The 71,812-nt window shown below is 40.1% G+C and overlaps 4 protein-coding genes across 4 annotated transcripts; 3 read left to right on the top strand and 1 right to left on the bottom strand.

The window, feature by feature from the left end:
• The first annotated feature begins 16,953 nt into the window (after positions 1-16,953).
• LOC106915388 (regulating synaptic membrane exocytosis protein 3-like) lies at positions 16,954-18,213 on the top strand. Its single transcript, XM_088010134.1, has 2 exons — positions 16,954-17,287; positions 18,092-18,213. Exons 1-2 carry the CDS (start codon positions 16,954-16,956, stop codon positions 18,211-18,213), a joined length of 456 nt encoding a protein of 151 aa, XP_087866260.1.
• Positions 18,214-18,230: 17 nt separating this feature from the next.
• Positions 18,231-21,702, top strand: LOC148156403 (regulating synaptic membrane exocytosis protein 3-like). Its single transcript, XM_088010135.1, has 2 exons — positions 18,231-18,404; positions 18,544-21,702. The coding sequence occupies exons 1-2, from the start codon at positions 18,231-18,233 to the stop codon at positions 18,754-18,756; spliced, it is 387 nt and encodes a 128-aa protein (XP_087866261.1). The 3' UTR covers positions 18,757-21,702.
• A 4,192-nt stretch (positions 21,703-25,894) lies between these two features.
• On the bottom strand, positions 25,895-45,821 carry smap2 (small ArfGAP2). The gene is made up of 9 exons (XM_014982958.2): positions 45,427-45,821; positions 34,329-34,462; positions 32,788-32,952; positions 32,624-32,683; positions 32,339-32,396; positions 31,957-32,114; positions 31,207-31,387; positions 30,654-31,102; positions 25,895-30,551 (listed from the first exon to the last, which is right to left on the bottom strand). Exons 1-9 carry the CDS (start codon positions 45,527-45,529, stop codon positions 30,426-30,428), a joined length of 1,434 nt encoding a protein of 477 aa, XP_014838444.2. The 5' UTR covers positions 45,530-45,821; the 3' UTR covers positions 25,895-30,425.
• Positions 45,822-46,801: 980 nt separating this feature from the next.
• On the top strand, positions 46,802-51,290 carry trappc3 (trafficking protein particle complex subunit 3). Its single transcript, XM_014982959.2, has 5 exons — positions 46,802-46,979; positions 47,981-48,078; positions 49,286-49,385; positions 50,434-50,616; positions 51,054-51,290. The coding sequence occupies exons 1-5, from the start codon at positions 46,938-46,940 to the stop codon at positions 51,171-51,173; spliced, it is 543 nt and encodes a 180-aa protein (XP_014838445.2). The 5' UTR covers positions 46,802-46,937; the 3' UTR covers positions 51,174-51,290.
• Positions 51,291-71,812: the final 20,522 nt, after the last annotated feature.

Genomic DNA, 71,812 nt, shown 5'->3' with positions numbered 1-71,812 from the left:
AGGAGAAATGACTCGACTTTTACAAAAGACAAATATCCTACAGCTACAAATCCTATAACTACAAAATGTAAACAAAAACAATGCTTTTGTGCCAGACGTCTTCTTCAAAAGTTTTTTGCGGCATTTCCCTCAGTGGTTCTTGGTGTAGCGCCACCACAGACGAGGGCGTGGACAGGATTTTTGAAGGGTTTGGATCGTTTGACGCAGAGCTGTGCGAAAGTGAACCGCACCAGCTGAAAGTGTAACAAATGTAGCAGTTCTGGTCCAAAACTGAACCGAGTCTACTGGACTATCAGGAGTGAAAACACTCTTAGAGATCCCTGTTCCTGCACAACTGATAGAATTAAATCATTGGGCCACTCACTACCTCATTAGCGTCAAAGGAAAAAAAAATTCCCGTACCGGTAATTGTAGGAAATACCCTAAAACCTCCAAAAACAAAGGAATCAGTGTATCTTGAAAAGAAAATGTTATTGAGGCTTACAGGGTAAAACGTTCCAATTGACTTAGCTTCAAATTGAATCAAGTCATAAGGCTTTTGCGTAACATTTGTCCAGCCAGATGATGTCACTGATCTTCTAGGAATCTTCTCAGGCAAAGTTACAAGTCTGGTACGGAAAAACGATCTTGTTTACTCAATGAAGGCTGGATTTGGGTCTTGTTTTCCAATTACTACCTCTTTTATTTGGTTTGCATAGATGCCAAAGTAAAGTAAACTACCTACGTGAGCCACTGAGACTGGGTGATAAAGAAGCACTGCGTCTTGAAATGCTTGGGCTAGTTGTGTCTCCTTTCGGGTTTCGCCCTGGCAGTCGTTAACAGCTCCGTCCGGTCAGCCGCTGGAACTCCATGTTCCGACTGACACGTGCTGATTGGTCGGTGGGCTGGGTCGACCCAGCAGTCTGCTCCTTGCTCCGCTCAGTCACTCAGCTAATAGCCAATAAGCCCCCGGACTGATTTACTCGGGATGGAAGAGTGAGACGGAGTAAATCTGCACTGCATGTGTAGCAACAGTGGAAGATCTTTAGTAACATTCAAATCTGGTTCAGTTTAATAATGAGCTCTTATCTACAACTTTTTCTCAGTAAACAATGAAAAGCATGCAATTAAATTAATGGTTTAACCAGCAAGGGAGACACTTCGATGTGAAAAAGACAAGGTGGTCAAAAACAATTGGAGAACATGCCACCATGTCGCCATTACACCATAACGAGGTTATTGTGTTGTTATTGTGTCCGTTTCTGGACGCTATGTTCTGCCCGGCTCCATTTGTGGAATTGGACTCGGTCAATTTTCAGGACCACACTTTTTATCGTCTCATGTAAGCAAGTTTTCGAGTACGGTCAAAAATGAAGCTGGAAACATCAGTGCGGTGCCAGTGGCAGTTGCTTCAATTTAACCCGCCCTAATTAAAATCATACTGGAAGCATTATAGTAACTCAGCATTGTGCCTGTTTGACAAAAGTTTAACTAAGTTGGACAAAATTACACAATGCTGAAAGCTGCAGCTAGGTTAAAGACAGACCACTTTGGGTTTGGTTTATTTTGCTAACCAATTCCTGGAATAAATATGGAGTGGTCAACTATGTGATGGTGCAGCACAACGGAGTTGTTTTACGTGTTTGACCTCGTCTGTGAGGTTAGCTTAGGTTTTCCATTCTATGAAGAACTGGGTCGCACATTTTGACTGACTGGTTAAAACCGCTTGATGTCTCTCACTAAATAAACAAAACATTTGGCGTAAAATATCCTGCTTTTCATATAAAATTATCAACACTTCCCCTAAAATATTTGGTTTCGAAAACCAACAGTAGGCATTGGTGCTTTCAAATTCCCCCCAAGCGTATTCGGCTTCCATTGAAAGTGGACCAGGGCCGCGGTATTTAAGGAACCGAATGCTACCGTTTGGATGGAAGGCATGGATTATTTTAATTGGCTCTTGTGGTCATTTTGTAGCTGGCAACATGTCACAGCTACGCTCTGGAATGACAAATGTGCAAATACGTCCTATTTCCTCATCTGCTGTTGGTCAGTCCTTCTCCAATTCTAGCATTGCTGTGGCCTAATCATATTATGTGGTAAAGCTTTCCGGTGCCAAGCCGCTAGGACTTTTAAAAAGTTTGCAGTAAAACGTTAAACTGAATCCTGGAGTTAGTAGGAAGTGAGTGCATGTCACAATTCTGTTTTTTTTTGTTTTTGTTTTTTTTTGGGGGGGGGTTGGGTTCATCTGTGTTTGCATTTTGAGGTAACACTTTATTTGAAGGGGGGTGAATAAGACTGTCATGACACTTTCATAAACATGACATAACACCTGTCATGAACATGAATAAGTCTTCATGAATATTTATGACTGTTGTCATAAAGCGTCATTCGGTAAATTATGACACTTTTAATACAAAGTTGACATTATTCAAAATGTCTTTGTTATGACAACTTGACATTAACTAAGAAATCATTACTGTTTAAACTTCACCTTTAATAACATAAAGATACCTGATTTTTAAAGTGCAATCAGTAATACTTTTATAACAAATTTATATCAGTAATGATTTCTTGGTTAATGTCAAGTTGTCATAACAAAGACATTTTGAATAATCTCAACTTTGTATTAAAAGTGTCATGATTTACCGAATGACGCTTTATGCCAACAGTCATAAATATTCATGAAGGGTTATTCATGTTCATGACAGGTGTTATGTCATGTTTATGACAGTGTCATGACAGTCTTATTCACCCCCCTTCAAATAAAGTGTTACCCATTTTGATTATTTACTTGAGCCGTGATCTAGCCCTTTTCAGTTCATCCCTTTGTATTTAGTCTCGTTCTTGATATTATTTCTGCACTGGAGTTTTGATTAGCGTTTCTGTCCCCAGCTATTAGCTCCAGCTAAAACCTTGATAAACATTAATATCAGTAACAAACCCAGGTGATTTATTTTAGAACTGCACGTTAAAGTTTGATTTTCATGTTCATGTTCTATGACTGCACTTTTTTTTTACTGCAGTGCAGCCAAGCTCAGCAGTTTTGTTGTATAAGCAGATGTTTTATTTATTACTCCTCACCCATTTTAGTCTGTTTTCATACATTCTTACATCCATATAAGAATGTTCTTTCAATATATTTCATTTAATATTTCCATGCCATTCTACACGTATCTCTAGTTTCCGAAATGTGTAATACCGCCATCTCATTATTCTAGCCTTTGTAACTGGCAAGCCACAGTGATGGCATTTTGGTTTTGTCTGTGCTTTTTTTTTTATTACCTGCTATTATTAGGATCGGTAAGGAGAAGGAACACACACACAGACACGCACGCACACGCACGCACACGGACGCACACGGACGCACACGACACAGTTTCCCAGGTTTAACAGGTGAGTCACTTCTTTACTGAACAAGCTCTTATCTCCTAAGCAGGTTTTATCCATGACTGAGCGCCAGGAGATCAGCTCCCAGTTCACCGTCGACCCTCACACAGAGGAAGACGCCCCTGATAGGAACCTGTGGAGCGGTCATATTAAAACCAACACACAGAGGGAACCAGATGTTTGCATACACTGCATACGTACATACAGACTTTCTTTATCTCACTAACATCAAATGAAACTTCTGAACACAAATTTAATTTGTTCCAGACTGCAGTTTTGTATCCTAGACATCTGCATTTGGAAACGTGTCTACACTGAAAATAATGACAATTGAGGTAATCCGCTCCAACCCGACGGCCCATAAACATCAGTCAAAATGAGCCATTTTCAATACAACAGATTGATTGATCCTATACTGGAAGATAAACTAATGGTGAAACACTTAAATAATGAGGATGAATACAGTTTTTTTTTTTTTGTAGCCCTAATTTGACACATTAAAAATGATCAAAAGTTTTTTGTTTTTTTTAATACCTTTTTTTTTCTCCGTTAAGGCAGAACAGAAAAGACATCATAGTGTGTTTTCTGCCATAAAGATGTCAGCACTTAGCCCAAAATCCAACGCAACGAGATACTTCAGTAACACCAGCTTTCTATGCCAGCTGCCTAGAATCACTGGAAGAAGTCCCATCACTGTCTCAGAACAAAAATAAACAGTTAGATGCTTGTGTCTGTGGGTCAAAATGTTAGAAAAAATCCGTCCGCTTAGCAGCTGGACAGATTTATGCTGCCCGACACAGCTTTGCTCAGTTTTCTGCTGCACACAGAAGTGCTTTGTTTTTTTTGTTTTTCTTCTTTTTTTACTTGAGCACTCATCCCTTTGACAGCCCAGGAAGTGGTCACCACGGCCGCTGCTTTGCATGCCGGGCACAGAAAAAACTTGGAATGCAACAGCAGGAAAAGAGCGCACATGTAGCATCCATGTATCGGGAATAAAGTCTCACAATGTTCTGCTTTGAGCTCTTATGCTTGCAAGAGACATTCCATTGATTTGTAAAATGAAAATGATTGAAACTAGTAGGATGACTAAATGGCACAAATATGAGAACATGAGATTTTATGAGATTGTTTTGGTCTATTTTCTTGAAATTCAGAAGTGGTTGATTTGGGTCAAACATTGTGGGTCCAGCCTCAGTTTTCCCAAATGTTTAAGAGCATATATAGTCTTTCTCGACGTAAGCTTCTATGTTTGATGAATATATCATTCACTTGATTTAATATCAAACTGTGAGGGAAAAAAAACAGTTGTGTATCTTTAAATATATATATATTTTCAGCGGGTTAGTCTCCGTCATTACTTTCTTTTTATATTTTTCTGCAAATACGTTCGACTCGTGCAAATTCATTTGCGATGGCCTCCCTCTTTCATTTCTTTATTTGCTTCCTCCCTCCTCCCCCCTACTCATTCAACACCCACACTCGTCTTTTTGTAAACCTCAAGTCCTTTAAATATTCTTCATTTAAATCTTCCGTCTGTGTGTTTATTTCTGCCGCTCTTCTGCCACGGCTGGAAAAACGCCAGAGACGAAGACAAGAAGCAGAGACGGCAAGGGAAGAGTTATTTGACACAGGAAGAGAATACTTGTTAGCTTTCTTATTAACCCTCTATGGCATGACTTTTTGTTTTTTTGGGGAAAAAATATTTTCCTGCATTTTTTGGGAGCTTATTGGCCCTTAATTACATATCAATCATAAAATTGGACCCTGATGCCTCCCGGAACCGGATTTGGGTTTGTTGCCTCAGGGCAACATTGTGCTACAAGGGGTCTAAAATGCAAAGTTTTCTACAGTGATTATGATAAATGAAATACAAATCAAACAAAAACTATATTCATAAAAACACTTTTTTTGACAAAAATAAATCAGACATGGTTCCAACTCACCAAATATAAAATAAACGACTAACTTTCATTAATGAATGGTACATTTGAGCAAATTACTAAAACGCGCATTTGTGTGTTTGTACATGTGTATGTTTGGCAGAGTTAGAATCACTAAGGATGTTGAAATCAGTCTATTTCCCCATTATATGTTAAACATCAGGAAGGAATTTCTTGCTGATGTGAAAAAATTGTATATCACATTTTTGGCACTTGATTATTGGCGTACCTGGGAATCACCACCTGTTTATCTGATTATCTATGGGTTGTAGTGACCAGATTCACATCAGTCTTTGTAGTTCTGATTCTTTGTTAGAATTTGAGCCAAGCACAGGATAATATTTTCATCAGCTCCCATATCTGGTAGATTTGGTGGTTGCACAACTCGCTCTGTATAGGTTGTAAGGAACACCATCTGCACCAGCCATATGAAGTTCCCTGCAGACCCGTATATTTGGGTTCAGCAGGTATTGCTTCAGTCTTTGCCTGCCTTGAAATGGGGCCATTTGTTCATTGATGACCAGCTCTTCACCCTTTGGGACTGAAGTCAGTTTTGAGGATAAACAAACAATGAAATAATGGTTGTACAATGGATCCTCATGTTTTCATTGGAAATGACCCCAACTTCTGAACCATGCACCCTTTGTCCATGAAATGACCTTGCATCCATCTCCTGTTGCTGTTAGTCAATAATAAAGTACATAAATTGGCTGTGATAATTATTTTGTAATCAATTGAATATCATCACATTAGAATAATATTGTCTGCACAGAAGGGCCCTAACTGCACAATGTTGCCCTGAGGCAACAAACAAAAAAACACAGTTTTTGCATATAAATAATTTAAAAAATTGTCTTGAAATGATCTATATTGCTTCTTTACATATTCACAGATATGAAAATATTTTTAGTTAGAGTGACCCAAATTTAAACATGAAGAAAAGTGATGTATAACTTACAGGTAGGAGGCAAGGTGTAGCATGCACCTTCGCTTCATGAAAAGGACTGCTGCTCTTCTAAATAAAAGGTCACATGGACCTCAATACCTATTTTATTTGGACAGAAATGTGTCTGGAGGTATTTTAAATCATCAAACCCCAAAAATAACACAAAGGAGCAACGTGAGGGACAGATTTGTGGTTTGTTGCCTGAGGGCAACGGTATGCCATAGAGGGTTAAACTGAGTCCAAGTTTACTCTGAGAACAGTAGCAAGTGTCTCCCCTGCTGGGCATTTGTCACAGAAATAAATATGTTTGTGCTGACTGACTGGAAGTCCTGTTCCAGCTTTGAGAATAAAGTGATGGGAAGTAGTTTAGATCATTGCCAGTGATGTTATTTCTCACTCTCGCAGCGGAAAGCTGTCATTTTCAGCATGAGGACAAAACAAAAGAACATTTCACATTGTATACCTGCTGCAAATATTTGCCGTTTTGCAATACTTTTAGCTTTTCTTTTTTTTTTTTTCTACATTTATGACAGATCTGATTATAGAGGTGAATAATTGTTAACTGGATCAATGGCCTGCATATTTATTAAGTCCACTTCTCTTTGCTTTTGTTAAATCAACTGCAGTGCAACTCGGTGTCTTCAGAAGTCTTGCAGTAGCTAGAGAGTGTGTAATTTAATCTTTGTGGTGAGAAAACTAAAGAACAAGCTGTGGATATTTCAGTAGCTACGTTTCCATCCAATTGTCATGCAAATTTTCAGTGAACTTTTAAAACGTTGCAAAAAGGAAAAACAAAGAAAATGTTGAGTAGCGTGTGTTTCCGTCAACTGTGTTTCACCCAGGCTGTGCGGAACATTATTTTCTTAGGTGTAAACATTGCTGTTTAGTACAGCAATGCTATTTAGATCAGCTTTAAAGAACAGGAAGTGCGTGAGGTAATAGTTCGGTATGTCCGAACTTATTTGCAAAACGTATTTCCATCTCCGCTTTAGCTCGTTAACTCTTATTCGGAAAAGCCAAGAACCACCTCAAGCGAGCGTAAAAATATTTTTTGCAGAAATTGAGAAAGGTTGACGGATGCTATTTCCATCAACCTTGTCTAATGTAATATTTCCAAACGTTGAAGGAAATGCTAATGTAGCTAATGCCGAAGCTATCAGAATGCAGGTAAGAAAAGGAAGCCGGACAAACAAGAAATCTATAATAAATTAACTTTTTCGATTGATTGATTGATTAATTCAGCTGATTGATTAATTGTCTTGAGCTGGCAAGTTTGCAGCCTAACAGTAATATTCAGATAGGCACATTGCACACTAGGCAACAGGTAACAGAAATACCCTTTTATTAAATGTGACATTTCCTCTTTGACCCAAAGGAAATGAATACAAACAAAAAACAAAATCTTGAACAGAGAAGACAAATCCTATCTGAAAATATTTATTTTTTTCTTGAAGGAAATCAGTAGACAATTAGATGTCTTATAAATATGTATATTTTTAAATATGTAAATTGAACTGAAAATTGTTTACTGTCCATCCTAACGATGAAAACTGCAATGCAAATAAAATATTGAGTCGAAAATGTAAAAATGATACAAACTGTTCCCTCAGGTTCTGTTTGAGGTCTCTGGAACAGATATGACAGCCGCAGACTGTCTTCCTCCTTTTGGCCGACAATTGAAGGGAAAATGTTCCACTCTGCTGAAAAACACAAGAACTACAGCTTCATTGTACTGGGATTGTTTTTCCAGACCTGTGGCAGACAAAAAGAAATTATGAAATCTCTGTAGATGTTTGAAGTAGAAATACAGTTCTCCCCAACACTCAGATGGCTTCGCCTTGCAGGTTTATTTTTCGGTAATCTAAAATCTTTTGCAATGATTATCTTCTTATTTTTAGTCAATTTTAATCGGAGGTGTTTTTTCGACGCGACTCACTCGTGGCCTACTTTTAGCTTCGCCTCTGAGTCACAGTTGGGAAACGCATTTTAAGTCATTTTTGTGGCAACGTTTTGGAACGCCCGCGGTAATCAGATCCTTCCTGAAAAGAGCTACTGGAGCTTTGCTGCTGCTGCTGCTTTGAAAAGACCGAGCGAGGCGAGCGGCGCCGAATAAAAAGCAGCGAATTGTCATGACGAGGGAAAGTTGTTGTGGTAACACTCTAACTGCCTTTCTGTAATAATAGTAATTTCTCTCGATGAGTACACACGATTGCTATTCATACGCCGGGTGAGTCACTGAAAAAAACTGATGCTATTTCAGGTGAGACTAATGCTTTGTTGTAGGTACAACCACCTCCTCCTCCTGCTCTACCTTTTTCCTTTCAAGCCTGTGGGGATTTTTTTTTCTTTCCTTTTGCCTTTGTGCTCCAGATGCTCTGAAACTTCAGTCATGTCTCTAAAAGCTTTCTCCTCCACACCGAGAAGACTGTTGGTGGCTACCAGCCCTCTGCCAGGATGCTGCTGATCACTTTCCCCGGCTCGTCCCGGTTCCTCTCATGTCACCACTCACCGTTCTCCCTTGCTGCCCTCTCTTGTGTTTGATCTGGCTGCTGAAACCTTCATCTCACCCCCCCACCCCCACATCTCCTTTATCTCTCTGTGTCAATCCCCATCTCTTTAGCTCCCAGTTTCACTCAGACATCTGTCACGTTTTCCTGATCATGCCCACCAGCTCGTCCGTGTTCTATTCTTAGCCAGACAGTCTGAACAATTCAACAGTTTTTTCTCTTTTTTCTTTTTTTTTTTGGGTTTCTAGGGTGCTGCTCTGGGATTTGTGTCTCTATTCTGCACGTGCATCGCTGCATCCCAATAAGGTCCTTTTTAGATGTTGTGTGTCTGCAGTGAAGCCAACTGATGACTATAGTTTTGCGTAGTCACCGTTACTATAAAAATTGTGACATTTTTGTGTACATTTGTTTAATCCTGCAACATCAAACTCCCTCTGGTTGCTTCTGGTCGGATGCTGCGGCTGAACGTCCCCCAAACTCCTTCTGTTCTTTTTTTTTTCTAACAAAATGGAAATAAAATGAGATGTTGTCAATAGCTATTTAATCCTCCTCTGACGACGACGAACTTGTGAACTTGTAATGGTCTTTCCTCTCGGCCGTGATTGCTGTGTTTATTACAATGTTATAAACCACACATACATCGGGGATTTGCCTCGGTTTGTCCATAAAGACACACCGAGCCAGGGGGGAGGTAAAACAACCTCCTCCAAACCACTCGACAGCGCGTCGACGATTCCACTTCGGTCAGACCTTGCCTGGCCCTTAAATATGGTGGAGGTACATTGAGGTGGAGGTTATGTTCATGAGCTCGAGCGCAAACAAGGAACTTGTTGTTTCCATGCCCGCTCAAGCTGAAGGTCCGTGTTGGAAATGTTGTCATCTTGTGCCGCCGTGCGATCGTCTCCCAGGTCATTATGTCGGTGAGGACGGCGAGTCCAGGCATTTGGACACACTGTTCTGACTACTTCTCCTAAAAGAAACACACCACAAAGGTCAGGCAAAGGAGGCAGAAGGAGAACATGAATGCATGGCGCCATCCACAGAAAATTTAGCACAAAAAAAAAAAAAAACAAATAAGAGAAACTTTGCGGGAAACGCAACTCCAAACGAAGTATGAATAAATCCTTGTCCGCACCGGCAAGGTTCAAATCGGTAAAGATATGTGTGGATGTAGAAACCGCGTCGCCTCACGTTTAGTTTTTAAGAAAGATTTTTTATTTCTAAGCATTGTTCTTTTATCGCTACATATTGTTCTACCATATTGCAAATGCTCGTCACTTGGTCATCGGGCGTTCAGTTGAGTAATCATGAGGAAATTACATCTAAATTAGATTATTCTTTTCCTCATTGTAATTAATTGGCATTAGATTAGAGCCAGTGGGGCATATTCACGCATTGACAGACATCCTGCCACACATGAAGTCTTTCGATTTCAAGAAACCATTTCCTATGGATTATGGCTCTAAATGACTAATTTCTTCTCCCAGACCCCAATACCTTCTACTGCTTCCTAGTTTATTACCTCACAGAGCGGTCCGCCTGACACACGGGGACAGCGCAGGAGATTAGATTTGTTTAATGCCTCTGTATAATCAAACAGAAAACAACACTTGGATTACTGGATTATACTTCAGTGTCTGTCACATTGTGCTCTCCGTATGCTTCAGGGAGTATAAATAACCAAAAGGGAACAGATTTTTGCAGGGTTTTTTGTTTTGTTTTGTTTGTTTCCATTGGTAATTTGGTCATTGTTATTTAACCATAAGCTCCAAGTCTTTGAGGTTGGAACGCCTTAATCGTTAGCTCCCTGCAAAGACTCTCCACCGGATTCATGTCGGCACGCTGGCTGGGCCACCAGGGGGCGGTAATATTCCCTCCAGTCAGAACAAACATGTTGGAATCGCTTTAAATCTATGCCTAACAGAAGTATTTTTTCACAAATGCTTACTGTAATCTAACAAACGGATGCACCCATGCACCGACATTTTCTTCATTTTCATTTATATCCGTTCCTTTCTTTGAAGTCGTCACATCAGAGGACATTTTTACCTTAAACAACTTTTGATGGGTCCATTTGCAATCAAGCACCAATTGCAGTCATAGACCACACACAATTATTAAGAGCCACAAAAGTTATTGATTTGCACAGAAGTTTGTTTTTTCCCGACATGATATAAAGTGAAATAAAAATAACACCTCCCTTCCAGCCAGTTCAATGAATCTGAAGTTAAAGCTGACTCTTCGACTCTGGCTGTGCGATGAGTGCATCTGCCTCTGACAGCATCACATACATGCACGCACGCACGCACGCACGCACACACACGCACACACACACACCCCTTCGTCCCCCACACACACACCCCTGAACACTCTGCTGTCTGTCGGAGCCTTCCACCGTCAGTCTCCCAGTGGTCCAAATTTAACAGGACTCCGGCGGTAAAGACACCACAGTGGGTCTTTCATGTCCAACACCCTTCCTTGGTTACTGTTGCTATGCATGGCGGCCCGTTGCCGTCACCGGTGCATCCAATAGGCATGTCGGCGCGGCCGGGGGAGTCTAAAAACAGCATTCTATATTACAGCATATAATGAGAGAGGCTTCATCAGTGTTCTCTCCAAATGTCAGAGCAGCTTTAATGATCTGCAAAGCACACACACACACACACACACACACACACATGCACACGCACGCACACACACACACACACACACACACACACACACACACACACACACACACACACACACACACTGAAGCTGTGTGCATGCTATCTCAATGTGTGTGGCTCACTGTTGGTGTTTTCTGTAATCCCACCCATCTTTATTCCTTATCTATGATTAGATATTTGTTTCTTCATGCAGTGTCTGCCTTATCTTGTTACTTTCATGGTCACCATAAAAATTTTTTTTTTTAAATCCGTTTTTCCACTTGAAAAGAAAGTTCTGCACATCTGTTCACTAGTTACAAATATGCAGTGTTTTTTTTTCTTTTTTTCTCTTTCGGTATTATGAAGACTGGATACGTTAAGGGTTCTGCTGAACACACAGACCTAGAAAGTCCATTCTCCAGATAATCTTAGACACTCGAAAGACATTGAACCTCCGTCCCTCCAGGATGCGTCTGTGCGGGTTTGATATTATTACGAGTGAGTCAGTTCACATGCAGGGCAGGAGAAAATACGTTGAATTATTTACGGCGAGTGATGAGCAGATGACAAACAGATCGGAGCCCAGTAGTAAAGACGGACGGAAGCAGGAAAAGCTAAAAAGAAAAAAAACAGGAAACAAAGGAGAAGCAGGTACAAAAAACAAAAAAAAAGAGAAACATTTAATGGAAGGAGGCAGAAGGAAGAGTTTGTTCCCAAAACAGACAGAGAAAAAGCAGAAGGCAGGCTGAAGATTAAAGAGTTGTGGAGAGGACAATACAACCTAAGAGAAAGAGACAGAGTAAGAGGAAAGGCTTATGAGGGAACATGCCGGCCGGGGCTCTTGGTGCATTGCAGAAGGCATTGCCATGGAAACGGATGGAGGGAAAGCGCATGGCAAGGAGGAGGGGATTAAATAGGAAGGAAGAGATCACTGTTGAAGCTGGGAGGGAGGGGGCTCTGCTGAGAAGGGAGGGGCATGCAGATAAATAACTGGATATGAAGTTTAGATGAATAGCCTCTTAATACTTTACCACTAAGAATCTTTCAGAGTGGTGTATAAATTCATATTCAGCAATCCTTTGTCCGATCAGAAACACACTTGGTTGCAATCACGAAACAGACTTTTAGGATGATGATGATGATAATGATCAATCACTGAAATAGTTTATTTACAATTTAATTCTTCCTTTTTGCTGTCAGTGATGCAACCAATGTTTCGCCAAGATGACAGTCAAGGTTTTACGACACATTTCTGCTTACATTACATGCTCTGAAAGACGACTAGAGTTATTGAGTAAAAATCGAAAGAGAAAGAGCGAAAAAGGAGCAAATTTTCAAATCAACGTACAGCGGTTGGGCAAAGTTAACCCCGAATGCACTTCAGAGTGAAACTGCTTTCCCCTCAGCAACTGGCTGCTGCCAACAAAGAGTAACGTTGATTCTCCCAATAAATTTTATTTTACTACTAGTCAAGTGTTCAGAGACTCTAATTCCAATTAAAAAAAAAAAAAAAAAAACACTGCTTGAGGTCATAATAAATATTTTGGAATCCAAAAACATGTTGATTTTTTTTATTTTCCTTTTCTGGAGAGAAAAAAAATTCTGGAAAAGGTTTCTAATAGATTCAGTGCCTTGGAAAAGCATTAATACCCGTTGAAATTTTTCCACACTTAGTCACATCACAACCACAAAATGTCAGTGAAGTTTAGGAGGGTTAAGGTTTTAGGTTATAGACCAACAGAATGGTTCCCTCCAGAGTTCCATTAAATTCAAAAATACTTCATGTAACCTAAGGAAAAAATAAATGTTGCTGAATTCAGTTTTCCTCAGTGGGTTGTTGTAGATGGTGATGGCTATGGGCAGTATGTAGCAGTCAGTATTACAACAAATCTGAAGAAGCCTCTGATGGAAGACACTGTTGTCCTAAGAGGACGCTCAGAGTTGTCCATAATGTTCTTCGTTTTATGAAAAATCCTTCTTTGCACAATCATCTTCAGAGGAACAGAACCAACTTTCTTCATCAGCTTGTTAGGCTTCTTGATGCTGCTGCCCCAACATATGATGACAGCTGAAATTAACTGCATAGAGATTTATAGAACATATTGATCATCTTGCTGCAAACATTGAAAAACTTAAATACTTCAAAACGTACTTAAGTCCAAAGTTGTGTGTTTAGTCTAAACTGTTGTTCTGGCGATCACCGAGATATTTATACTCCACTTCCACCTCCCATGATGGAAACAGTGTTTGACCTATCTGCTTTAAGGTCACATTCAAGAAAAGATGATTGGGAGAGTGCGGTCTCTCAATCATCTGTGGTGCTCCGGTGCTGCTGACATGCAATCTTTAAGTTTCACAAACTGTGGTCTGTTTGTCAGGTGATCACTAATCAGTCAGCCAGGTGATTGCAGAGACATCCACCTGCGTCTTCTGAGGTTTCTCACTAAGTAAATCAGACTGAAGACGCTTCAACCTTCTCCGGGGTCAGACTGAGGTTAAAGAGGTGCTGCAGAATCCCTTTGAGTTGCATCATTTGGCTCCATCTGGTTTCCCTTTGTTTTCCCAGTTCCTCTTGTTGGAAGCATCCTCACAGTACAACACGGCGGCAGTAGCATCATGCGGTGGGATTCTTTATTCTTGGTTGGTTTGCAATTGTGCAACATTTCTTCGGTTTTCGGATCATAGAGTGCTCTGTGTAATGTTAAAATGTTAAGATTGAGTTACCAACAATAGCATTTAAGTGTCTTTTGAAAAGATTTGCACAATTTTCTTTTAATTTTTATTTAGGAGTAACGAAGTGATGGGGGGAGGGGCTGACAAATGCATGCCACACTTTTCAGGGTTTTGCTTGTAAACTAAACAGCTCTCCTTCCACTTTGTGTTGGTCTGTAGCATAAAATACTAATAAAATGTATTAACGTTTGTTGTCATAGCTTGATCAAAATTTAATTAAGATCAAGGGCTATTAATACACTTACAACAATTTGCATGTTGTGGAATAACAAATTGATATTTTATGATGCTCCAACATCTTTTAAATCTGGGCTTTCATTATCAACTCATATAAGATGCTACGACTTGTTGCCTTCTAACCACGTCTTGAATAACAACTCTTAGCGCTTAATTAAACCTGTGTGAATTGATTGTGAGCCTCGTTGCTGTGAGGAGTCTAGTTAAAGTGCCAGTGAGCTAAATAAGTGTTGCCTCAATAACATAATAAAAAAGAAAAAGAAAAAAAAAAAAAGTGACATGAGATGAGCCGGTTGTCTCGGGTGGCATTGTCTGGGTCCAGATCTGAGGGCGAGGTTGTCATGGCAGCAGAAGTGCGCATGGAGTTTGTCTAGGTGTCATGCTATTAAGACACACACACACACACACGCGCACACGTACAAACACGTGGCTGTTGGAAATATTCTTGACTGCAGGATTATAAATAGAAAGCATCAGAAGATAGTCGCCCCCCGTGGGACTCCATCCTTCTCATCTTCGTTCTCCCTCCTCTACTCATCGGTGCCACTCCTCGTCTTTGAATCAAGCCCCTTCTACCCTCATCATGCCTCCCCGATCCCCGAAGTCTCATCGAGGGGCTCTGTTTGCCTCTGTTTATCTCCATAGCGATAGTGACGATGCAGGGTGTCGGTGGTTGTCATGGCGATGAGACGGGCATGGCAGGGGTGCTTAATGAGACTGGAGTTGCTCGGGCTAATGAGGTGGGATGGCTGTGGCTGGGTGTGTTCTTCGACTGCGACGACGGGCAGACGGCTTGTTAAGGGACCTTCCTTATAAGTAACTTCTCCTATAGAGCTCCACGTTCTGCCTGTAGCACAGTTGCAGGCCTAACGAGCTGCACGGAGCCAGTGTTTATCCGGTTGATCACATTTTGTTCGTGCTGTCATAACAAGTGGGTTGACGCGGTATTAGCAAGTTGGAAAAGGACGGAAAACCTTTGAGCTAAAACGTAAACTAAGAGAGAAGATCCCGCCGCGTTTCTGACTTGTTGCTCTGCAGCCGAGAGCGCTCAACACGTGAGCACCGACTGTAAATATTGCATGGTATACTGGCGTGCAGGTCACCAGGTATTATTGCTGTGCTCCTCTGTGGGTGTGCTTCGTCTTCCTGTGCAGTCTTTTGCAAAAAGTAAATATTTCTGCTGCCTGATTCCTTATCCTTCTTGGGATTTCTCTAATCTAAACCTTGCCTAAATGGAATTGTAAAGGTGTTTTAAGAAGTCCAGGTACTGGACCGATGCTCCAGCTTTACTGTTCTTTGTAGGACAAAAGATCAGTGTCTTCAAAGTTGGTTGAAGTATACATGACACGGTCACCTTCTTGTTGCATAGATTAAGTCTTCCATAAAAGTTTTCTGATGTAAGAATATTCACGCCTAGTACTCCTTGGCATGATTGCGCAAAATGTACGGGTGTAGCGAAGTGGAATGGGTACCAGGGTAAGGGAATTCACAGTACTTGAGTTAACCCAATATGCACATTTTTCATCATCAGGTACACAAACAGCCCAGGGGAGATTTAAACCGGAACCTTGCTCACAACTGAAGACTAATTTACGTGGTATTAGCTCTTAGAGATCATTTACTTTCATAGAATGAAACAAAGACATAACCATGAGCTTTAAAAATCTGCTGTAACATGGATTGTGTCTGCAAGGCCTTTGAGAGGTCGAGAACGTCGCGCTCGTTCCACGCGAGGAAGTTTGAGAGTTTCCCATCTTGTTTGTAGCACGCCATGCACAGGACCGCTGCGGTGAGATTGTGATAGAGAGACCAACATCGAGGCTGTCCACCTTGGACAGCTTCTCTCGCTGGGGAGAGGTGCAGACACCTCTAAATTACACAGAGAAGCCGGTTGGTAGGGAACCAAAGGAAGTTGGAAGTTTTTCATGATGCAGTTGAAATACAAATGTGCCATTTGTGTTGTCATCCTTCTCCTTACTCATTCAAAAGGGGCCAGACTTGTTGAGTGCATAAATAAGACTTGTTCTATCTCTTGAGGTTTCCACTTGAAACTGTGGATACTTGCAGCTCCTCTAAAGTTACGGTGGCTCCACTGATTCATGGCCTCTCAGCCCAGCTTGTGGGTTTAGGCAGAAAGCCGTGTTTATGCCACCCACCCCAAATGCTACGTATTGTGCTTGGTTGCTGGTGGGACTATCTGTGGAAAAACTCTTTACCGCTTGAAAACTTATTGCCTCCAGTTACCAGAGCAGCTGCCAAATGACCTGTGTGTGTGTGTTTAAAAAAAATGGAGTGTAGTAATACCTGAAAAGTGGAGAGAACTCTTTTCAACAGAGCAGGGGCATCCCAAAGGATATTAAGCAAGATTGGCTCCTCGCCTGAGTGAGCTTGCTTCAAAATAAATAGCGCAGAAACGGCCAATCTCAAGGTGAATTTAAATTCCTCCTCAGTGGAAAGGAATTGGTTTTGAAAAGGGAGAAAATAGCGTTCTATGATCACGTATTCTCAGTTGGTTTGGGATACGTGTGTGTAAGGGCTTTTTTTTTGTTTGTTTGTTTTCTTTAGATGGCGGAATGAAGAAGCTCCGCAGTACAATCCGAAGGAGCACAGAGACTGGCATCGCCGTGGAGATGAGGAACCGGGTGACACGGCAGGGGAGCAAAGACTCCACCGACGGCAGCACCAACTCCAACAGCTCCGAAGGAACGTACGTGTCCGAGCGGCGATCTCAACATCCGTCCACCAGTGATTGTCTGACAGTCTGTTGTAATCTCTGTTGTTCTTTTTTTTTTAGGTTTGTCTTCCCTACCACTCGCCTGGGGCCTGAGAGTCAGTTCAGCGACTTTCTGGATGGTCTTGGCCCCGCCCAGATCGTAGGCCGGCAAACACTAGCCACACCCCCCATGGGTAAGGCTCTAGTGAAACCCATATTTTGCAGGAGATGTCCACTGTGGTGGGTTGCACAAATAATTTGCATGCAGTATCTTTAAAATACTTGCAAAGAGAGAGCATGGGATTAGATAAGATTATAAATTATTAAATTATTATTAAATATAGAAATGGAGGCGTAGTCTTGTTTATGAATGATGTGATGGAGCTGTTTCATTTGACTTTGTTATTGGACTTAAGTGGTCCAGATCTCTCTCTCTTCTCTTTTTATTTTTATTTTATTTTTTTAGAATTTTTAGATGGTGGAAGGAAGAGGCAGAGTAACCTGGTTCTGTTTTGGGTACATTTTAGTTAGATAAATGATTTATTATGAACAAAGTTGACTTTAAACTCAGTTAAAAAATATATTTTCTTATGTTACAGTTCTTTGGAAGAAATAGGTCTTAGTTAAATCTGCAAGTCAGATATTGAATAAAATGTGAAATATGACTTAAAACATGCATTTTTTCTGTTCTTGTTTTTTTTATAAGACGCAATAGATTACATGTAAACAAATGCATGTTAATTTTTGTCAGTTTTCCGTTTGCAAATATGTATGTGCTTCTTTATACTCACAAATGCTTTTGATGTAAACAAAAAAACACACACACACACACACACACACAACAGGCTGCTCCCTCTAACTTGCTGGTTAACACAATCCTCCAGGTCTTTGGCGCCCTCTACTGTTACTCCTTGTCTTCTGCAGTTTTAAGATGAATTTTGAATTCCAAGTCTAAAGTGCATCCATTTATTTGCTGCTGATTCGTTCCCTCTCTTTAGGGGATGTCCATGTAGGCATGGTAGACAGAGGAGGGCAGCTGGAGGTGGAAGTGAACCAGGCCAGAGGGTTGACCCCAAAACAAGGCTCCAAGAACATACCAGGTACTGACGCCACCGGCTAAATGTGCAACAGCTGTCCATGCAGAAGGCTCACTACAAATCATCTCGCTTAGCAACCTACGTGAAGGTGTATCTCCTGGAGAACGGCATGTGCTTGGCCAAGAAGAAAACCAAAGTAGTAAAGAAGACTCTGGATCCCACCTACCAGCAGGCTTTGTTGTTTGATGAAAGTCCTCAGGGCAAAGTCCTACAGGTAACTGGACTCTGGGTTTCTGATTTATTTTAATGAAAGATATGCAGACATGAAGTTTACTTACATCTATTTCCCATAGCTCTCGTGCGCATGATGATGCCACTGACAGCGCTTTGTTTTACTGTTATTTCTCCTCCAGGTAATAGTGTGGGGGGATTACGGACGTATGGACCACAAGTGCTTCATGGGAATGGCTCAGATCCTCCTGGAGGACCTGGACCTGTCTGCCACCGTCGGCGGCTGGTACAAGCTGTTCCCTACCTCCTCTCTGGCAGACCCCAGCATCGGACCCCTCACCAGACGCCTCTCTCAGTCTTCCCTGGAGAGCGCCACCAGCCCCACATGCACCTAGACACCCTGCAGACGTCCCGCAGAGCGCAGACACCGGCACGCGTACTGTACATACACGACGACTGTACCCGAAGCGCGACGCAGTTAGGCACACACCATTCAGCGGCACATCCCAGGTTCCACACGCATCGACGGCCACACATTCCTCCATCGTCCATCACGATTCACCCGCCAAACCTGAACCCAACGTAGACACGAGCGACGTGAACATGTAGCGATCCTCATTTCACGCCAGGCGCCACGCCCCTGCATTCCGAAGTCGTCAAACCTCCGCGGTGCGTCTCATCCCGGGGCCATCCCGATCGATGCCAGTTTCTAATCTCTCTATGCCAAACTAAGAAAAAAAAAACTTTATTTTTTAAAACCAAAGCAATTGTTATTGTTGTTCTTATTATTCCTATAAGTAGTAGGTGAAACTAGTATACAATATAAAAGTATGAATATGTAGCAGAGTCAATGACTTAGATGTAATGCAAAAAAAAAAAAAAAAAAAAGAAAATAGAAAAAAAAAAGAAGATATATTCTACATACACACACAGAGAAGCTAAGAGCGGGATGTCGAACACACAAACCTGGCTCGGACGTTCACATAATGGCTGTTATGTGAGGTAGCAACACTGCTATATTCTATGATTTTCACAGGGCAGAGTTTATACATGAGTATCTAAATATATACGAAATAGATAGCTAAATACTTATTTGTCTTTCTATATGTATCGGCTGCATTCTGCATGTTTGCTTGCGAGACATTTTAGAGCGCTTCAAAGTCTTTTTATTTAGCTTGCCTTGACCAACGTAAACAGTGCCGCTGCTTTTATTTTGCCGATATGTCCCGACAAAAAAGGAGCACCGAGTTAGAGCAAAGGACGTGACTGTCATCGCTGTCTGCAGAAGAAGAAAATGAGTTAGCCACACACTCGCTGCTGACTTTACAGTTCCTTCCTTCACCTTTGGTGTGCTTGAACCACTTCTGCATCGGGGTTGGGGATGAGGCGGGGTGGAGGGGGGTTTTCTCACGTGTTTGGACTGCCATTTCATTTCCTTTGTTTTGATGTCCTGAATTCTTCTTCCTGCTCAATGAGATGGGAAGCATCAGCAGCAGCCCTTTTCTTGCCATGCCACTCGTTTGTCCCTCTGAACCTGCTGTAAATATGTAAACCTGTATATAATTTCAGAGGACTTTTTTTTTCTTTTTTTCTGTTTTTGGACATTACAATAGCATTATAGGTGCAGCCACAAATATTAAAATAACATTGATAAGTAAATGTATTTCTTCAGTTCAGTTCAAAAAGTGAAAGTCATATATTGTGTAAACATTTTTTTATCACACTTTTTCCTTCCACTAAACCTTTCATTAATATGCAGCGAGTGACTGGTGAACAACTGTCATGTCAGCAGTGTTAACCAAGAAAGATTAGTCTGTAACATTATATCTCAGATATTAAATGAGGGACATTAATAATACTAAACATCTTTTGTTATCCATTTTTAAGTAAAATAAATGAGTTATAATATTCTCATGTTCAAATTTAGGATTTTCATTAGTTGTAAAGTATTACGTGATGTAATGAATCGAAAGTATCCAATATATGATTTTCACTTTTGAAGTGAATTAATAAAAATAATAAACTTGTTGATGATATTCTAATTTACTGGCACAAACATTTACTTTCCTAGTACTTACAGTAACCAGCCACGTTCTGGTAGTTGAACTTGTTTCCGGTGCAATATGTTACTAACACAACCTTCAGCATTCCTGTTTTTATATTTTCTGTTTGGCAGTATGTTTATATTTTTTGGATAGCATTTTATTGTCAATTTTTTTGTATTATTTTTCAATTTTAAGTCCAGGCGGTGGTGAACCGCCTCTATTTTTCTGTATTATATGGTGACGATTATTATCGGTAATCAATGTTGTCACATAAGTACTGGCGTTTAAATACTCTGAAGTTCATTGCACATTTCCAAATCTTTGAATTTCAGCAGAGACGTGAAACCAGAGTGTATTTTTTTTATTGAAATTATGGAGACGCACTGGAGCGGCTGAGACTGGTTCTGGTTTTAGACTTGCATCTAAGCACTTATCTATAATATTTAAGTCCAAAATCTTTTTTTTGTTGTTGTTGTTGTTCACCTTGGACTCAATAAAAAAAAAAATACATTACATAAAAAAAAGTTAGGAGATTTGTCACAAAAGGCATAAACCCTGAAATTACTTAAATTTTATTTTATTTTTTTTGCAAAAAGATATTACTTTTCACAGTTTATACAACACCATACTAGGCATGGGCCGGCGTAAAAACATAAAGGAAAATCGCATCATTAAATGTTTCAGATTTTCTCACTGCATAATCAAAATATTGACAACAAAAAAGTAGAACGTGATCTTGAATTTTTGGACGTAACACAACAAATAAATGTTATTTTTACTGGTGCCATAATATTACATTGACTACAGTTACTGTTAGTACATCTATAATAGTGTTATCAGCAACACTTCATGTTATTTAGATTCTAGTGAATAGATTAACACCAAAAAACTCTGATTAAACACCCCATAAGTTTAGTTCTTTCTCTCTCTACTCTTTATAGACAAAAACAAGATATTAGTGGAACAGCCTCCGCTAATTAACGGACATGCTGGCCGTAGCTTTTCAAATGTCATTTTCTACAGCATTACCCAAATAAATAAATAAATTTTGATTATCAAATTTGTCCTTCTTGTAAAATGTGTAGCAGTCTGTTTCCAGCCATCTGACCAGCAGTGTGCAGCAATAGGTGGGAGAGCGGCAGAACTGCATTACCCTTTGCTCCACATAGTAACAGAAAACTCTTTTTTTTTTTTTATGTAAGCATTAAAAGCACAGTGGCTTGATTTCAGCCATCTGACCTGCAGCATGCTGCAGCACTAGGCGGGGGAGGGGCAGACCTTTGCTACACTGTATTCCATTCATCGAGAAAAAAACTCTGGCACTCTCTCTGCCGTCTCTTTAGGACAACTCTAAACTGTGTAGGCGATTTGAGGAATTTTATTTTATTTTTTCTGCGATTTTTATTCACTTCCTGTTTAAAAACTCGTCATACCTTGGTACCAGAAATCGGCCCATGCCTACCACCTCACGCTACATTGAACTTTCTGAATCGAACAGATTTGGGGGAGAAAAGGGCAAAATGGGACCTGTCAGCTATTCTAGTTGAACGTGCAATGTTTGAGTTTTCACCATCAGCAAAGGAGCTGAGGGCCAAAGCAAACCGCCGGGGCTTCTGAGGTTCCTTCAGGATGGCAAACTTTTTAAAGAGTCACTTTAATGGCTTGTTATAATTAAGAGTCAACCTTGTATATAGATGGATTGTCCCTGAGCGTTAACACTGTTGACCTCTAAGGCTTGCATGTTGATAAATTTCATTTTGGTTTCGTTGTTGTCAAAGAGCTTCTTCTTCTTCTTTTTCTCGTCGTCTTTCATCTTAAAAGGGGAAAATCTGATGAGCTGAGTCTTCTCAGTACCTATTTTAGCCTCTTTTGAACTTCAGATACATTTATCTCTGATATTTTCAGATCATATGGATGTTTAAACCCTGCTAGTAATGTACTTACACCCCTATTTTAGAAGTAGCTTCAAATCAGGGCTCTATTTTTAAGCTATTTCTTGCAACTGGTTATGGTACCGTTTCTAAGGTAATCTTCTGGATCTTATGTTCTTTGTATGATTTTCCTGGATAGCTGCCATGATGTATGAAAAATATATGAGTACTTTCCATCTCCACACCTGCTTTGAGTGTGAAAAAGAAAACCATACCTAAAATTTATCTCTCTCTCTCTTATTTATACTTACGAAGGTCACATTTTTTCAGTAACTCCGTGATCTCAGTGTCGAATTATGCTACTTTTGCTCTGCCATGCTAACTAAGTGAAAGTAACTATGGGTTTTGCAAATGTCTGTCAAAACAGAAAACAATGGATTTCTGCGGCCAAAAGAAATGGTTAGAATGTGTCCTTTCTTTAAAGTGCAGCATCTTTGTGTAAGCTTTATTGAACAAGTGCTTTCGATGTACTGCGGGTTGCATCATGGGTGGCAGGCCAGTCAGTGATGTTATCTGGATGATGACCGTTGAATTGTTAGAAATCTGAGGAGGAAGGTTCTCCAAACTTTTCACAGCTTTCATGATCCATTTACAAAGGATTTAAAACTGATTTCTAATTTAAATGAGAAAAGATGACGCGAGTAAATATAAAATGCAGGTTCCAAGCGTTGAATTCATTGGAAAAAAGCTATTCAAAGTAATTTGACCCTTTTGTGCACAGAAGTGAGTCTAAATCTACTGGAAAAAACACATTTTTATTTCATTTTTTATTTATGTGACAAAAAAAGCTAAATTGGGGGCAATTACTTTTTTTACAGCACTGTGCTGTCTTTAAAAAGTGTCAGAAAGCCGAAGCCTGGAGGAGTTTTGTGGAGCTGAAATCTAGAAGGACTTTCTGTTTGTTGTCAAGGTAGAGTCATAGATCAGGACTGAGTGGGAAACGTGTCGCTCTTGGTCCGTCTTGGTCCTCTAGCTTGAATCTCACATTGATTATAAATCCGTGGATGTTCAGGATGTCAAATCCACTTGCTTCACATGCATAATTGTGTTATGTTCATCTTCGCCCGTGTTGAGTACTGCGTTTAAAACGTATTTTATTTTTGTAAGGACAGAGATTTTATTGAGAGCAGGAGTCGGAAAGGCGAGGTTGGGCAAAACCTGCCTTTAGGTTTTTGCAAAAAAGAAAAAAAAACAGCAAAACGAGGGCTTGATCAGTTTACAATGGCCTTATTTTGTGTGGGAGACGTTGCTTTGCTATTGTAGCACACACAACTGAAAGATTTTTGTAAAAAAAATTTAAAAAATTAAAAAATGTATTTTGCTTGAAATAATGTACCGAAGTTCTATATGTGTATAGTTTTATGAATGTATTTCTAATTTGTGCACTTTTTTTGTCATCCTGTTTGCTATACTGTCTATCTGAAGAACTTTACAGCCCCCTCTCTTCTACTGTACTGTATTATCTACGTCTTATTATTTGTATCACGAGAAAGGAGCATGAATTCTGTCTGGCAAAAGGCATTCTGATTCATATGTCGCCACGATGACTGTTGAGCTGAAATGATTTCTTCCCTCTGCATCCTGTCTCTGCAATCTCCCCACTTTATCAAACTCATACTTTTGAATAAGGTAATGTTTGCTGCACGGTGTTTATGACAGTTTTTTTTTTTTTTTTGTCTAATTCTGCAAGGCACAGTGAAGGGGTTTCCATTAGACAACTCACACATATGCAAGAGAGTTCTCTAGATGCTGTACCTTTACGTAGCATGGCCTCGGCCTTATGTTTTCCTCGATACGTCTTCAGGCAATAACCATTCAGCGGTAGCCCGTTTCTCAGTTATCAGAGCTGGGCCTGTGGTTACTGTGCCACGACAAATAAAATACATTTTGAGCACTAAAAGTAAGTATACTCAACCTAGCATGCTCTGCATTGTGAATACACGTTAGGATGGTTTTCATGAAAAACTAGGTTCGTTTTGTCTTTGAGCAAGTACGCATTCCGTATGCCGCTGCTGACACCTAATGGCACCACTGGTGAAGATGTGGAAAAAATATTTAAATTAATTAATTGAAATCCTGTTTTATTGCAGACCCAAAATGTCACAATAGACCCTGTTAAGCTGGTCAGAGCCTCTAGGAACCTTCAGTTAGTAGTCTCTGTTGTCATGGGGTACAAATATCCCAGGACACAGGCCATTTCGTAGCCATTGGCCAATAGGTTTGATAAGGACGGCTGGAGGACTGTAATGAAGGTAAAACTATTGCACTTTGGGGCCATAAAGCCTCCATATTAGCTACAAAGTCTTGTCTTTCCATCACAATCATAAACTTATGTAGTTTGTGTGTTCACGCTCGTGTTTTTTTCACAGCAACTCAAATACTAATGAATAACTAAATTGCTATGAGCAAGGACAAGTGTTTTTAAAAGTACGATATTTTCTAAAATACAATTTTGAGTTTGTAATTATTTCATTTTGAGACGGAGCTCTGCCAACTGAAGATGACTTTAACGTATTTCACACATCTGCAGCAGGAGTGCCATTATGTGTGGAAGGTGCCTGAGTAGCATCTATCAACATGAACAGGACAGGCATCATCGCTGAGCTTTTCTTTTCTTTTCTTTTCTTTTCTTTTGTTTTGGCAAGTTTAAGAGTTTGTGCTGCTGGATCCTTTTCATCTGTTGTCTAAAACCATCAGCTACCACAGCACAAGCTTTACTATCCACATTTTCTTTTTCTTTTGTCTGTCAGGGTATTACAAGGCCCAGGTGTCTCTCAACCCTTCATCTCGCCAAGGCCCTAAAAGCACAGAACACAACCCGAACTTACAGCTCCAAGAGTCAAAATTACATCAGTATTCAGATTTATTTTTGTTGGAATCTATAATATTCCTGGCAGATCTAGATGTAAAACATATAAAGATTGAACAACTCTTTCGTGGTTGTCTTCAGCGTTCCCATCCGAGGAGTGTTGGCAGCGCAACAGGGTCGGAGAAAAAAAACGTACCGGGCCGTGATGACGTGTATGAGAGTTTGCGGTTGAGAGGAACAAAAAGGGAGCTGTAATTTTATACCTGTGCTTTGTAAATGTTTTCTATGTGCAGTATTTGATAATGTAAAACTGGTATTTTTGTGGTTTGTACGCTGCAAAATTGATTACTTAAGGTGCACGTAGTTTTGTAATAAAAAAGAAAAAAACAATAGAGCCAAACTGGGGGAGGGGGGGGTAAATGGAAAACAATTTGGGATTCTGAAGCCTGTATTTGCATGCCCTTTGACATCTGGACGCTGAAATAAATAAAGTTCATTTGAATCACTATTTGTGTATAAATGTTTTTTTTTTTTTTTTGAGGCCTCAATGCTGCGAAGATATTTGTCGGTGTTTCTGGTCACTAGAGGGCAGCAAAAACAAAGTTCACATAAATTGTTTATAGTCATGTTTCTTTTACAATAAAACAGTTTTAATTTTATGTATGTTTTCTTTATGCAAAAGGCTACTAAACTTTTTAAAAAAGAGAATTTATTTAGGCAGTATTTTTCTCATATAACAGGGACAATATATTTTTAATCAAACTTTTATTTATTGATTTCATGAAGACGTAAAACTAAAAGAGGCAAAGCATGTGAAAAAAAAAGCAGAGCTAATATACAGAACGTATCCATCAATCTCGTTAATGAATGTAATGTACAGGTATCCTATTAAAGAATAAAACCTCACTACATATTGACATGACAAAAAGGTACATTCCTTCATTTTCTTTCATTTCCCAGGAAATGTAACGGAGACAAAAAAAAAAAAAAGGACTGGACGCAAGGGAACTTTTTCCATGAAGTCCTCAGTGTTCTCCAACAACATCTCCTATTACAGTGTACGATCTTAGCAGATCAATATTGGTTTCTGCTGAGCCAGTGATTTTAGTCACGTGGCCCCCCAAATTTAGCCCAACTGGAAAAAAAAAAGAATATAGCTTTAAAGAACAGAGCTGTGAAAGTTGCGGTGTGTGCAGATATTACTGTGAGTCTCTCACTTTAAGCATAAAAAGCAGTGTCAAAGAACCAAAACCGATTAAAACAGAAGATAACCAAGTGTGGAAAAACTAAGTTTTCAGCAACGGTTTCATGCATTTCAAAGGAAGAGCAACTGTAAACGGCGAAGATAAAGACGAGGTTCTCTGAAGGTTTGCGAGGTGGTAGATTTGTGTATGCACATTCTCATTTCCACTTCACATTGTACGTTGGCCAGACTGTAAGTGTTCCTGAATCACCTGAAAAAATTTACTAAATCAGTCTGATCACAGTTTGCTCCCAACACAGCGGCGAAATGACGATGGAACAGAACCTGACGAAAAAGGCATTCCACCACAGGACATCCGACAGACAAGTCCACACTATTGGACGCATTCAAATAATATTAAAATAAAAAAACAACAACAATGGCAGCAATAGTCAAGTCTGTGTACCCATTACAATCAGGAGAACATTCATGACACACATTCATTGATAGTTTTGTTAGTCTTGGTCACAGACTGATTAGAATATACAGTAGATAGAAACATCTGGTAATCTGAAAACGTACAGTATGCACAGTTGACGGTGGATAGACATTCTTTTCATGCAGTTCTGTGGAAGTATCTGAAACATGACTGAGATAATCACCCTCCTTGGTTTCACTCTCGATTCGGGACATTCAACGTTGTTTGAGGCCACAATTGTACAAGGTGGATAGTCGGCTTAAGGTGTTTGAGCAGTTACAGGACGACAAAAGCATGCGATCTTTCGAGTGTCCTACCCTTTCTGAGGCAATAGCACAGTGAAGTGTAACAGCAGGGATTCCCAAAGACACGGCACAAATGCCGTGGTCATTTTTATACTAGTCACTAGCTAGGTGGCAATTTGAGAAAAGAAAAAAAATAAAATACTGTACAGTCTTAATAAAGCTAGTGCTAATCTTTGGTGTGCAAAAATCCGGTTTAGGACTTTTTCTTTTGACACTTTATTAATAATTTAAATGAAGCCCTCAGTATTTTCAAAAGCAGACATCATATAGAAATGCTGTTTAGGTAGGCTTTGTTGCTGTTCTAGGTTTCAAAACAATGTTGCTCTAGGAACTCAAACACTTAAAGGGATTTTTAAAAAATATATATAGATTCACTTGGGACGCATTTTCTTTTATTCCTTTTACAGAAACAAAAGAAATAAAGAACATTCAAGCCATTCAAGTGATTTTAAACTTTTGGGAAATCGTGTAATTGCTAGTATATATAGCTCATTTTAGTACACTACTGGAAAAGGAAAAATTAGCCTAGCTTGCTTTAATTTAAGTCATGGCTGCTCATTGGAAATGAGATTAGAAAATACACTTTAAATAGGACTCTCTCCTCAAAATGAGCAGCCATAAGTCACCACATTCTAGTTGTTTATTTCACTACATTGTACATTTCAACAGATATATTGAGCTAATTTTAGTATCCCTCTGGAACAAAGTGTGTTTCAGCTCAGTTTTAGGAAAATGCTTCACATGCGACTCTTTGCTCAAAATATTTGGCAATTTGTGGTAAATGGGCTCTTTGCACCTCAGCTTCCGCGTTCGGGGTAAAGCGGCTCGATTGTTTCCGATCCAATACAAATATCATTTACAGTAGGTGCTTGCAGTGCTTGGCCAAGGTTTGTACATCGATCCGAAGCCCCAACAAGTCAGCTGGAGAAAGGTTTTAAGATGTTCGCCTCGTTATACATTCACTGACACGAAGGTGAGTTTTACTTAAACTTTGTGGCCAACATTAACCTTAGCTTATGCTATTAGGCAATATTCTCGGACATTGTTCTTGTAAAATGTGCTATTTAAGTATCTAAACATTCTAACGGACAATGTATTTATCTTATTTTCAAGTATATTTATTGTCGTTAGTGTCACAGACTAACGGGGAGGTTACGGTTCGGACTTTTTACTTCCGGAGCCTGACGAAGCACAACAAGCCTCATAGCTTGACAGTAGCGCAGCTCTGGTGTCAGAGATCTGGTTCAGCTGTTCAGGTTCAAAGTTGCTGCTTTTAGAGAAATATGACCGTGTTGCTTCATGTCTCCGTGTTATTTCGTTTTATTACCTTTGCATGTTTCTTGTGAAGAGCTCAGATAGGACGGTGTTTACAGCAGTATGTACAGGCGGATCAGTTGCTCGGCTGTCTGGCTCTGGTCTGCTCTCTCGTTCCCATAAACTCTTTCAGGCTGAATATAGAAGTGATTCCATGTAAATAACTCAGGGAGGCTCCTTTATTTACCATCCGTATCCCCGGTAGTTTTAGGCTGATCCGGAGTGAAATGAAGGCTGCAAACTTTGCTGTGCGGCGTTAGCTGGTAGTGACAGATATTTACAAGCCATCTTCTTAATTCAGGATCGCTTGGAAATTAACGAAAACTTAAAAGCCCATTATATTAGGAAGACAACAATGTTAATAGTATTGTTTTTTTTGCATCTGAAATACGACTTAGTCTTTTCTACCAGTCATGGTAACTCAAGTGAGCCGCAGCTCCTGGAGATGCGATGTCAATGCCTTAGGTGCAAAGAGCCCATTGGACATCATAATATTCTTTACTTGCTATTTTTTTTAAAAGATGACATTTGTCAAACATTTGGAAAATCTGTTTCTTTTGTTTTTTTTCTCGATCCTATGCCCATAAAAAGAGAAATTCTAAGCAGATTTTAGTACCCTAATCCTAAAAAAAGATTAGGATAGTTTGTTTTAATGTTACTTTTAGTTGATCAGTCAGCAGCAGTTTCTTTCACTATTGAGAAAAAAGTAATTTGTGACCATTTGGAAATGTTATTCTTATTTATTTGCTACCCTGCACACTAAAAAAGAAATAATGAGCAAATTTTAGCATCCTAATGGAAAGGGAAGATTAGCCTAGCTTATTTTAGCTTGATTTCTGTCTGTTCTTATAAAATATATTTCATTTCTCTTGAAAGGTAATATCCTATAAGTAGGAAATTAACTTTTCAATTATCTGTGTTATTCTGGAAGTTATGTGAATATATTATGTGGCCTTATGCACCTAAAAACACATTTTGAGCAAACCTTAGCGTACCACTAAAAATGGGCAATTAGCCTCATTATTTTATATTGATTCTCAGGTGGAGTAATTAGCAGCAGTTTCTTCTACTTGCAAGAAAGTATATATACTAAATGGAAATGGATTTCCACCAGAGTAATTTGTGATAGTTTAAAAATCCTGACTAAGAATATTTTTGCTAGCTACAAGAATAGGGAAAATTAGCATAGCTTGTATTAGCCTGTTTAACCATTCACAATACGGTGGATGTTACATCGCTGTTTATTTGTTTCCTTAAATGCCACTGGAAAAGGGAAATTAGGCTAGTCAATTTTTGTTATTTTATGCGTTTATAATTAACTGTTTACTAACATCTCTAAAAAAAAAAAAAAAAAGTACTTTAAGCTGGATTCTGCACTCAGTTTTTGTGTTGATAACAAACCATTTGTTATTGCAGCCGCTGCTTTACACATGGTTCAATTGTCCTTTTGAATGAGCTTGGATCAGGAAACCCTGATGGTGCATAGATTACAAACAAATCCCACAAGGTGCCTAATATTTTCTTTGTCTTGTCTCAATAAATTCGACTTTCAGGATAGGCAAATTTCTGTGCTCAACCTCAGGGTAAAAAAAAATAAAATAAAATAAATAAAAAGATATTTTCCAAAAGCAAAAGCAGCTTTTTCACACCTACTGAATACACATGTGGGGGATATGGAGATACTCTCATTTAACGGTTAGATACAAATAAAGGTGTGAATGCCGAAGCAAATGGTCTCTGAACCCTGTTGTCTTGGTACCAAAATGTCCTGAAGGCAAACATGGAAAATTGCAGAATATGGCTATGAATGGGACAGCGAGAGGAGGCTTAGGTAGAGAGGAGAGAGAGAGACAGAGGTAGTAATCATTTCCCAAATCTTCTTCACGCCCGTCTTCTCCTCCTCCTGTTGCCTTACGTTTCAAAAATGTTTCACGTTGTTCCCAATCCGTCCGTTGCCTCCCATCTTGAAGATGTTCCTGCAGCTTTCAGGTGTATAAAATCACTTCCAGACGTGTGCCGTCATGTGCGCCGAACTTGGAGCTGTTGAGCTTCCTGTGTGCTGGCTCCCGTTTCCTGCCATGCCATTGGTGCTGTACAGATTCATGCCAGCTACTTGCTGAGTCATCTAAAAGAAAGCATAGCACTCTTTAGAATCAACGAGGATTGCATTTTTTTTTCTTTTCTTTTGTTTTTTCTACTGAAAATGCTCCAAAACAATTACACACACCTGAGCCATGTTCCACTGAAGCTGCTGGCCTTGTTGCACTCCGTACATTTGCTGGTGAGGTAGCGGGGCCATGCCTCCGACTTGCTGTTGTCCCATCATCCCACTCTGCTGTGCAGCCAACGCTCCATTCTGCTGCTGCAAGACCATCCCACTTTGCTGCTGTCCCATCATTCCCTGGCCCATCCCTGTCATGTAAGGTGTTGCCACAACCCCACTTGGCTGAGCCATGACACCCTGAGCGCCCATTAATCCGTTCTGCTGTCCCATCATGCAGTTCTGCTGGGCTCCGATCATGCTGTTCTGGTGAACCCCCATTAAGCCGCTCTGCTGCTGACCCATCATGGCCATTTGTGACGTCATCATGGCGCCTCCCATCCCCCCAACCTGGGCTAACGAATGGTATGGGCCGTAAGGATGTGTCGGGAATCCCATCCTGTTCATATATAAGCCTGGTGAAAACAAACAGAAACGCCGTAAGGACAAACAATACTCAGTAAAATAAGCTAACCATGAAGGTATCATAAGACCTGAGGGAAATCTGTGCAGAGCTCACCGTGTGTGGCCATACCGCTGGCGTGCAGCGAGGGCGTGGAGGCGTACAGCGACAGGATGGAATCCTTGGACAGCTTCTTGACGGCGCCTTCCTCGGCTTTGGGTTTTGGATCCATGAACAAGCTGAGGTTTTCAGGCACTGAGGCAGTCACTCTGCTTTGAGGCAAGGAGCCAGATGCAGGCTGGACAGAGAGAAAAACGCCAAGGTTGATAAAAAAAAAAGGAAAAAAGCCATCAGAATACACAAGTACAAAATAGAAGAATTGGGAACTCTGCAATACAGAAATGTTAATGTATTGTGTTTGCATTTAAAAGGGAAAATAATGGTCAAGTTAGTGGGATGGTTGTCAAATTGCAGTGGGAGTTTCTGAGAACTGATTATGCATATCATGGAAGCATAAAAAAATAAAAATAATAATCAAAACCTTTGACATAATCTGAACTGCTCTGCCAGGTAAAAGTCAAATAAGAAATTAGAATACAAATCTAGACATTTACTTCTTCAAAATTAAATGTCTATTTCATATTGGACAAAGATAATATTCACAAATCCCCCAAGAATCAAACTGAGGAACTTTTCACTTTGATTGCATAATAATTACAGAATTTCATTATAACGTGTAATTACAATGAAAAAGTTATTTTCAGTTTAATTATAGATGTGTTAAACAATACATATTTTTTAAAAAAAGAACAAAAACTTCACATTTGTGTTGAGTTAATAAATAATCTGCATGCCGTTATAAACTACCATAGTTTTCGTAGAGGACACTGAGGTTGGGGCTGGAAGAGAACCAAAGAGATCCAGAGCAGATTGTGCCTGAGCTGGATTCGACACTGCCGGGCTCTCGTTACTGTCTGGAACACATCCTCCACCATTAGACACCGCAGGACTGGGAGTAGGTGCATCTAATGGAGGGTAGATGGAAAAAAGGGAGGCCGTTATAGCTCTTCAAGATATGAGTCAGCCATTTTTAAAATCCATTTATCAAATAAATTGTTCATTTTAAACCTCAAAGTGGTGATAATTTGTGCCCCCCATTGAAAGATAAGCATATATAGAGCGGCGTGGAAAGTCCACTGTGTAGACGCAAAGTGTGAGTGCAGGTGAGGAAGTTCAAAAGATACAATACCGAGTCCAAGTAGATCTGTAACGGCCTGGGAATCTGTCTTCGGGCTCACGTCTTTTTTCTAAGAAAATCAATAGAATCAATGCAGCATTATTGCTAATTGAGAAATGGGCATGAATCCAATGGTCTTCTCAATCAATGACTTTCCCGCTCAATGCAGACTTAGGCCAGGCTGAAAACGTCTGCTCTAAAGAACTATATGCCCATTTTCCCTTTCATCTGACTGCACCAACTATACTGCACTTAAAATGTTCAAAATAATAAAAAAAATAAAAAATAGAAACCTACCAGTTTCATTTTCTCAAACACAACAGGCTCCTTAGGGATGTTGTCACAACTTTTTTCTTTCTGTGAACAGAAAAAAGATTTGGACTAGGCGTTAGCAGAATCTCCTTTATCTTGAAGATTCAGCCTGAGGCAAAAGCCCAATTTATTTTCCTTGTTTGACTCACCCTGAGCATCTGGATGTCAATAACCTTATCCATGTACTTCTTTTTCTCATACTTGTCCCTGATGAAGATCTCTGCAGCTTGGTCTGTCTCGGGCCTCTGGAAGCATTCAGGTAAAAAGGCCTCGTAGAGACGTTTGGCCTTGGCGTTTCCCATCTCTTGAACGCACTAGGGTCACCAGAGCGCAACAAACGCAATTACTGGATTGAATCAAATAGAACAGTAGAATTTTAAAGGTCTGACTCACTTATGTAGAAATGCTAATGGGGAGCGGAGCCAACAGAGTATTCAAGCTAGCTTAAGACCCTATTCTATTCAAGATATATTTTTGTCTGATTGAAAAAAAAATTCTATCTACATGGTTTTTGGCAATCCAATTCAAAAATGTTGTAAATACTTATGGTGCACCATTAGGTTACATTGAAAACCTCAAAATAAGAAGATGCTAACCATGGCTAAAGTTTGCTAGGCTAAAGATTATCTCCAAACACCATTGACTTCACTAGCTTACATCTGAAGTTTTACGGAAACAGAATAAACATAAAACAAAGATATATACAGGAAAACACACACGCACACACACACACACGCACACACACACACACACACACACACACAAACTGCTTTCTCATTGTGTTTTCTTGTTTATCACTATAGATAAATGCAGCAAGCCAGCTGACTAGCTTTTGTTGAAATGTACTTGACAGAAAATGTTCAGTTGTTGTTTTTTTGAATCAACGGTATCTTAATAAATAAGTGCATTTAGTATTTATCATTGAGAAATGTCACACATGACAATATAATGGTCTTCATAGCCTTAATTGTTATTGTTTTAAAACAGTGTTACTTTAGTTTAGAATGAGGGGGGTGTGCTTCCTTTTGGTTTCCAAACCAAACTGTCTGCATTTACTGTAACTGGAAATGTCTCAGTTTTGTGAACGACAAGCTATGTACAGGAATATGTTTGGGAAGGGCAGCATTGGAACATTGGAACATTGCGTTACTCTCCATATTGCCAGAATATGAAATTTCCGGCAATATGGAAAGGGTAATTTAATTTAAAAAAAAAATTGTTACTTAAAATAAATACTGTTAATTTGCCTACGCCTAACCATACATCATTTCTTGTCAGTTTTCCTGATGCTAATTAGCCATGACAAGCTATTAGCTGATTAAGTTGTTCAAAACACTAATGTGTAAGATTTGTGCTGGCAAAGAGCCCACTGATGATTTGGGCAAACTGTGTATTCCTTATTGAGCAAGAAATGCATACTCTTAGCTTAGAAAAAGAATAATTGCTAAATAATTTATGGTAAATAAACCATTTGTTTGACATACTGACAAAAACCAAGGTTATTGTGATGCTAATAGCATTAATGATAGCTCATTAATTAACAATTAAGATGCATCCAGTATGTAACCAGGGAGTTAATTGAATCCCTCACAAGTCTTCTTCAAAGCAAGCTATGGCATGACTATGCTTGTGTATTTTGAAGCTTTTGCTAATCTATCGCTTTAGCGTACGGACAGTCCGGGCCTCTGACCTGGACCTGCTCCTGTGTCCACTGATCCAAGTTGACAGACTTGACCTTTGAGATGTGGACCCCAAGATTTCGATGAATCCCAGCACAGCGGATGCAAACGAAGATCCCTAAATTCCAGGAAGCCCATCTCGGACCTGGGAGAGACGGAGGAAGAGGACGAGACATATTTGAACACAGAGCAGCGTCTCCACGAGAGAGGGTAATGAGTCTATCTAGTGGGATATCAGAGAGCCAGATTGTGTGGGAGCGAGTTCAATAATACATGCTGAGTCTGAAACCTCAATTATGAGTTTGAATTCAGCAGGGAACACAACAAGTAATCTTCTGCAAGTCATGTGGTTTTGCTAACACATAATAGCATTGAATAGATGTGCTTGTCTGCATGACTGAGAAGACAGGGAGAGCACAAAAATAAATAATGAAAAACACACACATACACACTCACGCACACTCAGTCTGGATACCTGCAGGGATGATTACTCATTTGGTCATGAGCCTGCATGTGTGGGAGCAATGTTATCTGAACACGCTATTATGTTCACAACACTGCCATATGCATCTAAATGGATCCATCTGACCCTCTTTGCGCAGCATACACATGTAGAAGATATAATTCCAGGTTTGCTGTCTCTACTTACATTTCAGTAATTACATTGTATCTATATACAAACTTTACATTTTTCCATTTTGTTCTTTTTTTTTTTTTTTACATCTATTATACTCTTAATGCCATGATAGTAACACATTCTAACCGCATAAGGACACTTTGCAAACATTACACAAAATAAAAACCAGGAACATGTGATTATAGAGAGCATGCTATCTATAGCAGGGGGAGTTTTGAGTCTGGATCTGAACAGAGGGAGAGAATCAATATTTCGACTGTCTGGTGGGAGTTGAATGCCTGAGTCGGGGAGCATAGGAGCTGAAAGCTCTGCTCCACAGGGTGCTAAGGTGGGTGCAGGGCGTAGCGAGTCGGGAAGACTGTGGATGGCGTTGGATGTGCGCCCAAGGAGTTTTACGTCTGTTGTGGATTTGATGTGCAGTGTAAAACTTTAATGATGTGTTGAAAGCCCACAGCATTCAGGTGATAAAATGAAGCTGCATTCTTGACCATTAGAAGAGATTTTGAGAGAGACCAAAGAGGAGAGAGTTACTATAGTCAATAGGTGAAGCAACTAACGATTATTTTACTAATCCAATTACTCTATCGATTATTCTGATGATTAATCGATATATAAATGGCACATTTTGCGATGTTTTATTTAATCACTTGAGCCTTTTTTACACATTGAGCCTGCATACTCCAGTTAATGATTAAAAAATCGCTAAATTATTTAACGATTATTTCAATAATCGATTAATTGCACAAAAAAAAAAAGATTAATCATTTCAGCCCTAGTGTATTTTCTGTTCATTCTCTATTTATTTCTTATCTTGTGGTTAAGGTTGACAAGCTTTTTTTTGTTCTCTTCTTAAAAAAAGAGAAAAAATTACATAATTTACATTATTTTACATAGTTTATATGTGTCTCTGATCTTTTCTCAGTTCACCTTGAATGCCATTTTCTTCCAGTTCTCCAGTATTTATCATCGTTCCTAAGCATTTTTAATGTTCTTTGTTTCCTGTGCTCTATAAATAAAGCGTGATGGGTTGAATTTTGACTTTGACCCTTGCTACAACTTGATGCACTGTGGCCCCTTCCCCACTAGGTGGAGGAACAGCTTTGGGTTTGGGTCCTTATCGCCTGTCAAATGCTGAGGAAAGGGCCATTCTATGCAAATGAATGTAGAAGCTGATTTTCGGGGAGGAAAATCCTGCAAACCTTCCTCTTTGTGGCAGCCGTGGAAACCAAGTGTCAGGGTCCAAGAATAACCCTTTGTCTCGGTTGCAAAAAGGGCTACTATATTCTCTTACTGAGACAGGAGAATCATTTTTAAAAACAAAAAAACAACAACAACGAATGTTAAGACCAGCACTAAGAGGAAACCAGTAAATGTAAACCACAGGATCATCAGCTGGACGGTCTATCTATCAGCCTGACAGCGAAGCTGCAGCATTAGCTCTCATGCCGGCTAATAATAGTAGAATTACTCTGCAAAGCCTGCTTAACCGCTGCAAACACTGGCACTGACACAGAGGGACTGTCGATTGTATTGAACTTCCTTTAAAACAGGAATTTGGTAATCCTTCATTCTTTTTCACAACCCCCTCAGTTTCTGGCCACGACTTGGTCCTCTTTTTATCACATTTATTCACCGCTGCCTCTTTGTGCATCCACATCTCTCTCACACAATCAAATTGATCATTTTCTATAAATATCTGCACCCTTTTTCCCCCCCAGAATCGTACTCGTTTTCTATGTTCTTTTGCAAATTACAACATTTCCAATATTGTTGTAGCCATTGTGTCAACAGCAGCAACAGTGATGTCATCCTGGACTATCTTAAAAAGTGGTGATGATTATGTGTTTGCACTTATGCAATAAGCTGGAGAGTGTTAAATTAAGAAGTATTCTCCAGGAGAGATTTAGCTAGAAGGCAAATGTGATAAGATCAGAGAAAACTTTGAAGCAAACTGACGATGGCACACAACACGACTATTGAACTCTGGGTAATGGTATCGACATCTTGTGGCATTTTATCTTGGAATGCTAAAGCATCTTGATATTTTGGGTCTAACAGAAGTGTGTGTGTATGCTACAGTGCATAACAGGGAGTAGTTCTTGAACTGTATTTTTACATAGAGAGAGAGAACTAATAAGTATCAGTTTGACCATTCGCCAGCTAGACTATCTCAAATTGCCACCTTTGATACAATGAAACTTTTCTATTTCCACCTAAGGCGATATGCAAATCAAATCAGTTTGTCATGTTTGTCAAATCTGTTTTTCAGCAGATGTTTCTCTATCTAGACTGACACATTTATCACATTTATTCACACAGTTATTCTGGATAAGAAAAAAAAAATAAAATAGATTAGAAGCTAACAGTTTTATCACTAAGCTGGCAAACTGCCTTTGTGTCAGTGTGCTACAGTGAAAACTGTTTTCATTTTTGGCTGTTGTCTCTTTAATACAATAATACCATGTTGTTTTCACTCAGTGTTAGGGTGTGCTAGCATGTTAATGAATGCTTTTAGGTCAGAGTATGGACTTGCTAACAGCTAGCATAGCTACCACCTTTTGTTTTTGAAACTGTAGCCTGAGGGGTGTTATGATTTGTACTTCAGGTATTTGCAAGAATCAATTGAGCCCAGGAGGATTTAAAGAAAAAAAAAACATTTTAAAGTGAATCATAGCGACACACAGGGTTGCAGCACCTGTTTTAGCTCAAATCCATCCGTGCAGTGGTTGAGTAAGAACTCATGATAAAGTATGTTCAGCAAACACACACCTCCTGGTACTTCTCACTGCTATAGTTGAAAGAGTGTAGGAGGAACAGATATCTAAAAAAAGGAAGGAGAGACTGAGCAAACACTTCAAAAGAAGCAAAGTGGCTGTGCTGAGTGCGTGGCAGTTTTCTTTATAAGCATAGGTCACGAATATCGAAACGGCGAGGGAGTGACAAATAAATGCGACTAAAGTTTTTAAAAGGTGAGATGCCCGAAAGCAGAGAGGGTTTGAAGTTGTTGGTGGATGAATCATCCTGGCAAAAAAAAAAAAAAGTGAACGTGGTTGTGTGTGTCAAACATCTAAGCTGGAGCACAAGAGTGGCGGAGACGGCAAAGGCAAACAGGACAAGATTATCTTAGTCATCAAACGGTGGACTTTGGTTGTTTGATGATATGCCTGAATGTGTGCAGGGAGTTTGGACCAAAGCAAACACAAACCGAGATTTAAAATCAAAGCCACTTCACAACAACTTCTAAATAATTCAATTTTGTGAGCAGCCATGTTAGGAATGCGCTCCCCCCCCCCCCATCTTGATCCTTCGGCTTGTTTCTATTTAAAAAACAGAATAGGTAATGAGATGTTTAAATGTTTTACACTGTTCTGAGTGTGCTTTAGAAAATACCTTTGGACACACATCATTTAGCTTGCAGGTAAACTTGCTCGAGCAGCTGCACATGCCTCATTAGCCTACATCCCACAAGGATAAGTGGTGCTCTCTGCAAGCACCGAGTTAATCCTGCAGAGCCTCGGTTATCAGGGGATAGTGCACCGTCCTCCTCCTGCTCCTCCTCCTTCTCCATGCAAACATAGACGCACTTGTTTCATCCTCCTGTCCTCTAGCGTAAAACCCCAACCGGAAACCCTTAAGCCATCCTTCAACCCGATCTCAATCTGAGCAAGGCAGATGGGCTCACATTTAAAATTTACCAACACACACTCACCATCTGTGTTAAGTTTTGTTACTGTGTCTGAACAGGGTTTACACTCGACGACGCAAGGAAAAACGTGGATCCTTCTAGTTTGTCTCATTTCAAAATCTCTTCTGGTTTTTAAACAGCACACGAGAACCGATTTCAAGTGCAATAAAGTCGATTAGAGATGTCCCCGGAAACGGGTTGTTTGGCTGGAATCGTTTGATATTTTTGCCTTTCAGCAAACGCCACACATGGAGTGCTACCAGTCTGTGCTGACAAAAATTAATAAAAAAAAATAAAAAAAATTAAAACAATCTCTTTGGTGTGGGTATCGTGACTGAGCGAGGAAGACTTGAAACTTTTCATTTCTGGGAAGGAGTTCAAAGGAAGACAGAGGAGGCAGATGTAAGAAACCATCTGTTTTCTATAAAACGTTGAGACACGTTCGTCGTTCTCTCAGAGAGCAAGAGAGGACACGATTTTCACAGATAACACAAAGTACAAGTTGAGGAAAGGTTGATTGCTCGAACAGTTTTGAACTCTAAAATATGGATAAAAAACAGGTGACTATTGCCTCCATGGTGACATATGGTGTCCTAAAACGTGTTTAATTATTTAGTGTTTTACCCGTAATGAAAACAGCAAACTGAAAGCCTGGGGCGGAACATGAAAGGCAGGAATATTAATTAACAAACTTCAAACTGAATACTTATGGCTGTTTGGGAGTCTTTGCATACACATTTGTATACACTGTTCTTTAACTGTGCCTACGTAGACTCTCCTTGGTACTAAACCTTGTGTCTTCCAGAGGGCACAGGAAACCAATCGCCTTCTTGTTTGACTGGAAATCCCTGCTGGCTTTTGATTGGATGAGATTAAAGGCTGCAAAGGATGGGGGTGAGGGGTGCTAAGAGCTTGTGGTGGAGGTGGTGAGGGAGCATGGCATAGCCAGGTGACATCTCCACAGCAACCTGGGCCAAGCCTGTGCGTAAACACGAGCACGTTGAAGAGAGAGAGAGAGAAAAAACAACACTCTTGAGACTGGAGCCAGAAATATTGACTGCATTAAACACCTGCATCTTCCTTTGCCACTATTTCCTGACGGCGCTGAAGGTTTTACAGTCTCTGTGTCACTTTGTGTGGAAGTGGTTTTGAAAAAAAGAAAAAAAAAAAAAGAAATATGAATTTACATAATGTCATGGAGAAGAGAGCATGGGACTGGCAGGAAGTTGGCTTGCACAGCTTTACAACTCAACAAACACAGGCGTTGTTTATATGGCTGCTGTGTTTGTATAGTAAGACTGCATGGGGGAGATGGCTGGGCAGGAGTGTCGTTTTGCTTTTTCACACCACTTCCTGTACAATCACCCACGAGGGTGGGAGGTAAATCTGTCAATGTGAAGGCAAACGAGATTACACCAAACGTCATCGCGAGCCATATGGCTAAAACCACGACTTTACAGCTCACGCTTGAGGAGTCGCGGGGGTTCGAAGGCAAGAGTGTGGATGGGCAGAGGATAAACTGCAACCAGGATTATATTATCAGCACACTCATTAGGAGCTTCATCCAACAAAGTGGGGAATTAGCCTAATGTGTGACCTTTTAAATCAGTGTGCGGCCATAAATGCATGCAAGACTAAAATAATGAGTGCAAAGGAGAAAATCTGCTTTAAGTCGTTGCTGCATTTTCACATTTTGTCCCGCATACTCAAGTGTGTTTTATTTGGACTTGATTTCAAAATCCAAAGTAGGGCATCATCCTGATGAGGAAAGAACACCAAATGCGGTTTTCAAATAAAAACCCTGAAAGGCAGATGAATCTCCAGAGACCTACATCTTTGCCCATTCTCCTTCACAAAGCAGCTCCATCTCAGTCCGACTGAATAAAGAGCGACTGTGAGCACTTGTTTTGAATTCTTCCCACAAATTCTCATTTTCAGATTTATGTCTGGACTTTGACTGGACTGTTCTGACACATGTGATTTATATTAGGGACGACCAATAAATCAGCCGTGATTTCTCGGTCGGTACTTGCGTGAGAAACCGACCTTATCCACCGATCTTATCTACCTCCGCGGAGGACTGAAAATCAGTCACTGCTCGCTTTTGCTCTGCTGTGAGAGAGCGGGCTGACTGACAGAGCCACTACCAGGTCACATGCGCGGTTAACAATAGTTGCCAACTCAGCGACTTTGTTGCTATAATTAGTAACTTGTCAGACAAAAATAAAATATATATCAATATCGGCAAATCGTTTTCTTTTTTTTAAAAGATCGATGATCAGCCAGAAAACTGCAATTGGTACACCCCGAATTCATATCGTTTAATTTCAGCTCTATTTGTATGTTTAGCGATATTAGGTGGAGGGTGAACCTCTGCCTCAGTCTCAAGCCTTTTATAGACTCTAACGTCTCATTTTCACTGAGCGCTACAGTACAAGTCAGTGAGGTCTGGTATGTTACAACACAATCAAGTACCAACTTATCTGACAAGGACATCTTTATTTACAAAATTGCTTAATGTCCCCTTAATGTCTTGTGACAAAAAACAAACGGAGCTTTTCATAAGCTTCTTCTCATGAGAAATATATTTATCATAGGCAGGCAAAGCTGTGGTTATGACGGGCAAAAAATCTTCAAGTGGCACAAATACTTTTTCAAGCCTTTCCTCTATACACTAGAGAAAAACGACTTATATTTAAGTTTTAAATCGGAGCCTAATGATCCTCTCTGTGTCCATGTATGTGTTCCTGCGGCTGTTCTTCCCCTAACAGCCTAATCTCATCCACAGTCTAATTATACCAGTCTGCTGCAAATTGTGACCAGTCACGCCAATCAAAAGGGCAAGAGCACAAGCACGCATGAAATCAGGCATGCAAAAAAAGAAAAAATAAATAATAATAATAATAATAATAATAATAATAATATTAATAATAATAATAATAATAATAATAAGAGCAAGAGATGGCCTTAAAAGGCCTTTCTCTTTCAGGAAAGCCTGACTGCAAGCCTCATTATTATTTTAAAATATGCACCTTCTCATTTGTCTTTAATCAAGTCTTGGAGGAGCCAACTCTTCTGGCTCATCTTCAGAAGAGCCTGAAGAGTCTGATCACAGCTTGGGTTACATAACCAACTTCGCCTGCAGTGTCTTGACATGTGCATCAGCTCTGATTACAGTGGGTTTTATTAAGAGACAGGGTCATCATTAGGCAAAATGACAAGAGACAAATTTTTATTTGAATCGGTCTGATGTAATATTCTAATCTTAAACAGTGTGTTTCGCAGCTGTAGGCATAATTAACAGAAGTAAAGACGTGAAAACATCAGTCTGAGTGTAATTGTTCTACATAATGTGTTTCACTTAGTGGACTGAGTTAATGGAATAAACAAACTTTTCAATAACATTCTAATCTACTGAATACGTCTGTTGTGCCTGCATTGAGTTCTAGGTCTGCAATTTGTTTCTTTTAAAATATAATGAATCTTATAGTAAAATTAAGTCAAAAAGGCAATGTAATATAAAGCTGGACAAAAATTCTTAGATGTTTAATGTTATTTCTGCTGAACAGATTAACGTCAAAAAGTGCACTCCAAATTTTTGAAAGTTTTAATAGTGGACAAAAAAGTGCAGTTCGGTAAGTACTTCAGCTTTAAAGTCAACGTTACAGTCACAAATAAAACAATGGATGGCTGGATGGATGGCTGGATGGATGGCTTAAACAACAATCACACCACTCCGAATGGTCAGTTTTGTTGCTTAGGATTTTTTAAGTAAGACTGTGCAGACATCTTAGAATAAAAATGGTTAAAGTCATTTGGAGTTGTTTCGATATTTAGGCAATCCTGAGTAGGAGATGTACTTAAATGCACCATAAAAGTGTTTTCTAGCCGCAGCGTTTTGGATGGGTTGAGTGATACAGGTTGGATATGGACCTGGCACTGGGTGTGCATTTTGGGGGCGCAGCTTCTTTACTGGGGCCAATTCCTGATTCATGAAGACCAGCGGGATAACTTAAAAAGCATGTACTCTTGTCCTTCCTATTTTAAGAGTGGATAAGGGACTTGGATCTCTGTCACATGAAGTCGCTGATTACAGGGTGAAGCTAAATGCACCTTCAGTGATTTTGATCATTTCTCCTCTGGGATTGTCACGAATAGATGTAACGAAATTACAAGGTTGCTCAAGTTTCAAATATCAGATAATTCTACGTTTTTTCATGTTCTTGGCAGATTTTTATAGTGTAAATTTTACAGCTACAAACGATCAGATTTGTCCCACTGTGTCCCATTTGGCCCATATGTTCTGCAGCATACCAGTAACATTAGGTATCCCAGAATATTCCTCAAAAGAAAAACAGAGCAGTGATTGGGATCATTCAGAACGTTTTCCTGAACAATCACTCAGTGACTCTGTCTAAAAGCCTGCAGTAATTTACTGTGTTGTGGGTGCGCGGTGTAGGCGTCTCCATTAAATGACAAACCTCTGCGCCGCTGAGGCATTTCTCTGACAAGGCACAGCCTCACGAGGCCGTCTCAGACAGCTCAACACCAAGAGCGAGCTCTGATGACGCTCACAATGGCGCCATGCTAGCAAAGTATACACCTTTTCTAATAACACCCAACTATCCTGCAGACTAAGTTTAATTACAGTCAGATGTTACAGCTTCTTCAAGCCATCAACAAGTCTGACTTACATTGCTTTGCAGAAGTATTCACACCGTTTATATCTTTCCACATTTTGTAAGTGGCAAACACAGACTTTGATGGATTTCATAGGAATTTTCATAGGGACAATCAATAAGTAGAGCAAAATTGTGAAATGGAAGAAAAGTTGTTGTCTTTTATGTCTAATATAAAGTCTACTAAACTTAGTATCCATTGTGGTTGCTGTCCAGCTGGAAGCCAGCAACTGTGTAGCCTCAAACAGGTTTTCTTTGTTTAGCTTCATCCATCTTCTCATCAACATTTAACCAGCACCACATATTTCTTGGTAGCCTTAATTTCTTTTTACAAATAAAAACTGAAAAATGTGCTCTGCATTATTCAGGTCCATTAACTGGGATGATTTCTGTTGTTAAATCTAATAATCTGCCATCTATGGAGAGAGCCATTAAGGAAAGAACCTCATAAGCCATATAGGGTCACAGAGCAAACAAGTGGAAAAAAGTGCTTTAGTCAGAGGACACCAAATTTGGCCAAACGTTTTGGTCTATGCTCAGAGTGCTATCTGTGGCACATTACCACACCGTTCGTGCAATGAAGCATGGTGGTAGCAGCGTCATGCTGCGGGGATCCTTTTCTTTAGAAGAGACACGGAAGATGGTCAGATTTCATGAGAAGATTGAGTAAGTTAACCTGTTAGAGTAGTGGCTCCTGAACTTTTCTAGAAATGTAGAAAGTCCGTGACCCTGACTCTTGGTTGAGCATACAAGTATTGTACTTAGTCAGCTAAAGGGTGGTACAATGTAAACACCATCAACATCATCAGGCAATATACTGACCTATTATTGACATGTTCTTCTTATGGCCTTAACCCCTAGAACCTGACGGACCCACCGGTGGGTCCAGCTGCCACGACCTCGGCTCGCTCTGTAAACAAAGGCTCCACGTGCCTTTAAATTTTTTTTATTTTTTATTATCCGCTAAAAGAGGCTTTGATCTTTCAAAAACTATTCCGCATAAAGGTTTTGCCCAAAATGTTAAGTTTAAATTTATTTATACCCCCTGAGGGTATAAGAGACCACAAGCTTATTGGTGTGTTGTGGTGGCGCAGGGGCAAAGCACAACCCATGTATTGAGGCCTTGGCAATGGTTGCAGGTTCAATTCCTGGCCTGGTGACATTTGCTGCATGTCTTCCCCCTCTCTCATTACCCTATTTCCTGTCTAACTACTTTCAAATAAAGGCCACTAGAGCCAAGAAAACCTTTAAAAAAGACCACAGGCTTACATATTTAGGATATGAATACTCTGGCAAGACACTATAAGTTTTAGAGAATCTGATGATGATTTGGTGCTCAGCGTTGCATATTTACAACCTAAGTATCCATGTTTACCCAACAGCGCCGCGAAACAGGTTCAGCAAACAGCTGATGACATGCGGTTCAAGGCCTCCTGGAGGACACACGCCTTGTAGGGTTAGGAGACACACATGACCAACCGCATGTCATGGGGTGTGTTTACAAAGTCATACACCAGTTCGGTGGAAATTTGGTTCTGTGATCAGAAATCACACCAGGCAGTCAACATGAGAGGAATTGCAACCGCTGCACAAGTAATCTGAGAGGAGCAGCTTCACTTTGTCAGGGCAGTAAAATAAAAAGTGCAATTTTAATGGCAGAAAGGGTTTCCTGTCTGCTCCCAGCCTACAGGAACAATCTGTTCAGGGTGATCCAAAGTCAGCACAGGTGTTTCCCAACAAGATCTCAATTTCTCCCAATGTTTCTCATTCTATTTGATGCTCTAGTTTTCACTACAACTCGCAGATAATTAGAGGTTTTGATGTGTATATGAAAACTCTAACCAAACTGTGAATGTCTTGAGGTATTCTGACATGATGTAACTGCATGCCGTTCGTCTGCCTTTTGGGAGGATGTGGCCCAATCTCTTGCACCACACCACAACATAATTGGCCGAGGGGGCAGATACATGCAATGCCGCATTTATTTCCCGGTGTAGTATAAATAGGATAAACTGGAAAGATTCGTGCGCAGGGCCATCTGCAGGCGTGATCAGACACAGGACGAGGTAGAGGGAAATATGATCCAGGCGATGATGATGATGACCCACCTTTAGATTCGCAGTCGGCGCAGTATTTGTTCTCCTCCAGCGCCAGCAGAGAGTTGAGCACCGCCTGGTATCTGTCAACGTCTTTCACAGATTTGCCCGTCATCACTGCGCTATGAGTCTGAGTCCACCCTCCGCCACACAAGACCCCCCGATGTTTCTCCCGTCCGCGCCGGCTCTTGTCAGGGAGAGCTCGAGAAAAATGAAAAGCGGTGCGGCGGTCAGAGACGGCGATGCGCTCAGTTCCTCCTCCTCCTCCGCCACCTCCTCCTCGCCTTCCTCCTAAATGTGTGGAGCGCAGTGAGTTTGCTTCACCGCGATCATAGGATGAGAGAGAGCCTCTCCCCGGAGCCCAGTGCACAGGAAAACAACCACGTGATTTCCAGGACTGAAAATGAGCAGCTCACTTTGAAGCACATCTGTAACCTATCAGAGAGACCGCTGCTCACTCCTTGGAGTGCCTGTCTCTGGACTTTAAGGAACGCACACCTATGCTGCCATCTAGTGGTTAAACCAAGGCATTACTATTGAGACAAAATAACTCCATCCGATATTGGGTAGAGATTTCTTTATCCGGAACAAACCAAACGGTACGGTCGCCATGTTGTGACTGGCAGTTTGCTTTTAAAAAGTTGTATTTTCCCCATTACAGCAACACCCACCACTTTTACTTATTACTTTTTTGATGAAGTAACAGTTAGGAATAGCTTTTTATTTTATTTTTTTTGTCCGGTATATGATGTGATCTTTTTCTAAATTTGTGTATACTATGATTTGAAAATGTACAAAATAATTTATAGTGTAATATTTATTTTTATAGTGATAAAACGATCTTGTTGTAAGTTTCCATAGTAATTATTTGGTTGCCCATGTCAGCACTTTTACGCTTCCATTGTCGTATTTTATTTTTCTGAGAAACTTAATTTTGGTTTTTAATTAAGTTAAATCAAATCAGTTAAGTTTTAATCAAAGTTATGACAGACATCGACAGAAACAAACTCTTAATAATGAATATGACTTTCAGTTAATTATATGTCAGAATAATTACTGAATTATTTGAATATATTCTAATTTATGCACCTGTATGTCTATTAGAATCTGAGGATGAAGTTATCCTCATGGTCACTGGAGGGCGGTAACTCTACATACTATCGGGGGGAAAAATTGACGAAATACAGACGCGTTCCTTCAAAATAAATGTCCCAGTGTATCTTTTCCTAAATTATAAAAAAAATATACTGTGTAGCGTTCTGAAACATAAGCTGTGTTGCTCTCTTATTTAGTCAAAATCCTCCTTTTACTTTTTAACTCTTTATGTTGCCTTTCTATTTCACATCCTCGCTCTTTTAAGCTTTTAAGCAAAGCGGAAACTCATGCTTCTATTTGGCTAACTTTGCACAACAGGAAGTGTGTGACCGAACTAGTGATTACGGAACTAAGTGCTTAGCCAGAATCAAATAAATAAAGGATTAATCTCGAATTACCTCCCGTGTAATCCTGTAACTCTTTCCACGATGTCTCGGCAATCCAACCGAACGACAGACAGCAAGAAAATGGTAGGGTTTACGCCATAGGAGCTAGCTAGCTAAGTTGCAAAATGCTAACCTTTGAAAAAATATATACTTTAGAGCAAACTACTTCATATCTTTGTCAAACATATACTTGACAGTCGTGATTTGTTGTTTATGCACGTGTGACGAAACGTATTAAAATCACGAAAACCTGTTACGTTTATGTATCATTTATTGGTGGCTTCTAGGGGAAGTGTAGCTCGTATAGCATCTAAGCTAAAAATATAGAGGCTTACATGCAGTCATGAGGGGGTTTTATTACTTGGTTAGGTTTTTATTGTTAATTTGCATATTTTAAAGTAAATATCTTGTCTTAATATGCTCTGGTATCTGAAGTAGCACCACATCCCGACATTGGCACCATCTTTCAGCGGATAAAGAAAATGGGCTTTGCATTCTTGGATTCTTAGGTAGTAAAAACAACTCGTAAAGGCTTTATAATATGTCTCTTCTGAGTGTTTTACCATTGTTGGCTACGAGGTAATTATATTACTATGTAACTACAGCATACTATGTATGCTGTGCCGAGGCATATTTAAAAAAAAAATTAACACGTAAAATACCAAAAGAAATAATGAATCAAGCTATTATAAAGTAAAAATGTAAATGAAAGCACTTTGTAGCTGCCAGTCACATCATTGCGGTTAATGGCGTATCATTTCATCGTGTGGCATGATAGGAGTTTAGCAGATATTTTTAAATTTAACAGTGTATTTCTTGATACCTTTATATAGCACAAAAATGTCTTGATTTGTTGTTTTAGAAATTTTGATGATTTGTTTGTTCCTTTTAACACCTGTCAAAATTTCTGTCGCAGATTAATAATGTCAGTTTCATTAAAATCTTACATCTTTTTTCATGTAAATGTTTTATCTTACCTTTTTAAATAGCTACCGGTATGTAGGTGTACATTAGTTTACCAACCCATGATCACTGAAGCAGTAAATGTACAAAAACTAAATACATCGCTGTGCTTTTTCCTTTAGAACTCTGAGCTGTTCACGTTGACCTATGGGGCCCTGGTGACCCAGCTTTGTAAAGACTATGAAAATGATGAGGAAGTCAATAAACAGCTGGACAAGATGTAAGTACACTTTTAAATGTTGTAAATGTTGTGAACCTTTGAAGCAAATTGGTGTATTTAACTTCAATTGAAGAAAATCTGTTTCATCGTCATTTCTGTTGTGGTATTGCAGAATGTGTGCATTGCCTTAATTTTCAGTACCATAACCATATAACCACCAGTTATTTGCTTACTATACTGAAACTATTACAGTCATTATATTATGGCTTGGTATTACATTATTGACCATTATTACCCTGGCAATTGCTACAAACGTGTTTGAACCAGTAAGTGAAAGCAAAGGCATTTCTGCGCCAGAAAGAACAAAACTGTATCTCTGACCGTCTTTGGGAAAGATTGTGAACATACTTTGTGCTCAAATGTCACCTATGGGCAGGATGCTCGACTATCAAATTATACATATTCATTATTCAGTTAATCTCTGTGTTCTAGTGAACATTGCATTTCATATATTTAATAGTATAACACTAAGATTAGCACTTTACAATGTGTGAAAATGTATCTTTGAATACGTAAAAAAGAAACTGCCTGAACTTTGCTCGCTGTTGGTTGCCAGTCCAACGAGCTTAAGTGTAGCTTGGCCATTCTCCTGCTGTAAGATCAGTAATACTGTGGCCTATGTTAAGATTTCATTTCTCACACACATCCATGTGTTGTTAAGACTTTTTTTTAGGGAAAAAAGTTTTAGAAGTAGCTAATGTTGAGGCTAGTTTTAAAGACAGACAAAACATCTCTTGACGGCCAAGCTGGATACAGTAATCCTGCAGCAAAAAAAGTTTAGACAAAACCATGGATTTGTAGCCCCCAAAAATTCAAAACATCCCTTCAAGCCGGCAGATCTTTGGACTGAGTGTGCTTTGTTTCTCCGGTTGTACGGCAACCCTGAGCTTAGAGCAGGATTAGACATGTCTCAGCTGCCCAAAGAAGGTCGTAAATGTTCTCTGCCCGCTCTCAAGTTTTCCACCCAACTGGTCAGAGATGGGCCATATTAGGATCAGGACACATTAATTGGCTTCCAACTGCAGTCAGGATAAGTTGTCTTGACTTTCGTCACAATTGGCAGCCAGTTCAAGGCTTCAAGTGTGTGAAGCAAAAATGTCTTGAAGGATAGAGTTCCATATAATTTCTGCCTCTTACACCTCTCTCCTACCGTGGAGACGAGCATTGATATCCGTTGCCTTTCTGTCTGGCTCCCTCTCACTCACAGGGGATACAACATCGGAGTGCGTCTGATTGAGGACTTCTTGGCGCGTTCCAGCATCGGCAGGTGTCAGGATTTCCGAGAAACAGCCGATGTCATCGCTAAGGTAACTGGAAGGTTCCAGACCAATTGGAGCGTGACCGCCAATGTCTCCGAAGACTGGGGGTGGGAGGAGGTCTTAAAAGTTCAGATTAGAGAGATCAAAACACCCCCACACATGATGGGTGAAAGAGCAAAAGGAGATCATATGTTTAAGGCCAAGGAGAGGAGAAAATCGTAACGTTTACAGGATAACGTTATTAGCATTGATCCTAAATGTTAAACTAAGATCACCTGCTGTGGTCATGACCTTTTTTGACCCAAAAATGCTGTCTTTAAAACTGCTAAGGTTTAAATACAGCATTGCCTGATATGCAGGTTTAGTAGTCTGCATGTCAGGTGGAAGAGTTCTGTTCCTAATTTGATTTACGTTCCTCCTGCTTTTCTTCTTTGGTTACACGTTGTGGTTTTCTTGGACTTAAATCCGTTTTTCTTGATGACTTCCGTGACAAGAAAACAGAAAAGCAGCTTTTAGGTTCAGCTGGTCCAGATATTATTGTTTCGTGCTTGAGGAGATTCAGCGCACAGATGGAACCACGCTTATTCAGAAAACAGTAGTTTGGCCTCGACAATTAATGATTGCCTTGCCTTGGGATATCGCTTGGCCCCTCATTGAACCTCAAATATCATAGAAGTGATTTATTCAGTCAGCTATGGAAGAACGTTACTCGCAGAGGATAAAGCATTTGGAAATTTTGCTCATGTAATAGTCGCCATACTTCGTAATAACATTACTCAAGTCAAAGTAAAAAGTACACTGTAGTAGAGCTACTCCCAAAAATATCACTCTAGTAAATGTAACTAGTTAGTATACACCGACCTCATGGCTGATCTATTGAATGTTTCATCATTTATTGTTTAATACTTCTTTAAATGGGTTTGTTCAACAATATTTTCTTTGACGTTAAAAGTAACTAAAGACAAAACATGTCCAGCTAAACTTGACTGAATAAATGTGCAACAAATAAAAGATTTTCTTTCCTATCCAGATCCTGATTTGTTTTCTTTTCTTCCCCCCCCTCACCTTTCTCCTCAACATCGTTGTCGTCCGTTAGGTTGCATTTAAGATGTACCTGGGAATTACCCCCAGTGTGACCAACTGGAGTCCAGGAGGAGATGAATTTTCTCTCATTCTGGAGAACAACCCGCTGGCTGACTTTGTGGAGCTGCCAGATAACCACAGCACGCTCATTTACTCCAATCTATTGTGTGGTGTCCTCAGAGGAGCCCTGGAGATGGTAAATGCAGTCGCTTAGTTTTCCCCATTTTGAATAAGACTTGGTCAGATTTGATAAAATAACGTGGCTATCGTGGTTTAAGATCCTGAATTTGGTGCATGTGAAGCTGGAAGTTTATAAAATGTATTGAAATTTTCTTGAAAATCCTAATGAGTTAATAAAGTCACTGTGTTTAACAGAAGGATATGGACATAGACAGAGTTCATTGTCATTCAAGTTGTACGTTTAAAAATTTACAAATTGAAAGCATGTGTAACTTTTCTGATAATCTGCAGATTTCTTTTTAGACAGACTCATTTAAAGTATTTTGAAGGTTCATAAAATACTTAAGACTTTTAGTTTGCTGTTAAAAGCTTGTCTGTCAAAGGAAGAGTTTTTCTTGAAGTGTTTTGAGTCTTGTTTGGACCTAAGCATGTGACATTCTGAATCTGTTGTAGGTCCAGATGGCAGTGGATGTGAAGTTTGCCCAGGACAGTCTCAGAGGGGACAACGTTACAGAAATCCGCATGAAGTTCATCAAGAGGATTGAAGAAAACCTCCCAGCCGGAGAGGAGTGATGGAAAAACAAAGACACTTTTATTTTGTTTAGGTGTTTTTTTTTTTTTTTTGAGATGCGTGGCATGTTTATTAATTTATGTATATCATTTTCTCTCAATTAAATCAACATTAATCAACGTATGTTACGTGATCCTTTTCTCACTGGGAGATTTCAGAACATTTTACCACAGTTGAATTTGGCACTGGACTATATGAATAGGCTGTTCCAACACATTTGTATGCTTTGATTTAAGCCATTAAAATTTAACTAGGCTGTATATTTAGGGTTGCTTTGCTGAAATGCTGAAAGGCGTTCTCCTATTCCAGTCTTATGGAGCTCTAAAGGTCTTTAATACCAGGATTTCCCTGTATTTCTCTCCATCCATTTCTCATCCACTCTGACTAGGTTTAACGTCCCCACAGAGGGGAAAACATTCCTGCAGCATGATGCAGTCACCACATTTCATGGTGGGCTATGTTTTAAGTGTGATGTGCAATCTTAGGTTTCCAAAACACGTCGCGTTTAGCATGTCCGCTGAAGGGCTTTGGTGTCTTCTGACCAGAGTACAATCATCCAAATATCTGCAGCTGCTCCAGAGTTACCACTGTCTTCTAAAGGCCCGCCTTCACAGTCGTGGCTTTAACCGGTTCTTCCCAGGCAGCCCGGCCAGTTTCTTATCCATTCGCAAATCCTGTGCGGTTCCTCCCTGTTGTTTGGAACCGTCTCAAGGGTGGCACAAGCCAGGCCGAGCTGGGCATAGCAATTTGAGTGCATTTGTTGATTGCCCCGTGACTTCACGTCACTGGACAAGTGAAGGTGTTACTTGTGGAAGAATGGACACAGCATCACGTAATGAACAGAAATGTAATGAGAGATCTTGGAGAAACTGGTTGCCCAAAGGTATACGCTTAAAATGACGTCAGTGTCGACTGCTTTCCCACATTCCTGGTCATGTTCTTGCGCATATTCATGCCCACATAGTGAAGAACAGACACCCAACTTGCTAGAACCGAAACAGACTTTAACCGGCTAGAGTAAGACTTAGCAAAGGAGAAGGGATGTGACAGTTCAGGGGCTGATTATTGAGAATATACATTGATGGAATATGAAAAGGTTTAAGGCTCATATTTCTACTTGAGATAATTTCCTTGACGCCGCCATAGGTGCTTTGCGAAGTCGGAACAGTGCTGGATCTGTTACCAGGCCTGTATTTGTGCAAAGTACATTGAATGAGTCTTGAGTGTGCGTGTCCAGTAAAGCTTGCAAGTGCTCACTTGTGGTTTTCACACCTATGAATGGTTTTGCATCACCCAGAAGTAACGAGCAGAACCCCCCGGTTTGTCCCGACACGCACCTCGTCAATAACCCAAGAAACACAGATGGCTTTTCAACTGCCAATGTGCTCGCACATACACAAATCATTTCTCCCCTCACATTTAAAGAAAGAGGGAAAGAAAATCTGGTATGGCTTCCATGACAACATTAGGCATGTTTTTCCTATTGTTTTTCATTGTAACAGAGCAACACTTGTACCAAACTCATGAGACGGCTGAAAGCACTTACGAGGATGAGATTGTCAGATAGGGATTTCCTCTTGGAAAAAACTCTGTCAGCTAATAGCTGCTGGAAACCTTCAGGCTCTACACATCCTATTTTATAGCTGCTGTTACATGAAGCCATGCCTCCTTCTGTAGCTTGAGCATGGCACTGATGTAGACTTCTTCCAACAGCCACCAGAGGTCGCCGTTTACATTGCGTTCCCTTCCCGAGACCCTCGTTGCTCCGGAGAGTGAGGATAAAACCGGCTCTTTTTGGCTAAAGGTAGATATTGTTGCAAAAACACATTCCATTATTTGTAAGAGGAACGCCTGGAGCTGCCAGAAAACATAAATAAACAGGCCTTTTTTTTTTTATTATTTGATGAGGAATATGGAAAGACGATCCACTATGGCGGAGCAGAGTGGCCAATGCCAATACAGACTCTGGCTTTGATTTGGCTCAGGATCAGAGAGTAAATGACATCATGCCACCTTTGATCTTTGCAAGATGTATTAGGGATAGGGGGTCTGATTATTGCCTCTGTCTGCCCTGTTGATTATTTAAAGTGATCACCGCTGAAAAGTGGAAGCACCAAGAGGGCCGGCACTGTGCAATAAACTCTTTGTGTCATTAGGCAAGCTCTCAAAACATTACGAGTACATATCAATGCACCCTGAATGTCTGGAATGTGTATGTTGGACCTGAACGAGGGCAGGTATCTCCTTTTTTTTTTTTTCATGATGCAGATTACTTGGCAGGCTTATAGCTGTCTACCTGGAAATGAATGGACAGCTAAGTTTGTGTACTTGAGAAAAACCTGAATCCCTCACCATATGCTCGCAAGGGCTTGACAAATGCAGACAAATACACATGCTGCGCGCGGAGGCCAAAACGAGGATGAATTTATTACCATTCCTACACTCGCACTCAGGTGTTAATGCACACTGAAATGACCTTTTCCAAGCACGCAATCTTGCTTTGCAGCCCTCAGAGCCATAACAGGGATTCTCACATATTCTATAACAAGTTCCACCTAAGTAAATAGAGCTTTCCAACGAACACCGTCTTTGTAGAGTTTTCCAAGCAGGGCTCAGTAGTTTTAAGTGGGTATTTTACTGCTTGTTGTTTTCTTGAAATTTTTAAAATGGTTATCACCATTGTGATATATTGTGTGATAAATTGCAATTTGTGATGAAAATTAGTAGGGGTCCTATTTTGGAGAAGCAGGCCTGTTTACCTTTAACCAGCAGCAATGACTTCTTAGTTCATTTTCTTCCTCTATCTCACGTTTGCATTTACCTTACAATTAATACAAACAATTCACCAAAGTCAGGCCAAGTACCACCAGCGGCAGGTGAACCCCACTTTGAGAACCAGGGTTCTACTGTGGGACTCGTGAGAGTTTTTGTTGATGGTTTTAACAGTTTTTGCCCATTAAACAAGAGGTATGAAAACTTCGACCTAATGCTCCATTATGACTTCACTCCTCATAAGCGGGCAGATGGGATTTCTATTCCCTCTCACAAGACTGCAGATGTTGCAGAATCAAAACACTCAAGGGTTGGGAAAAAAAAAAGGGGTTTTCGAGACACCTAAGTCTCGCTGAGCCGCGGGAAACTACTTGAAGATACTGTTATCATTTTTTTCCCCTTTCCTTCTCTCTTTCATGTTTGTTTAAATCAATCTAAGAGCTTGTTCAATGCCTGAACTCAGCAGGCCTGCTGTTCTCTATTAAAATATCTCATTTTATTAATATTCTTTATAAACGCTGCCTATATTTTTCAGAAAACTTTATTAGGACAGATCTGGAAAACAAGTAGCAAATGTTAAAGGCCCGAGACAGCGTGCGCTGATCTGCTTTAAGCCAGATAAATGTTTCCATGTGCTGTTTATGGAAAACAAATGGTGAAAGGCACGCTGTGACAGCGGAAGCCGAGCACGCAGAGTCAGATTTGACCTGTGCTTATTAAATAAATACCGCATCGCTTTCTTCTACCTCCACCTCATCGATTTTCACCCACCATTACTCATAGTGTCCTTTTTGTTTTCTCAGATCTTCTCATTGAATAAATCACTTTATTTCCCCTCATTTACTTTTTTAATATTTGTCTGCCGTGTAGAAGTTCGGGAAATGTCCTGCGTCTGATGGGAAATGTGCTCTACTCTTCTGAGTGGATGACTGGAGATTCAGTCATCCAGGACTTCCTTCGGTTTCCACAATGTATGTTTTTGCATCTGGTCAGCGGAAAAGGCAGCCTTGGCAGCGGGGTGCTTGGCCTCGATGAATAAAGAGAGGGAAACAAGCCAATAAACAAGTTAGTGTCTGTGGTAGAAATGTTGTGCAGCAACATGAGGCTAAGGCAACTGAACAAGTGTTAAATCGGCCAACGTCGCACACCTAAAATATGCAAAGTTGAGCGCCAGAGTCGTCTACTTAGACACACTGTTTGATTTCAGCGGTTTGACGAGATGCACTTCTTAGATTTATGTTCGCGAGCACCTCAGTAAGCAAATGTGGATGTGGTTTTGAGAGATAATTACGAGTTTATTTGGTATTCAGTCACAGCGTCTGCAAGCCATTTGGATTGTGAGTCATTATTCACTTGCAAACAGTCGAGCACTTCCTATAAATCTAATTTGTCCTGCTCTGCTCTTCTGTTCATGATCGCGTTGACATCTCGTGTTTTTTTTTTCTACATTTTGTCACATTACAACCAATATCTTGTATGTAGTTACTCAGAATTTTCTAAAATTGCCTTCAGTAATGTTAGATCTCAGTATAAATCCAGCTGTTATGTGAGGGCCTTGAACTCCCTCCATTATTTAGGTTGTGTCGCTGGTGTTACACGTGAGACGTAACGCCCCGAGAAAAAAGAGGAAAGAAACAGTATATGTTTTTACTAATTAAAATGAGAAATGTATAGTAACAAACTGACTTGGATACGCAACTTTAACCTGATTATGGGATTGTAAATAGTTACGCGTTAGATTACTCGTTTATGAAACACAAGGTCATATTAGAGAAACGAGTTACTAAGGAATGTGTTGATGACACCATTGTTTATGACAGAATATACAACCTTCTCTTTGAAGAAGTTTGTATGTGAGTTACAACATCTAATTTCCCTCTTGGATTAAAAGAAAATGTATTGATGTATTGAATTGAAACGTATGTGACGCGTGGCATTGGTGTCCACCTAAAGTTAGAACATAATGCACTGCTTGTGTGAAAGAGTTGCAAGAGGTTACTTATTATTGGAAAAAAGAAGTAAGATGATAAAAAGTTCAATTTAGTTTGCCAGAAGCCATTCAGGAATCAATAAACTTGGAGGAAAAAAAGTGTCAAACTTGTTTGGCCCACATGCAAACAAAGCACTAGAGAGTATAAACTTCCCACATTTCCCTCAATGTGGATTTTTGCAGGTGTGGAATACACTGAAACACAGGAAAAACAGAACAAAACACGGGTCAGAGTCAGGTGACACAAACAATGTGCGGCTAATCTTGGATCAACTGTTTCTCGAGAAATTTCTGCTTTGTTCAGCGTTCATCGTCAGGGTAAAAGTGGTCCAAAGGCCGAGTCAGTCTTCTGCTCCAGCAGTTATCTGTCTGGTCCCATGAGGGGTTCAGACATCCAGACAGCGGTTGGGTGATGCAGAGCCATTTAATGCCTTGTTTTCAGTTTTCCGTCTCCCCTTTCTTCCAGGCCTTTTGGATGGGGAGCTGCTAAGCTGCTTTCGCTCTGCTTTCAATTTCCTCCCGGTCTTTTGTTCTTCCTACTTTCCAAGATCTGATCAGGAGGAGGTTTGCAGACGCTCCTTTTCAAGAACCTTATTTTTCGGGCCTTATTATTTCACGGTTTTGCGTTTTCTTGCCTTGTTTTCCTCTCTCTTTTTGCCCCTCCTCTCCCCCCCTTTTTTTTTTTGACCCTACAGCTGCTCAAGTTGGATTTTATGTAACACTGAGAGAACCTTCCAGCTTGGAACGGCCTCACATGAAGACAGAGTCGGGGGAGAATGAGTGGGAAACAGAGGAAGAGAGAGAAAAAGTGTTATGTAGAAATTTTGCACAGGCTAACCAAGACTGCTCTTGATTTTGGATTTATTGTTTGAGGGTATTTCTCCCTAAAATTGTAAACCCATGTTTTTTTTAAGTTGATAATTTTTTTTTGTAGCTTTTTGTGTTCACATGTTAACTTCTACCAAAAAGTAAACTCTCTGGGTACACTGGAGGAAAATCAAACCAGGCCTCCTTCAGAGCAGCCAGGTTTGCTTGATGGCTGCACAGCAGCTGCACTCTACTGGGAATGGCTGCTCACCACTGACATGCATGAACTGACCGTCCGTACGTCTGTGTATGTACTACGATAAAAGTTTGGAGTGACAAAACACACACATCACACAATGATTGGAGCAGCTTGCCTCTCATGATGCATGTCTCCCCAGCAGGCCATCTGTCAAACTTGAAAAGCACCATATCCAACCTAATATCAAGGCATAAATCTAAACACCAGGTCTGAGGCTTTATGTCTTCAACAACTCGTTTATTATACGCCCACCTAAAGCACCTCTCATACAACTCGGTGTGGCTATTACATCACTGACTGTTCTTTTGTATGGACTAAACATGTCAATTCTGCAAGCGTGGGTTTTCAATTTAATGCCCTGGAGCTTTTACACCAGAGAGAGAGGCTTCACTAAATGAGAGAAGATATTGGGGAATATTTTGGTGGGGATTGTTGTCATATAGCCCTATAAGGATTCAACGAGCCAAACCCACAGTTATTTTTACATTTATACGATGCTTGCCATTCTTAAATTGGAATATTGAATTTGGGAGGAAAAGCTGTCAAAAAAAAGGAGCCTGAACACATCATCCTGTCAATGGAACGTGACTTTGGCAAGATCATACTAAATACTGGAGAGTACTGCAAGGATGCTAATGATTTGAGGCAAGGGCGAAGATTCACCTTCTCATTTACTCATGCACCTTCTTTATTTTCTAGCTTTCCCCCTTCACAGTCACATTTGAGATAAAAGCTATTGAAATAAGTATTTTATTCAAATAAATTAATAAAATAGTATTTTTCTTTTGATCAACTAAGTTTCAAGCAAGTCCCGAGACGCCTTCATCGTGCGGTTTATGTTAGGACTGGGACTACATGGGAGACAAGTAAAGTCAAGTATATCTGTACAGCACATTTCAGCAACAAGGTAGCTCAAAGTGCTTTATATCATGAAAACATCATCAGTTATGAAACAAGCATCAACGATTACATTTTATTTAATGCCATCATCAAGCAAGTACACATCAAATATGTTGATCAGTTTTCCACTTAGTACTAATCAAAGGTAGTTCGGAACAGGTGAGTGTTTAGCTGATTTAAAGGAACTCACAATAGTAATAAGAAGAAGTTTAGCTGCCACTGTTCTATATTTGAGCATCTTTGTAATGTCATTTCTTTCTGACATACAGGCTCTGACATGACAGTACCTCTATGAACCTCCAGACTTAGTGAGATCATTGGCTAACTACGCTGCTTTTTATTGCAGGTTTTTTTTTTTTAACCAACTCAGACCTCAGGTGTGCGGTAGTTGAATAGCCTGAGACACAGTCGCAGCAAGTTTCTTGAATGTGTTGAAATTGCTGGGTACATCATCCATCAAGATTTTCTGTCAGATCGGATGCCAAAACAGATCCGGTGTGACTTGATCTTCTGTGAAACACTTGGTAGGAACAAACTAACACCACGTTTCATCGTGAACCCATCCACCCCACTTTGAAAGAGTCACCTCAGACATGGAAACTGGACAGGATTGATGGGTGAAGGTAAATATTGGTTGTCCCAGAAGTTAGCATATCCACTTTTTACATTATTTTTACACAAGCTTGACTGTACTCGGTTTTAGGGTTTTTTCCAATTGTGACTGGTATTTGTTACCAGGTCCTTTTTTTTAGTAATCAAGGTTCCAAGCAATCCAAATCAAGCTGAGAGTGCGACATCAGAAGGCCGCCCTTCACTGATTGGCTAGGGTCTGGCATGACTGGTTGAGTTACAAGAGTTACTCCGTAATTGGAATCAAACATGGCATTTTTAAAAACTCACAGCAATGCATGAGTGTTTTTTAAGCTAAAGTTTGACATACAAATCCTCTGACGTTACTTTTTGGCCACTTGCTATGACAGCCCAGCACAAAAGAAAGGGCTCCGCAACCCTCAACTCTTCCAGTCCTCGAGAACTTCCCTGTTGTTCATTCACTAATAAGCATCAGGGCTATGTGTGTTTATCAGAATGCTTAAAAACTTTTTATGTTTTTAAGCATAAAAAAACATATGCTTATGAGGGGTACTCAATTAAAAATTAATATGAGAGTCAACTGGAGTCGAGTGGGCGCCAATGGAAAATAACCATAAATTAGAAGCTACAATACTTCTTGAGACTGGGGTGGGGGTTCAACTTGCATTTCTTTATGGGGATGTCATACTCTGCCTCTTAAGTTTGAACAAATTCTTTGCTTTAGAAGGGGGGCTTTCTTTTAATCTTTTAAGCCAGATCTGAGACGCTTGTGATTTATGCTAGGATTGAGGCAGCTTTGGAGGTGGAAGTTAAGATATATATTTCTATGTTCAGTTTAACACAAAGGTCCTGTCATGTATAAAGTAATAAACATTCTTCAAATAAAAGTCCTGGACACAGTAGTTTAATACATAGAGTAAATTCCCCAAACTCGAAGGTCGTTGCCAAACATTTCTAGCTTGAACATTCAAATGTCCCATTTCCTGATTGATGTCATTTAGTAACCAGAGCGCTGCACAAAAACTGCTTAGTTTTATTAGCCTTAAGAGCATAATATTTTCTTGTGCTTGGGCACGTATGCTTTAGATAATTTATCCCTCAACACTTGTACGTGCGTGCATCGGCTTCACCTGTGTGCCTCCCTTGGCGTGTTCTTCACTTACTCTGTGCGGAGGTGCTGAAAGCTTTCTCTGTGGGCTTCATAAACCTTTTTGTTTTAGAGCGCCTGGTCGGGTTCAGCTGCGCATTAAGAGCAGACCATGCTCTGCTCCAGAGGAGGTGAAGAGGGAGAACATTCAGGAAGCCGTGTTCCAGTTTGCTCGACGACTCCCGGGTTCATCCGCTGGTTGGGGTCTGACCTTTTGAATGTCAGCGCCACCAGCAGGTAGCCAATTAAAAGGAAATGAATGGTGTTTAGTGACAGATACAACACGGACGAACTGGATATTGATTTGTCAGTGGACTCGTTACTCTCACGCACATACATCTGCTTAAATTGACAGTAGGCACATTGAAAAAAGCTTTTCTTTGTGTACAAACCAGAAGCTTGCTTTGAGGCACAATAGAGGTCTATTGTTGCCAGTCTGATTGTCACAAATAAAGATTGTCCTAATGTTAGTATTTCCAGGAGTTTGATTTCACAGCTGTATTGTGTTTCACGGCTATTAACTGATTTAGCTGTCAATTTATTATACGAGTGTGTAATTTCTCCCCCCAACCCCATCTTCCTTCTTTGTGTTCCATCAAAGTGCTTCTTTTATTCAGAAATATGTAGCCACGGTAATTTAAACCAACAACGTCTCCCATAGAAACAAAGGAAAGTGAAACATCATGACTGAAAGCAATCTGTTCTCAGAAGACCACATTTGGTTTTTCTTGCAGTCGGTATGCTGCAAAATACCATCGGGACATTTTCAGCCGACATAAAAGCCAGTAAAGTTAAGTAAATGAGACCTGGATGTCCTTTGAGATGTGATCTGGAAGACAAAAAGCATAGCTAGAGATTTGAGGGAACGTCCATCGATGCAGCTTTTTCCCTCCTTCCTCGCTCCCTCTGTGTTTTACCTTTTTCTTGGCACAAATAAACAAGTGCAAATATATAATGCTGAGAAAAAAAAACAAAGACATGCATTAGCTGAGGTCAAAGTGTTGACAATTTCTTTTAAGCAGCTCACTTTTCTGGCCTGAGTAGACGAAGACAAAAGAAATAGGGCTGTTGTTTTTTTCTTGTCTGAGGAGTAATGCAGATGAAGCCAGATCATTTTCTATTGGACATAGATAAAGGTGATGACAATTCCTAAGCATCAACTTTATTGTCCTTAAGCGACTTTATAACAATTTTTTTGAGTGGGGATTTTAGTCAAATTTGTGACAGTTGTTCATAAGGACCCTGAGGTTACTGGCTGAAGTTTTATCATGTTGCTTTAGTACTTTCTCGTTATTTCATCACCATGATGTCTGTTTTTTTTAAGCGCACCAGTCCCTCCTGCAGGAAAACCATTCTCCAACATACTGTCAAAGTCCTGCTTTTTTCAGTTGGGGTGGTGTAATAAGATTTATAAGTCATATTTTTACTCCATATGTATATTTGGGCATTGTGACTAAACATCTCGATTTTAGTTTGATAATACTAGGACAGGTCAGTGAAAAGGAGGTTGATCATAACCTGAATACTGTTGTTGTGCGTCCATTTTCCCTTCTGTGCAACAAACGTTTTCCAGTTCCGGGACCCGACCGCAGGGTGACACCAAGTGAAGCAAAGATTGAAGTGCAACTTCTGGTTTTATCTTTTTCCATAATTGGGCACATTTATGCTCTAATGCATCGTATGATCAGATTACCGTGCATCCAAACTGATCAAATACTGTATTCCCCAAGAATATATTTCTATTTTCCTAGTTTTGTCCCTTCTCTAAAAATAAGTGTCCTTGAAACATAGCATAAAAGGAGATTCCAAAATTGAAGTTGCATATGCTTTGAATTTTTTTGCTTAACTGACCAGTAAAAGAGACTCATTTCAAAGCATAAAAGAAGGCAGCTCTAATGGAAACCTTTTTCAGCAAACACAGTTAGTCCCACATCCAAAAATAGAAAGTTAAGCTCTATTCTGGACAGGAAGACATGCATAAACATGATTAAATAATGGATGTGCTTATGGAAGAGATAAAGTGATTTTTAAAACCCCAAAATTGCTCTAATTACACAAGAATTACTTAAACCCCTGAGACCACAGGCACCAGTCTGGCTGATGGAAACACCTCCTTCTTAAATGCCTGATCAGTTGGAATAAAAGTGTCAATAGGACCTCAATGAGGCAACTGTTCATAGTCAAATAACCCCGTATTCATGCCCAGCTCTGGTGGAGCACGGTCTGGTGAGCATTTACAGCGTAAGGTGGAGGAGGGTGGTCAAAAAACGCTCCCTGTTGCTAAACGGCCTTCATAAAGTGTCACTGATTAGCACGTATGCAAACTCTTGCCCCACCGCTCACCCACCTGTGAAAAATCCCTCAGCTGGGATGTGGGTGGGAAATGGTGACATCATCCAGGCCTGGAGATGGAGTGCGGTGCTGTTTGGTTTTCCACTATTAAAAACAACAATTCGGAGAATCATTGTCAGTAGAGCTTTCACTTAGACACCACAAACTGTGGGAAGAGACAAAATAATAGTCCAGGAGTTAGTGCAGTCAAAGGAAAACCAGAGTCAACATATTTATGCAGCAACAAAATCACCATAGATCACAGTAACTTCTTCCCCGTTACACCTCTGTGACCCCTGACCTACCTTACCACCCAAAACACCGAAGACTTTATTACCCTTAAGGCCCCTTTTTCATCAACTTTTGAGAAATTTTGTCACATTAAACTTCACATTTCATAGTTACAAATTTTATATTAGAGCAATAAAGTAGCAGATAATGAAGTAAAATTAAAGTAATGCATAGTTTTTTTTTTAAATTTCACATATTCAAATACTATCATGTGGAGTGCTTTTGCAGTACAGTGTATGAGCACATACATTTTTCCCTGTTCTTTGTAAAAGCTCGAGTTCTGTCAAATGATTTGGAGATAATCCGTGAAAACCTTGAAGTGGATTTGGGTCTCCACTTTGACTGGGTCATTCTAACATCTTAATATTTTTGCATCACCTTGTGTTACCAGTATGGTGGGTACAGGACGATGTACAATGGCAATTTTTCACCACACATAGTGTTTAGCCTCTAGGCCAAAATGCTATGCAGCTTGTTGAATAGCTACAGAACTACTCCAGCATAATACACTGAAGTTTATAGATGTGGCATGACGAAATGTTAAAATTTCAGGTCTTGAGAATGACGTGACCTTTAAGTAATTAATAAAGTTCCGGTTTACTGCTGATTCATCGCATCAGTGAACCGGAAACACGAAACTGTAGATTCCAATTAATGTCTAACTTATTTCTGAGAGGCCCATATCAGCTATAGACAACTGAATAAGCAGAAGTCAGAAAAAAAATAACAAAAAGGTCAAAGTGTTAGGCTGTTTATTGATGCTAGAATGTGCTAGCCTTCCAAATAAAACATACATCTAAACCATTACAAGATCACCATTTACAAAATAAGATCAGAACCCGAGTGAGCTAACATGACGTCGGACAACTGTGGAAAGAAAATAACACAATCCCTGTAGTCAAAGGATGTTAGTGCAAGGTGTGGACATGGCAAGGAAAAACTGACGGTCGTCATGGAGAGCTCTGTGAAATGTGAGTCATATACAGGCACCTTGCGGCACTTCCTAGCAGACTTCAAGGCCCTTTCTGAAAAACAGAAAAACGCAGCTAAAAATAGAGGTAAAAATGTCATGCTTGGAAAAAAGCATTTGATATTTCCATTTTCACATTTTGGTGACTTGTGTGACGCTTTAAATGTTGGTGTTTGGATACGTTAAGACCACACCACCCTGTGGAACTGGGATCTCAGGCCACCAGTTACTGGCAATTATTAAATAACTGTTTTCTACAATTCTGAGAATGTAACTCCAGACAATGGTGGTATGCTTTTTTTTTTATTGTTTATTTTGACTTTCTTATTGTTTAAAGGTGCAGTATCATGTAAAACTGACTTTTACGAGCTTTACATCATGTTGTAATGTTATTCCCTCATCAGAAACATACTCGGAGTGTTGCCTTGATTCTTTCATGCATGTTTGAGAAATCCTTTTGGCAACTATTCAGCTGATTGGACCTCGCACCGCCTTCTAGGTGCAGCTCCTTATACTGCCCCTTTAATAAATGATGACACGGTGAAGTCTGTGTCTTTTTTTTGACTTAACGTTAGATTTGAACAACTGTAGAACCTGACATAAATCAGATCCTGTATGCATTACAAGTTCAAGATATGGTTGCCTGTGTACAGACATTATTCTGTGACTTGATGAATTTAGGATGGAGTCATTTAAACTTTTCACTGATTCGGCAATCTCCAATTTCTGATGACATACTTGGCTGCCCTGCAGTGAATGTTAAGTATTTTGAACAAAAGTTCAAAATCTGCCTTAAAACCATGAGTGATGTCAATTATCAGACATGTGTTAAATCAATACTGCTAAATAATAGGAGAATTGGACATCGGAAAACACATACATGTATTAAAATGCATAACAGCGAGTGCAGTTTAAAAAATGAAACATGTATACCTAAAGTGGCAGTTTTTATATCTCAAAAACAAGGAAAACCCTGGTAACAGCCTTCTTTGACAGAATACACATTTTTCACAGCTGTTTAAAGCAATTGTTGAGAAAATCTATAAAAACAATTTCTCTTTTTTAACCAACTACACACATTCTTATCAACAAAAGAACTGACCCAGTCTGTTCCCCTTTCCTTCAAAAGGCCAATTTGACAAATTTTAAAATTACAAAATGCAATGCATCAATTTAGCTCCTAACAATTGATGTTCAATGGCTAAATTGACTACTTTATGCTGGAAGGATGGTGCAAAGGGGACAGTGTTTTCACTCTACAGTTACTCCTTTCATGGTACCACAGGAGGGAGGAGGGTTGTGTGTGTCACAGATGACGGACGAGGCTGCTGTAGGAAAGGGAAGCCGGATGCACTTGAAACATGTGAACGGATGCAGGAAAATCCAACTGGAGGCTGTAGGATACATCCAGGGTAGGTCCTCAGAGTAACCTCAAAGTAATATGATCCACTAAGCACATCAATAGGCTTTAGTTAGAATTGATCACGGAATATGTCATGGATCGATACAAAGTACTATAATGTCATTGAAGCAGAATAGTTGCCGTCTTGGAGAAGTGAGGACAGATGGTTGGTCTTCAGTTAAAGATGCAAGGATTATTTTCTTTTTGCCAAAGCCACTTCCAGGGAAATAAACTACACAGCACATCTTTTGGGATGATTCAGATATAGCTTGGATATAGAAGTTTTGATATAAATATGTCTTGAAACCTAAATATTGAAATTACCGGGTATAGAATAATGTAGTGCCAAACCAAAAACGTGAGAGGATTTAGAAGTCAGACTTAGGGATCAAACAACTACTTTATCTATATTATGTGTAAATCTGTGAACTACTAGATTTCAGGGTATATATTTTTATTGATGAACATAAGCTCAAAAGTGAGTTACTTCTAAAGCAAGCCATCAGCAATCTCCTGTTTTCCTAAACCTCACACAGCGCCTTGTAAAAGCGCTCGTTCCCGCATTAACTTCGCCACATCCTGTCAGGTTACGACCATAAACTTCAGTGCTTATTGAGCCTTTATGTAACAGATTGAATGAAGCAGTTTCTAATTATAAAGCAGACAGAAAATAATATATGGTTTTAAAACTTTTATTGCAAACGTAAATCTTAACAAGGTAGAGTGCGTTTGCTTTCATCCTCGTTCTCTCTGATATCCCTTAATAAAATCCGATCGATTGTTTTGAGAATTCCCCTAAACAGTAAATTAAGGCCACACGTGTGTAATTTAATTTAGCGTGGTTTTGTGAACACCTTCGAGAACATTAGAGAACAAACAATATTATGAATAACAAGAAGTACCTCAGAGAGGTCAGGGATTAAGATGTGGAAAAGCTTAGAGTTGTGCTATAAAACAATAGCATAAGCTTTGAACATGTTAATCAGCCTCGGAGGAACTCTGAAGGTCCACGGCTTATATCGGACAGTTTTTTTGCAGGACAGCCATTAATTGTGTAGTCCATAAATGTGGCCTTTACACAGGACTGATAAAAAGAAAGTCTATGTTGAAAGTTATATGGAATCTGTTCACAACTTGCCAAAGGGGAGGTAAGAGATAAAAGCAAACATGTAGACAAGTTGCTCTGGGAGCTAAATATACCACCAGAGATTAAATTATTAGATTAAAGTATATTCTAATTAAAGTATTTCAGTCAAAATCCATACCAAGATCCACCATTTAACGACTTTGTAGGCATTTTGATTTGAAAAGGTACAGGGGAACATACTCACTTTGCTTCCCGTTTTAATCTGACTTTAAGGTATTCTCTCTAAATTGATCTGAGTGAGTATTTTGACTGTGCCTTCATTTTTCCGTACACTGCTTTTGTGAATTTTAGATGACGTAATTGTAGTTAAGTCTTTGCTGATTTGATCGTTTCAAACGACCTCGACGGTATATCTATCAGAGCGTGCATTTGGGCCGGGCCTGCACTGTTGAAACTTTCTAGGCCCGTCCCAGATACATTTTCCTTCCTAAAACTCTTGATCCCATTTCCCAGGCTAATAGGTTTGTGCATTTCAATCGGCACAGAGCTTAGGTTAGACCTGGAGAAGGACGGCAGTGAGGCTAAGGTGGAGAGAATAGGAATGAAAAACACGAGGAGGCCAGCGAGACACACATTTCTTTCTTTCACACCATGTGTTACCGTAAGATATTCATTTCCTCTGAAATTCTGCTCCCTCCCTCTGGCTCCTCTTTGTTTTTCTTTTTCATCACTGTCAGTGTGGCTGTTGTAAAAGCCACCGAATCCCATCTTTACCTTGGATCTGTCTTTTCAAATTGGTTTCCTGAACCGAACCACGTACGGTGCAGCTGTAACCGGAGAGCCGTCTGCTGTAGTTCTGCGCTGCCAAAGTCCATTAAGAACGAACATGTTTGACTTCTAAAAAGCCTGCTGTTGTGATTGAGGAAATTGAATAATTTTATTTCTAAGGTTAAATGCTGAGAAAGACGTGTTGACATGTGAAAGTTATAGTTGACTCTTGGTCGCAGGAAAGAACGCCGTGGATGCCTTTAATCTGACAGTAATGTTATATTTTGTAAGTTAAGTTCACTTAATTATTCATAGTTTGTTTAAAGGTTAAGGAACATTAGTCTGAATAAAGACAAACTTCCTGTCCCTCATCTATCACTTCTTTTCCCTTTAACAAATCTACATCTGTCCTTCTCTCCTACTAAAGTAACAAAATTATGAACTGATAATGCAGTTTCCATCTGAATTTGCAGCAGTTCATCACAGCTTTATAAAACTGCAACTTTGATTGTATTACAACTTGCAAAGCAGTCTCTTTCAGTGTGTGGGTCTGGTTGATTTGCTGTGTCGGTAGCAGTGCAAGACACTGTAGCAACAGACACCTCTTGCTACAAAGGATATCTGGATATACAATATAGTTTCCCTCTTCAGATCTTTGCAGAAATTGCACTAAAATCGACTGGCTGTTAAAGTCTCTTACCATCCAGGTACAATCTGGGTAAAAAAAATGAGGCTTCAGTTGATTGGAGGCTTGTTTTGAATATGAAACTAAACACTCGGAAAGTTTTGCACGGATGCTGGAGGACAGATTAGTAAAATCTAAGCTACATTTATCTGTTTTGTGTGTAAAATATCAGGGTTGTTTTTTTGTTTCTTTTTGTCACGCCATCATGGTGGAGCTCAGGCTAACTTAGAAGAGGCTCAATCTCTGAGTCGTTAGTATCAGGATTTTGGTTCCGTTCCGAGCCGAGGCGGATACTTATAGAACTGCAACGTTTTTGTGCAAGAAAAGAAAATCGGAGGCAGACTGCTTGTCTGTTGGAGTAAAAGCAGAAGAGCTGAGGGAGATGGATACATCAGTCCACTTCTTTGGGAGTTCAGCAGCCGTCTCTAACCAACTGACCACTGATGGTTCGGAGAGTTCAAATTCTAAGGAGAGCCTAAAGAAATCCTGTTTCACCCATTTTCATTTTTTCCACTCTCCCTTTTCTTCATAGATTTTACTACCTAGCTTTCTTTCTTTGCAGTTTCTAATGATGACGATAGCTTTAATAGGCTAATATTAAAGCTTAAGATCTCTTTTAATGGTTATTCCACTTGCATTGATAAGTAGTTTGAAGATCAAGTTTGCGTTTTGCTTCCCTTTGTTTTAACCCTCTTGTGGTCTAAAGAGACATGGTCAATTGGTGCGGAGGGATTGCACTGAGCTCCCGTGCCCTTTTACAAAGTTGTTTTTTTTGTGTGTGGTTTTGGGAATTGACGGTCTGATGGGATACCCTCCCACTTCCCTGCTGTCTGACCGTGAAATTTGCTGCCATTCTCATAAGTGCTGTGCTAAGTCCACAGGAGGGTCGAGTTAATCAGGAGCAAGAAAACACCATTTCAGTTAAGGCTGTGTTTCTTCCACCTCTCCACTGTCCCACCTTTCTTCCACAGCTTTTATCACCTCACCTCATACTGTAAGTGAATCTAGCGGTCCTGTGAGTAAATTCCTTGAGGGTCACAGAATCAACACAGAGCCAGCCAAGGCAGAGAATCATGTCCACACACTTATACCTAAGGTTAGTTCAGAATTAAACTGTTGGACTGTGGGTGGAAACCGGAGTACCCAATGAAAACCCACATGGAAAAGTTGCCAAATCCACACAGAAAGACCCTGGCAGAGACATAGACCTGAAACCTCCTTCTTTGCTTCTGGGAACATATTTACAATCAGGGTTAACTTGTGAGGCTAATAACCTTTCAGTAGTCCCATGCCAGCCTGTAGATACCATAATAGAGGTGTGTGCGTTTGTCCAGCAGCCCTTGGCTTAAAGGGGCACTTTGAAATGGATGAAAGTGAGGAAATAGCAGGAGTCTAAGAAAACACAGTATCTTTAATGATCTCTTCAGTGTGGACTTGTGAGCAATCAAAATACTTTTTCCTGAATGGTTGATGTCCAAAAGGGAGGGGCAGGGAGTGAAAGAGGGAAGGATGGAGGAATGAGCAGACGGATGGATGGCAAATCAAAGTTATACTTCTTTTTCAGAAAATCTGACAGCCATGCCAGCAACTGAATGTCTCTGATCAAGTAACACTTTCATGGGTTGTATTATCATCATAGATCAATCTAAAGTGTAAAGGCAGCCATGGAGTCAGCACAAGATACACTCATGGTCAGAACATAAATTATTTGTGACAACAAGCTTTGTTTGCTCAGGATACCAAATTAAACCTATAGAATCACATATAGAATCATTTATTTCCTTTTCTTGGAGATATCACCAAATGTTTACCTGCAAAACTGTCCCCCAGTGGGAGCAACACATGGAGAGAGAGAGGAAGACCGAATGGGAGTCAGAGATGTGGAGAGCAAAATGAAAATGGAAACCGGTGATGAGAGAGACAAACATTTCTGTCTGACAGTCACAGCTAAATCTAAAAGTCTGCAGTTCAGCAGATTGAGCCCTCTGCTCCCGCTTGCCTAAACAATTTGGAAGATTGATAATCGTTTTTTGGACTGTGAGAAGTCCATGCTGAAGGGAAGTAAAGCCAAAGAGCTCAGCTTAATTCCCTTATTTTGAATTTGGATTCCTGTGTTTGGGGTCATGATCTGCACGAGTCTGGACAGGAGTTTATTTTCCTAACTAGAAAATCTACAGGTATGTAACTTTAAGTGTGGTCAGACAGAGAGACCTTGGCAGGGCTTGTATTCCATCCAACCAACCAACATCCACACATAATGCCTCGCCCCAATGTTTTCAGCTCGCTTGTAAGCGTCTGTGAGTGAGAGGGCCTGGAGATTCAGAAAGGAGGCTTGTGGGATTTGGGCCCGACCAGAAGGCCACCTCGATGGCTAGGGTTACCTCCACTCATGCTCCCCTTCTCCTTCCCTCCCTTTTTCCACATGAAAAGGAGAACCCTGGCTCTGTCCTGTCTCAGAGAAGTGGTCTGTGTTTGTGAGAAAGAGCTAGGCTAGGCCGGGACTACTTAGTCTCAGGAAAACCACAAACAAGAGTGTGTCGAGGCTCCACTTTCCCATCAAGAAACACTCATCGCAAACATCCACGCCACTCTCGTAAAAAACACTTTCATCTTCCTGATGTATGCCTGTTTCTCCATGTTTTTCCCACTGATTCCTTGTTTGTTTTTCTTTGGTTTAGCTCAGTGTTGCACCCCCTCCCCTCCCCCCGCCCCCCTTTTTTTTTTAAATGTACAAACATGTCAGTGGTAATTCATGTCGATAGCAGCTATCGTCCAAATATTTCCACTGTAACTTTAGCTGAGAAATCAACGGTAAATCTTTTTAATTGAGCTGTTTGCTGAGGTGGCTACAGCGTCCTGCTTTCCTTGGCTTGTGGGCTGAGACGGGCTTAAATGTACGCCCCTTTCGTGTTTACAGTGAAGTTTCGGATTTAGCCTCTCAGCCCTGCAGTCAGCGCACCTGATGGGAACAGATAGACTGACTGAATCTGCTAAAGCTGTCAGTCAGAGTTATTCTTGGCTGCAAGTGCAACTCGTGTGGGAGGTGTGTGTGTTTGTGTGTGTGTGCAATGAATCCACGGTGTGTCAGCATGTGTTTAATTTGACCATATGGGGGTTTTCTTTGTGTACAGTGTGGTGCAAAACTTGCAGCCCGAGCGCAGAATGTGTTTTCAAGCGCACTTGGCACTTTGCACAAAATAAGAGCTGACAATCACTCTAATGAGAGCATTTTAAAACCGAGAATCTGTCTAGAATATTCTTTATTCGGAGAAGAAACTGAATTAAAGCATATTAGAAAGCCTACAGTATGACAGCCTTTATTCAGTGTTTCGGACAATAAATGGGCACATATTCAGCAAAGGCTGAAGTAAGACCTCTTCTTACCGGATTAAAACATAAAAAAGTTGCATAGATTACATCAAATCCGTATGAGGAAAATAACACCCCGAATGCCCTTAGATTAATAAAACATTTATCAGGAAAGAAAGCATTTCAAAGTGAGCAATATTTTACAGAGATACGGTTTTCCACCATACTGCTCCTATTGTTTAAAGTGGCGAAATGCAAGGGCGTAGGTTCGGTCTAAGTTTTGGTGGGGACCTTGACACCCCCTCCCCCCCCCGGCAGCACAGTGAAATGCCCAAGAGCACCGAACATTTTTGAGAAGGGGGGGGAAACCACATTGGCTTAATAACCCCTCCCCCCAACCATAACCATATCATACATCAACCAGATACAGTCATACTCAGCAGATCAGTTCAAGAACACTTTACTTTTTCCTTTACAAAATTCAGCAAACGTTACAAGTAAGATCAAAAGAAATATCCTCTGGATACTCCCTGGTCACTGGCACTCACACTGACTGCCTCCTATAGAGCAAACAAAGCGTAACCTGGTTTGTATTCACACTAGCTTAACTTAATTTAAGACTAACACTTCAAATGCCATATTTACTGAGATAATTTCACAGTATATTTCATATCTGAGAACTAACACCTCACCTGGAGCCCTGAAGCTCCAGCCACCTCTCCATCGTTCTGCTCTGCCCCTTGCTCTGCTGTCTGAGCATCCTATGTGAAAAAATATTACATAATTAACAGACCTATTCTACCTCACATTCAGTGCTGACCTTACTAAACACCGGACTTTACAACAAATGCGTTGCGTGATAGATATCTAACTTATGGGTCCACTCACTGTACTTACAGCCGACGTAGCGAAATAACTTCTAATGTCTGTCCTTTTCTTTTTTGGTGGCGACATGGTCTCGGAGACTCAGAAGGAGACGCGTGTGCCCAGCTAGCCGCCGCCTTTTGCAGCTAATCAAAGAACGTCCGACGATTCAACTGACTCCCCCTCCCCCCACCCCCCCGACAGCACCGTTCCGACACGGTCTCGGAGGCTCATAATAAATGTCAAACTAAGAAGCTTCCGTTCCGCGCACCGCCTGTTGCTGCTAATCAAAGATCGTAGATCCACGTTCTTTGAGCCAATATGGCAAAAATTGGTCGGGACTTTTTCATATCCCGTGAATATTGGTCGGGACATGTCCCTACCGTCCCTACCCAAACCTACGCCCATGGCGAAATGTATTGTTATTTTTCCAGCTGTATGCAGCATAGAGTAGCGCAGTGCTGCCCT

Source organism: Poecilia mexicana, unplaced genomic scaffold, assembly GCF_051168715.1.
Source record: "Poecilia mexicana isolate PSO_F unplaced genomic scaffold, ASM5116871v1 scaffold_11, whole genome shotgun sequence".
Classification (NCBI taxonomy): Eukaryota; Metazoa; Chordata; class Actinopteri; order Cyprinodontiformes; family Poeciliidae; genus Poecilia; species Poecilia mexicana.
This window is presented reverse-complemented; position numbering and strand designations above follow the sequence as displayed.

Coding starts and splice junctions, on each gene's coding strand:
- LOC106915388 (XM_088010134.1), top strand. CDS start 16,954: ATGAAGAAGCTCCGCAGTACAATCCGAAGGAGCACAGAGACTGGCATC. Junction 17,288..18,091: donor ACTAGCCACACCCCCCATGG/GTAAGGCTCTAG, acceptor CCCTCTCTTTAG/GGGATGTCCATGTAGGCATG.
- LOC148156403 (XM_088010135.1), top strand. CDS start 18,231: ATGCAGAAGGCTCACTACAAATCATCTCGCTTAGCAACCTACGTGAAG. Junction 18,405..18,543: donor CTCAGGGCAAAGTCCTACAG/GTAACTGGACTC, acceptor TTTCTCCTCCAG/GTAATAGTGTGGGGGGATTA.
- smap2 (XM_014982958.2), bottom strand. CDS start 45,529: ATGACGGGCAAATCTGTGAAAGACGTTGACAGATACCAGGCGGTGCTC. Junction 34,463..45,426: donor CGCCGACTGCGAATCTAAAG/GTGGGTCATCAT, acceptor CGTCTCTCCCAG/GTCCGAGATGGGCTTCCTGG. Junction 32,115..32,338: donor TACAGATCTACTTGGACTCG/GTATTGTATCTT, acceptor ACCCTCCATTAG/ATGCACCTACTCCCAGTCCT.
- trappc3 (XM_014982959.2), top strand. CDS start 46,938: ATGTCTCGGCAATCCAACCGAACGACAGACAGCAAGAAAATG. Junction 48,079..49,285: donor AATAAACAGCTGGACAAGAT/GTAAGTACACTT, acceptor TCTCACTCACAG/GGGATACAACATCGGAGTGC. Junction 49,386..50,433: donor CAGCCGATGTCATCGCTAAG/GTAACTGGAAGG, acceptor GTCGTCCGTTAG/GTTGCATTTAAGATGTACCT.